Below are 71346 nucleotides of genomic sequence, written 5' to 3' on the forward strand. Positions count from 1 at the left end.
ACTCCTAAAGAAGATGCAGTGTGGATGAATGATCAGGATATAAATAGCACTCCTAAAGAAGATGCAGTGTGGATGAATGATCAGTAGTGACAGGATATAAATAGCACTCCTAAAGAAGATGCAGTGTGGATGAATGATCAGGATATAAATAGCACTCCTAAAGAAGATGCAGTGTGGATGAATGATCAGGATATAAATAGCACTCCTAAAGAAGATGCAGTGTGGGTGAATGATCAGGATATAAATAGCACTCCTAAAGAAGATGCAGTGTGGATGAATGATCAGGATATAAATAGCACTCCTAAAGAAGATGCAGTGTGGATGAATGATCAGGATATAAATAGCACTCCTAAAGAAGATGCAGTGAGGATGAATGATCAGGATATAAATAGCACTCCTAAAGAAGATGCAGTGAGGATGAATGATCAGGATATAAATAGCACTCCTATAGAAGATGCAGTGTGGATGAATGATCAGGATATAAATAGCACTCCTATAGAAGATGCAGTGTGGATGAATGATCAGGATATAAATAGCACTCCTAAAGAAGATGCAGTGTGGATGAATGATCAGGATATAAATAGCACTCCTAAAGAAGATGCAGTGTGGATGAATGATCAGGATATAAATAGCACTCCTAAAGAAGATGCAGTGTGGATGAATGATCAGGATATAAATAGCACTCCTAAAGAAAATGCAGTGTGGATGAATAATCAGGATATAAATAGCACTCCTAAAGAAGATGCAGTGTGGATGAATGATCAGGATATAAATAGCACTCCTAAAGAAGATGCAGTGTGGATGAATGATCAGGATATAAATAGCACTCCTAAAGAAGATGCAGTGTGGATGAATGATCAGTATATAAATAGCACTCCTAAAGAAGATGCAGTGTGGATGAATGATCAGGATATAAATAGCACTCCTAAAGAAGATGCAGTGAGGATGAATGATCAGTAGTGACAGGATATAAATAGTACTCCTAAAGAAGATGCAGTGTGGATGAATGATCAGGATATAAATAGCACTGCTAAAGAAGATGCAGTGTGGATGAATGATCAGGATATAAATAGCACTCCTAAAGAAGATGCAGTGTGGATGAATGATCAGGATATAAATAGCACTCCTAAAGAATATGCAGTGAGGATGAATGATCAGGATATAAATAGCACTCCTATAGAAGATGCAGTGTGGATGAATGATCAGGATATAAATAGCACTCCTAAAGAAGATGCAGTGTGGATGAATGATCAGGATATAAATAGCACTCCTAAAGAAGATGCAGTGTGGATGAATGATCAGTAGTGACAGGATATAAATAGCACTCCTAAAGAAGATGCAGTGTGGATGAATGATCAGGATATAAATAGCACTCCTAAAGAAGATGCAGTGTGGATGAATGATCAGGATATAAATAGCACTCCTAAAGAAGATGCAGTGTGGATGAATGATCAGGATATAAATAGCACTCCTAAAGAAGATGCAGTGTGGATGAATGATCAGGATATAAATAGCACTCCTAAAGAAGATGCAGTGTGGATGAATGATCAGGATATAAATAGCACTCCTAAAGAAGATGCAGTGTGGATGAATGATCAGGATATAAATAGCACTCCTAAAGAAGATGCAGTGTGGATGAATGATCAGGATATAAATAGCACTCCTAAAGAAGATGCATTTTCCAGTTTGCTACCAACTTGATAGAGGGAACTTTAGCATAAAACCCACATGGAAAACTGAGATTCGGCAAATAACATATAAAGAGGGGCCAAACCAACAACAGAAGTTACTAAAACATAAATTGCTAATTTATGATTTAAAAGGTGGATGGTTTATGATCTAATGTCAACTTTATACATTTCTATCCCAGGACCACTCAATTTCCAAATTCTCCATAAATCTGCTTTGGATTACCCAGAATCCCATACCTTTATCACTGACTGTAATGTAAAGACACGAGCAGCAGTCTAAGGTCCTGCATCTCAGTGCTAGAGGCATCACTACAGACCCTGGTTCAAAACTAGGCTGTATCATAACAGGCCGTGATAGGGAGTCCCATAGGGCAACGCACAGTGGCCCAGCATCGTCTTGGTTAGGGTTTGGGCAGGGGGTTTGGCAGGGGTAGGTCCGTCATTGTAAATAATAATTTGTTCTTAGCTGGCTTGCCTGGTTAAATAATGGTTAAATACATTTTTTAAATGTAACTTCATTACACCGTTACACTGGCATACAAACTCGGTAGCATAGAGTTGATAATACATATGACGTTGGGAAATAGTGCATTGTGGGTAGTTTAGAAGATTTCCCGAAATAAGTTAATACATTTGTAATAATGCAAAAACATAGCTGTTTGTACTTATAGGTAACCATATCGTGACTACAACTAGGCTACTAAGTCTTTAACCACGCTGTGTTGTTACACTGGTGAGTAAAAACTCATGCTTCCTACACTTTAACTTTTTGTCTGACAATAAAATAAACATTTTACTCAACTGCGTTACCCACTCCAGTCAGCAGATGGCGGTCTGGGAATTTAAGGTAATGCTGTTGGTGTGACGTATAATCTAGTGGACGGTAGAGCTTCTTTCAACAGTAGCAACAGTTAGTCAGACACCACGGTAGCTTGCTAGACAAAATAGCCGAACAATAAAGCTCATTAGACGCTTTAGTGTATATTAGCCACTGTGTTTTAAACCCACTTCTGTCGTCTAGTTAGTTATCCGATTTAATTTCATATTTACGGTGTTGTTGTTATTAGTCAGCTAGCGGGCTGGTTAAGTTAGCATTAGCCTAGCTAGCTAACATTCCCAACCATGAGTTCACTAAGCTACTCTCCTCCTGCTAAAGAAGATGAGGCCTGCTGGACGGAGAAAGAAGCTCTCTTCAAAGAGGAGGAGGAAGAGGAGGCTGTTTCAATACAAAAACAAGTAGAGGGTGAGGCTGTTACGGTGAAAGAAGAAGAGAAAGACATTACAGTGAAAGAAGAGGAAGACGTGTTCAGAGTGAAGGAGGAGGAGGATGTTACAGTAAAAGAAGAGGAGGATGCAGTTTTTGGAGTGAAAGAGGAGGAGGGGGAGATGACTGTCACATCGAAGAAGGAAGAAGAGGAAGAATCTGGATATCTGGGCCCGGTTTCCCAAAGGCATGTTAAGGCATCCAATGGTTCTAACGATGAACGGGCCCTGATTAACACTAGTAAGTACTGTCTTAAATACAGAGGCACAAACTCTGCAGTTGTTGAACTGATGTGTGGTGTTAAAGGGGAAATCTGCAATTGTTACATCCATATTGTGACTTTTTAATTATTTATTTATACCCATTGATTCTTGAAGAATATAACACATGTCTCATGAGCTTAGTTCAACTGTTGTACCCCATCAGAACCCCAAATAGGCTTTTTTTACTCCAATGTCTAGAAACAATGTAAATCAACACTGTATAGCCTCAACATGGTTAAAACTATAATGTTGATATCATGGATGGTCAGTCCTTGCATCCATAGGTCTGTCTGTCTGTAGTTACATTTCTCCAACCCCATAATCATCTTATTACCAAAACAGTGGTGGAATGACAGCTTTGTTGTTGTTTGAACTGCAGATTGCTGGGTTGTGTGGGTTTTTTCAACAGTAACAAAATGGCTGCCCAGAGGCTTGGTTTGGTAAACAGCTGAGGGATGGGGGAAGGAGGAGTGTAACCACTCAAATTTATTCATCCAGGATGTCATAATGATAGTTTAACCAGGTTTCTAGGATATATAGTATATTCTAGAATTCATCCATGATGTCATAATGATAGTTTAACCAGGTTTCTAGGCTATATAGTATATTCTAGAATTCATCCATGATGTCATAATGATAGTTTAACCAGGTTTCTAGGCTATATAGTATATTCTAGAATTCATCCATGATGTCATAATGATAGTTTAACCAGGTTTCTAGGATAAATAGTATATTCTAGAATTCATCCATGATGTCATAATGATTGTTTAACCAGGTTTCTAGGCTATATAGTATATTCTAGAATTCATCCATGATGTCATAATGATAGTTTAACCAGGTTTCTAGGATAAATAGTATATTCTAGAATTCATCCATGATGTCATAATGATAGTTTAACCAGGTTTCTAGGCTATATAGTATATTATAGAATTACCAGTGTAGATTTCCTGTGGAGGCAAATTATTAGAGCTGTTGATAAGTCATTGTATAATATTCAGCCAATTTTTTTCATGTCATTACATTAAAGGCGAAACATACCTAGATTCAATAACATTCATGCATTGGTTTGAAACCTTTGTTTTAAACCCTTCTCAAATTTGGAGCCTTGACGGGTTTGTAAAAAACGGTTTGTCAAAAAACACTTATTTATTTAAATGTAACCTTTATTTAACTAGGCAAGTCAGTTAAGAACAAATTCTTATTTCCAATGATGGCCTACCCCGGACGACGCTGGGCCAATTGTGCACCACCCTATGGGACTCCCAATCACGGCCGGTTGTGATACAGCCTGTAGTGACGCCTCTAGCACTGAGATGCAGTGTCTTAGACCGCTGTGCCACTTGGGAGCCCCAAAATCATGTTCTAGTGCTGTCCCCACCTAAAATACATCTTGGTCAACCAAGAGTCATCTGTTCTTTCTACCAATCGCTCCATGTGTTTTAATAAAATCAACTATATGTACGTAACTTGTCTGATGCTTTAAATAAGCCCCTTTCAAAAAATGTAGAACTAAGAACAGATATAGCCCTTGGTTCACTCCATACCTGACTGCCCTCGACCAGCACAAAAACATCCTGTGGCGTACTGCACTAGCATTGAATACTGCCCGCGATATGCAACTTTTCAGGGAAGTCAGGAACCAATTCACAGTCAGTTAGGAAAGCAAAGGCTAGCTTTTTCAAACATACATTTTTATCCTGTCGCTCTAACTCCAAAAAGTTTTGGGACACTGTAAAGTCCATGGAGAATAAGAGCACCTCATCCCAGCTGCCCACTGCACTGAGGCTAGGAAACACTGTCACCACCGATAAATCCACGATAATCGAGAATTTCAATAAGCATTTCTCTACGGCTGGCCATGCTTTCCTCCTGGCTACCCCAACCCCGGCCAACAGCTCCCCACCCACCGCAGCTACTTGCCCGAGCCTCCCCAGCTTCTCCTTCATCCAAATCCAGATAGCTGATGTTCTGAAAGTGTTGCAAAACCTGGACCCCTACAAATCAGCTGGGCTAGACAACCTGGACCCCTACAAATCAGCTGGGCTAGACAATCTGGACCCTCTCTTTCTCAAATTATCCGCAGCCATTGTGGCAACCCCATTACTAGTCTGTTAAACCTCTCTTTCGTATCTTCCGAGATTCCTAAAGATTGGAACGCTTCCGTGGTCATCCCCCTCTTCAAAGGGGGCGACACTCTAGATCCAAATTGTTACAGACCTATATCCATCCTGCCCTGCCTTTCTAAAGTCTTCGGAAGCCAAGTTAACTGGTATGGGCTATGTGGGACGCTAGCATCCCACCTGGCGGCAAATTCAAAACAGCAAAAATCTCATAATTCAAATTTCTCAAACATACTACTATTTTACACCATTTTAAAGATACACTTCTCCTTAATCCAACCACGTTGTCCGATTTCAAAAAAGGTTTTACGGTAAAACATTAGATTAAAAGCCACACAGCCATTTTTCCAAGCAAGGACAGGCGTCACAAAAAACAGAAATACAGCTAAATTTAAGCACTAACCTTTGATGATCTTCATCAGATGGCACTCATAGGACTTCATGTTACAGAATACATGTATTTTTTGCTCGATAAAGTTCATATTTATATCCAAAAAACCCATTTTACATTGGCCCGTAATGTTCAGAAATGCTTTTCCTCTGAAAACTTCCGGTGAATGAGCACATCAATTTATAGAAATACTCATCATAAGCGTTGATAAAATATTAAACTGTTATTCAAAGAATTATAGTTAAACATCTCCTTAATGCAACCGCTGTAACAGATTTCAAAAAAGCTTCAACTAGAATATGCATATAATTATTGGCTTTGGATAGAAAACACCCTAAAGTTTCTAAAACTGTTTGAATGGTGTCTGTGAGTATAACAGAACTCATATGGCAGGCAAAAAAAAACCTGAGGAGATTCTGTTCAGGAAGTGCCCTCTCTGACCATTCCTTGAGCTTCTTGGCTCTGTTTATTGAAGACTGAGGATCTTTGCTGTAACGTGACACTTCCTACGGCTCCCATAGGCTCTCAGAAGGCGGGAAAAAGCTGAATGATGTAATTCCAGGCCCTGGCTGAAAAACTTTAGCGCTTTTGCTAAGTGGTCTATCAGAGGACCATTGGCTTAGGCGCGTGCACGAGTCAACCCCATGTTTTTATTTTTTTATTTTCTTTCGTCTTTGAGCCTAAACACGCTTTCCTGGTCGGAATATTATTGCTTTTTTACGAGAAAAATGGCATACATTTTTTTTTAAACAGCGGTTGACATGCTTCGAAGTACGGTAATGGAATATTTAGAATTTTTTGTCACGAAATGCGTCGTGCTCGTCACCCTTCTTTACCATTCGGATAGTGTCTTGAACGCACGAACAAAACAGAGGATATTTGAACATAACTATGGATTATTTTGAACCAAACCAACATTTGTTATTGAAGTAGAAGTCCTGGGAGTGCATTCTGACGAAGAACAACAAAGGTAATAACATTTTTTTTTTTTGTAAATCTTTTGGTGAGGGCTAAACTTGGTCGGTGTCTAAATAGCTAGCCCTGTGATGCCGGGCTATCTACTGAGAATATTGCAAAATGTGCTTTCACCGAAAAGCTATTTTAAAATCGGACATGGCGAGTGCATAGAGGAGTTCTGTATCTATAATTCTTAAAATAATTGTTATGTTTTTTGTGAACGTTTATCGTGAGTAATTTAGTAAATTCACCGGAAGTTTGCGGGGGGTATGCTAGTTCTGAACATCACATGCTAATGTAAAAAGCTGTTTTTTTATATAAATATGAACAAAACATGCATGTATTGTATAACATAATGTCCTAGGGTTGTCATCTGATGAAGATCATCAAAGGTTAGTGCTGCATTTAGCTGTCTTTTGGGTTTATGTGACATTATATGCTAGCTTGAAAAATGGGTGTCTGATTATTTCTGGCTGGGTACTCTGCTGACATAATCTAATGTTTTGCTTTCGTTGTAAAGCCTTTTTGAAATCGGACAGTGTGGTTAGATTAACGAGAGTCTTGTCTTTAAAATGGTGTAAAATAGTCATATGTTTGAGAAATTGAAGTAATAGCATTTCTAAGGTATTTGAATAACGCGCCACAGGACGATTTCATCCCACCTTCCCTAGAGAGGTTAACAAACCTCCAAACGAGCTTCATTGCCATACAACTCTCCTTCCGTGGCCTCCAACTGCTCTTAAACACTAGTAAAACTAAATGTATGCTCTTCAACCGATCGCTGCCCGCACCCGCCCGACTAGCATCACTACTCTGGACGATTCTGACTTAGAATATGTGGACACCTACAAATACCTAGGTATCTGGTTAGACTGTAAACTCTCCTTCCAGACTCATATTAAGCATCTCCAATCCAAAATTAAATCTAGAATCGGCTTCCTATTTCGCAACAAAGCTACCTTCACTCACGCTGCCAAACATACCCTCGTAAAACTGACTATCCTACCGATCCTTGACTTCGGTGATGTCATTTTCAAAATAGCCTCCAACACTCTACTCAGCAAACTGGATGCAGTCTATCACAGTGCCATCCGTTTTGTCACCAAAGCCCCATGTAGCACCCACCACTACGACCTGTACGCTCTCGTCGGCTGGCCTTCTTTACATATTCGTCGCCAAACCCACTGGCTCCAGGTCATCTATAAGTCTTTGCTAGGCCGCCTTAACTCAGCTCACTGGTCACCATAGCAACACCCACCCATAGCACGCGCTCCAGGAGGTATATCTCACTGGTCATCCCCAAAGCCAACACCTACTTTGGACACATTTCCTTCCAGTTCTCTGCTGCCAATCACTGGAACAAATTGCAAAAAATCGCTGAAGTTGGAGACATATATCTCCCTCACTAAATTTAAGCATCAGCTATCTGAGCAGCTAACCGATCGCTGCAGCTGTACACAGCCCGTCTGTAAATAGTCCATCCAACTGCCTACCTCATCCCCATGTTTTTATTTACTTTTTTTGCTCTTTTGCACACCAGTATTTCTACTTGCACATGTATCACTCCAGTGTTAATTTGCTAAATTGTAATTACTTCGCTGCTGTGGCCTATTTATTGCCTTACCTCCTTACTCCATTTGCACAACTGTATATAGATTTTTCTATTGTGTTATTGACTGTATGCTTGTTTATCCCATGTGTAACTCTGTGTTGTTTGTGTCGCACTGCTTTGCTTTATCTTGGCCAGGTCGCAGTTGTAAATGAGAACTTGTTCTCAACTGGCCTACCTGGTTAAATAAAGGTGAAAAACAAAATGTACAAAAAAATACATTTAAAAAATCATAAGTTTATTGACAACACCCAAATGGATACTGTCATTAACTCGGTTCTTAATACTGTAGCAAACATTATATTAAGCAGGACATTCAAGCGAGCTTTACAATTATAATCCAAAGTAGTGTGAAATGCACTCATAAGCAACCTGGAAATGGAAGTTACTTCCCTGAGTTTTCCCCCATTCAGAATACATTGTGAAAAACTAAAATCTTTGCTCACCATTTTTGCTCCAGGCAGATATAGTACATCCATAACTAGTGGTTTCCTCATTAGCAGATATACTACATCCATAACTATCGGTTTCCTCATTACCAGATATACTACATCCATAACTAGTGGTTTCCTCATTACCAGATATACTACATCCATAACTAGTGGTTTCCTCATTACCAGATATATTACATCCATAACTAGTGGTTTCCTCATTACCAGATATACTACATCCATAACTAGTGGTTTCCTCATTACCAGATATACTACATCCATAACTAGTGGTTTCCTCATTAGCAGATATACTACATCCATAACTAGTGGTTTCCTCATTACCAGATATACTACATCCATAACTAGTGGTTTCCTCATTACCAGATATACTACATCCATAACTAGTGGTTTCCTCATTAGCAGGGAGGAGTTTCTACAACCAAATTGCATGTGCATCGGAAAAACAGAAAGGGGCCTATATTGGAGACCAAAAGTCGTCTGGCACACTGCTTAGAGTTTCAACAACTCTAATAATTTATTTCTAGCCTACAATCATTGATGTTACTACGAATGTGAAAATAAGACAAAATATGAATGTTCTTGCTCATTTTAAGACAATTGTTAAATCATGTTAACATTCATTACAGACGTCAATTGTTGTATAACATCATGGCTACGATGTTGGCATCACCTTTTACAGTGGATTTCTGCTGTTGTGGGCCTTTAATCATCTGTCTGACTTTGTTGTTCACGCAGGAGAGATACTTAACTATCGTGGGTCCTCTGGGGAGCCTCAACAACATCATGATGCTGAAGAGGCAGAGAAGAGTCTCTCCACATTAGAACACCTCAAGAAACACCTGCAGAGATCCACAGGGAAGAGAACTCACTGCTGCTCTGACTGTGGGAAGAGATTCACCTCATCAGGCATTAAAATTCATCAGATAATTCACACAGGGGAGAAACCTTATAGCTGTACTCAATGTGGGAAGAGATGTACTACATCTGGCCATCTAACTCAACACCAGAGAACACACACAGGAGAGAAATCTTATAGCTGTGGTCAATGTGGGAAGAGGTTTACTCAGTCAACCAGCCTGATATCACACCACAGAACACACACAGGAGAAAAACCTTATAGCTGTGGTCAATGTGGGAAGAGTTTTGTTCAATCTGGCCAGCTGACATTACACCAAAGAACACACACAGGAGAGAAATCTTATATCTGTGATCAGTGTGGGAAGCGTTTTGGTCGATCTGGAGGTTTGACAGTGCACCAGAGAACACACACAGGAGAGAAACCTTATAGCTGTGATCAGTGTGGGAAGCGTTTTGGTCAATCTGGAGATCTGACAGTGCACCAGAGAACACACACAGGAGAGAAACCTTATAGCTGTGATCAATGTGGGAAGAGTTTTGCTGCACCTAGCACACTGACTCGACACCAGAGAATACACACAGGAGAGAAATCTTATATCTGTGATCAGTGTGGGAAGCGTTTTGGTCAATCTGGAGATCTGACTGTGCACCAGAGAACACACACAGGAGAGAAATCTTATAGCTGTGATCAATGTGGGAAGGGTTTTAGTATGTCTGGCTCTCTGACTTTACACCAGAGAACACACACAGGAGAGAAATCTTATAGCTGTGGTCAATGTGGGAAGAGTTTTGCTGCACCTAGCACACTGACTCGACACCAGAGAATACACACAGGAGAGAAACCTTATAGCTGTGATCAATGTGGGAAGAGTTTTAGTAGGTCTGGCTCTCTGACAGTGCACCAGAGAATACACACAGGAGAGAAACCTTATAGCTGTAATCAATGTGGGAAGAGTTTTGGTCGATCTGGAGAGCTGACAGTACACAAGAGAACACACACAGGAGAGAAATCTTATAGCTGTGACCAGAGATAATCTGATAAAAGACCTCTGATCAAATATCAGAAAATACATGAAGGAGTTGTTAAATGATATCAATATATTTTAATGATGTCACAATGTAGAACCCTAAACGTTTGCCCCCTGTTCTATTGATTTCAACATGATATGGATATTAGCCTCAGGGGGAAAATCCAGGCTCTGAATTGGAGGATTACTATTTATGAGATTTAATAAAAAGTGACTAACAAAAAAAGAGCTGTGTTACATTTACAGCATTGGTGACCCACTTGAATCAAAATGTAGATAGCTGTTTTCTACAAATTGTCCTCTAACCAGGGATGTACACATTATTCCCAGATTCCGTGTGGTTTTGGAGCTGTTAGTTTTTACAGGACGTGCAACCTCATCTCCCTCCTCTCGCGCAATTGATTTCAACATGATATCGATGAGTTATGACATCGATGAGTTATGACAAGTAAGTGTTCCTTTGTTTAGCGACCCCTACATTTAAATGCATCACTCCAAAATGTAGCTGACTGTCTTCTGCAGGTTGTCCTCTAACCAGTGAGGTAAAATATATCTCCCATTTCCATGTGTTTTTTTAGATGTGTTAGTTTCAACAGCACGTACAACCTGATTTCCCCCCTAATCGATATCAGTGATTTATTGCTACTTGTCAAAACAAGGTGCTTGTTTAAAAAAAAATACAAGTAATATGATTATTGTGGCAGATGTTTGTGTATATAGCACATGTTATGTTTAGGTTTTCAATTTATCCCAAACTGTTTCTGCGTATTGGTTATTGATTTGGACACGTTTAAACTGTGTTTTGACATTGGGGCTATTTCATATTTTCATTTCATGTAACATTTAGTAATCATAATTATTTATGCAACCAACTGACAATTTTTTGGTACAATTATATTGACATTGTTGCCCTGCTTTTAGAATATCAGGGTTCATTCCCAGATGTGCCAACCCAAATGTACTAGAGCATGACATTGGGGACTGGGCCCCGATCCAACAACATGCCTATCTAGTGAACCCTGAAAAGAGAGAGAAGCTCTGCAGTGAGGTGGAAAGTTACTACGGATATTGCAGGAGTTTCCTCTTGAAATCAGACATGTCTGTGTCCTATTGGAGATGAGTTTTGTTTGGGCTCGTTCCAAGGGGACGAGAGTTCTAGAAGCTAAGGAAGGATTGTATAGAACGAAAGATGAAGGAGAAAAGATGCTGTATATTATTTAGACATTTTTTTTCTTGTTTTTAATTGTTGAAAGCCAGTAGACACCATGTTTATATTGTAGAAGGGAATCATTTTAGTTGATTATAATGTGAAATGGAAGTTGTTTTCTGTTGGTGGTGAGCAAACTTGTCCAAAAGAAATGTAGGATATATTTGTTGTCTTAAGGGGGAAGGTGTTACAGGCTTTGGTTTTTCCATTTATGTTTTGAGGTTGAACTTTAGCTCGTTAGCACGTCTACCTCGTTAGCACGTCTAGCTCGTTAGCACGTCTAGCTCGTCAGCACGTCTAGCTCGTCAGCCCGTCTAGCTCGTTAGACATTTACATTTAAGTCATTTAGCAGACGCTCTTATCCAGAGCGACTTACAAATTGGTGCACGTAGGACGCACTGATTGGTGTCACCTCGTTAGTCAGTATGTGTTACACCTGTGCTGTCTTGTCCATCTCGTTAGTGGGAAGGTGTTTCACCTGAGCTGGTCCAGGTTCTATTTAAGAGTGTCTGGCCCAGTGCTCCAGTTGTCTTGATACATGTGGAGAGTCAACACCTTTAGTTGCTCCACCTTTTTGGTTTGCTTCCTGTCTTTAAGTTTGGTGTGGGTTTTTCTTTTGTTTTCCTCTTCTTGGGCAGATTTAGTGGGTCTCATGGTGGGTGTCTTTTAGGTCCCAGTTGTTGTTACTAGTCAACTTCCAGTGGACACCCCCATAGTGTCTTTCAGAGCCCCTCCTAAAAAACAAGCTTATATTTTGGGTTGGATATTGCATCATATTGTTGATATTTTAATCAATGGCATTTCCTTACAATGCTCATTAGTCTTTCAGTTGTTATTATTGTTTTTTATCCTCATATTTGTGTACTAAATATTTCTGATTATTTTCATAGTTTTTTCCTGTGAAGCCATTGTGTTGCATCCATGTCTGACGTACTATATAAATAAAGCTTGATTTGATTTGAACATATTGTAAAACAAATTAACCCAATGACTGACCAATCAACAAACTCTTGGTCCACCTTAGTATGAAAAACTATCAATCCCACTTTTCCAGCCTGCTGAAGGCGTGGTGGAGTGGTAAACACCACCCCCGGCTCTACCAGGGGCTTGAGGTGGTCTCCCACAGCTCTGCTTATGTCATGTTCTGTGGCCTTGCTGTTCCATTTATTGACTGTCCCTGCAACACAGAAACACATTTAGTCATATTATATAAAACACTCAAAGTAATGGATATGGAGCATCTATGGCCTCAGTTACACCTGGCACCTAAATGTGACTTCTGTCATCCGATCACTCCAAGCTGCATTAGGTTCAGATCTACCAGGATGGGCCTTTGACATAGTCTGGACGCAGTCAGGCCACTGAATATGCATAAGCAATGTAAAAAGATGGGGTGAATGAGGGGAAAAGTATATTTGACACAAATGACCTTCATAATAACAAAGAACAAATGTGTGTGTCTGAGGGGAAATTAACTTTCATACAGCCAAAAGGTTGAGAAATTACACCAATATCAGTGGACAATTTGCACTAATGTTAATAAACATAGATGATGGAACATATTCCCTTTAGCTGACATGATGAACCACTAAGGGGACATAAATATTTACCATCTAAACCATGTGTGACCTCTCACCTCTCTGGCTGTAGAAGTGTTCTTCCTAACCAGTCCCTCAACAGCTCTCTGACTGAGCTTCACCCTCACTGGGTCTTCAGAGGAGAGGAAGGCTGAGGAGGGATGGAAGGATCAGTCAGTCAATAAAGTGTAGAGCTGCTGTCTGACAAAATCACAATTTTTAGTAGTTCATTAAAGTAAATAAGGCTTTATGACTGCTGAATACCAACTATCAATCACTTAGATCATGTATTTTCAGGTAGAGATGCATCCTTGGGACGTCCCTAGCCCGTTGAAGTTGACATTTAAAATGGTTAAGGTAGGGTTTAAGGTTAGGGTTTAGGGTAGGGATGTCCCAAGGATCCCAGATAGCATTGACCATTGTGCATTCTTCTCTCTTTTACATAGCAGGTGATGGGTTCTGAACTTGAAAATATGAAATATCCTTATTCATGTCACTGTTTGAGAGAAGGGGATGTAGAACGTTTACATTCTGTCAGAATGTGTTATTGTTAGACGTCAGGGATCCTATGGAAGGAGAAGGGCCACAGTCTGGAACAAGTCAACAGGACAGCCGTGAGGTGGGGAGGAGAAGGACCACAGTCTGGAACAAGTCAACAGGACAGCCGTGAGGTGGGGAGGAGAAGGGCCACAGTCTGGAACAAGTCAACAGGACAGCTGTGAGGTGGGGAGGAGAAGGACCACAGTCTGGAACAAGTCAACAGGACAGCCGTGAGGTGGGGAGGAGAAGGACCACAGTCTGGAACAAGTCAACAGGACAGCCGTGAGGTGGGGAAGAGAAGGGCCACAGTCTGGAACAAGTCAACAGGACAGCCGTGAGGTGGGGAGGAGAAGGACCACAGTCTGGAACAAGTCAACAGGACAGCCGTGAGGTGGGGAGGAGAAGGACCACAGTCTGGAACAAGTCAACAGGACAGCCGTGAGGTGGGGAGGAGAAGGGCCACAGTCTGGAACAAGTCAACAGGACAGCCGTGAGGTGGGGAGGAGAAGGGCCACAGTCTGGAACAAGTCAACAGGACAGCCGTGAGGTGGGGAGGAGAAGGACCACAGTCTGGAACAAGTCAACAGGACAGCCGTGAGGTGGGGAGGAGAAGGACCACAGTCTGGAACAAGTCAACAGGACAGCCGTGAGGTGGGGAGGAGAAGGGCCACAGTCTGGAACAAGTCAACAGGACAGCCGTGAGGTGGGGAGGAGAAGGACCACAGTCTGGAACAAGTCAACAGGACAGCCGTGAGGTGGGGAGGAGAAGGGCCACAGTCTGGAACAAGTCAACAGGACAGCCGTGAGGTGGGGAGGAGAAGGACCACAGTCTGGAACAAGTCAACAGGACAGCCGTGAGGTGGGGAGGAGAAGGACCACAGTCTGGAACAAGTCAACAGGACAGCCGTGAGGTGGGGAGGAGAAGGGCCACAGTCTGGAACAAGTCAACAGGACAGCCGTGAGGTGGGGAGGAGAAGGACCACAGTCTGGAACAAGTCAACAGGACAGCCGTGAGGTGGGGAGGAGAAGGGCCACAGTCTGGAACAAGTCAACAGGACAGCCGTGAGGTGGGGAGGAGAAGGACCACAGTCTGGAACAAGTCAACAGGACAGCCGTGAGGTGGGGAGGAGAAGGACCACAGTCTGGAACAAGTCAACAGGACAGCCGTGAGGTGGGGAGGAGAAGGACCACAGTCTGGAACAAGTCAACAGGACAGCCGTGAGGTGGGGAGGAGAAGGACCACAGTCTGGAACAAGTCAACAGGACAGCCGTGAGGTGGGGAGGAGAAGGACCACAGTCTGGAACAAGTCAACAGGACAGCCGTGAGGTGGGGAGGAGAAGGACCACAGTCTGGAACAAGTCAACAGGACAGCCGTGAGGTGGGGAGGAGAAGGACCACAGTCTGGAACAAGTCAACAGGACAGCCGTGAGGTGGGGAGGAGAAGGGCCACAGTCTGGAACAAGTCAACAGGACAGCCGTGAGGTGGGGAGGAGAAGGACCACAGTCTGGAACAAGTCAACAGGACAGCCGTGAGGTGGGGAGGAGAAGGGCCACAGTCTGGAACAAGTCAACAGGACAGCCGTGAGGTGGGGAGGAGAAGGACCACAGTCTGGAACAAGTCAACAGGACAGCCGTGAGGTGGGGAGGAGAAGGACCACAGTCTGGAACAAGTCAACAGGACAGCCGTGAGGTGGGGAGGAGAAGGGCCACAGTCTGGAACAAGTCAACAGGACAGCCGTGAGGTGGGGAGGAGTGAGGAATTTAGGCTGAGGTCAGGTCAGGTCAAGTGAGGAAGAACTCATGTGACTAAAGTTCTGCCTAGCAACAGAGGTGTAATTCAACATCAGTTCACCGTCTCAACTCATACTGTATTGGAGCTGCAGCAGCTTCTACTAACGTTAGCTAGTTCATTAACTAACTAACTAACTAACTAAGGACGGTGACCTGTCCAGACGAGATGTTACAACGAACTGAATCGTCAATGGAGGTCTTCCTCTTTATATAGCCTGCTACAGCATGCAATACTATTAACTCACAAGGGGGCATAACGTTACATGTACAATACTATCCCATTTTGGAAACGTTACATGTACAATACTATCCCATTTTGGAAACATTACATGTACAATACTATCCCATTTTGGAAACGTTACATGGATAATACTATCCCATTTTGGAAACGTTACATGTACAATACTATCCCATTTTGGAAACATTACATGTACAATACTATCCCATTTTGGAAACGTTACATGGACAATACTATCCCATTTTGGAAACGTTACATGTACAATACTATCCCATTTTGGAAACATTACATGTACAATACTATCCCATTTTGGAAACGTTACATGTACAATACTATCCCATTTTGGAAACATTACATGTACAATACTATCCCATTTTGGAAACGTTACATGTACAACACTATCCCATTTTGGAAACGTTACATGTACAATACTATCCCATTTTGGAAACGTTACATGTACAATACTATCCCATTTTGGAAACGTTACATGTACAATACTATCCCATTTTGGAAACGTTACATGTACAATACTATACCATTTTGGAAACGTTACATGGACAATACTATCCCATTTTGGAAACGTTACATGTACAATACTATCCCATTTTGGAAACGTTACATGTCCGCCCCCTTGTGGAGGGAAATTAATATCTTAGATGGTAGCTGTAGATGGGATTCAAATGCATAATGGTATTAATACAGTGTCTAGACTACCTCTTTTGTATGAATGCCCTTCAGAATCCAAACACAGTATTGCCACGCAGCAAAATGTTGCGTATAATCTTTCAAGTCAGCCTGATAAAATATTGAACAATTTGTGTACAAAGATATCTTGAAATGTGATATTATGCCTGTATGACAGTACTGTTACTGTATGGCAGTACTGTATTGGCTAGTGCTTTCTCCAATATGTTCTTCTATTTTACATTCAATTGTATGTCGATGCCATTTATCTTTAAATATTGATGTAGTACATTTACAATTACGTAATTTAGCAGACGATCTTATCCAGAGCGACTTACAAATTACAAAGTATATATATATAGATATATATATATACATTAATGCTTGTAAGACTATTCTTTGACACATTTTCTCTTCCTTTGAAATTCTTATAGGACAGAAGATGGACACAATGCAATTGGGATCAAGAAGGTACAGATATGTTGTAGGACAGCTGCATTTGAAGTGTACATTTAACCTACATAGCAGTCAATACAAACTGAAATCTATTAGCATACAAATGTGTGCAAATTATCTTCTCAGAAATGAATCAAGTCCATGGAATGGATATAGACAATAAGATAATTCAAGGACTATCAGAGGTAGAGAGGCGAGGCAGGGGTGAGGACATCATCCTGCTATTTTGGCAGTCCAGATCTCTGTGAGGAACTATAGATCTCTAGGAGGAACTATAGATCACTGTGAGGAACTATAGATCACTGTGAGGAACTATAGATCTCTAGGAGGAACTATAGACCTCTAGGAGGAACTATAGATCTCTAGGAGGAACTATAGACCTCTAGGAGGAACTATAGATCTCTAGGAGGAACTATAGACCTCTAGGAGGAACTATAGACCTCTAGGAGGAACTATAGATCTCTAGGAGGAACTATAGATCTCTAGGAGGAACTATAGAGGAGGAACTATAGACCTCTAGGAGGAACTATAGAGGAGGAACTATAGATCTCTAGGAGGAACTATAGACCTCTAGGAGGAACTATAGACCTCTAGGAGGAACTATAGACCTCTAGGAGGAACTATAGACCTCTAGGAGGAACTATAGATCTCTAGGAGGAACTATAGATCTCTGTGAGGAACTATAGATCTCTGTGAGGAACTATAGATCTCTGTGAGGAACTATAGATCTCTGTGAGGAACTACAGATCTCTAGGAGGAACTATAGATCTCTAGGAGGAACTATAGATCTCTAGGAGGAACTATAGACCTCTAGGAGGAACTATAGATCTCTGTGAGGAACTACAGATCTCTAGGAGGAACTATAGATCTCTATGTTATTATCCAAACATCAGATTAAGACTCAGTCACACAACTCTCATATCACAGTCACACAACTCTCATATCACAGTCACACATTGCTATTCACAAACATACCTAATCAATGAGTTGTTTTTCAACAATATTTTAACCTGCAGGAATATTTTCTAATTTGTATCTCATAGTTAGTTCCTAGGATAATGAATCAAATACATTTACATCTTTCAATACTTCTAAAATGGGGTCCAGGTTTAAAACAATTACAGGTGCACCTTACTATCTTATACTATATCATAAATGGTCTTAACTAGTAAACACAGATTCTAGTTTTCATCCAGTTTGCACAGATAGCTGACTCAGCCTCAGATTCTACTGACTGGGCCCTGTTTACACCTCCACACAGGAATACACACTCAGAGCCTACAAGGATTTTCTAAAAACTCCACTTTGCGTCTTTCGCTCACCTCTTCCTTTTTAAACTACGTTGGAGATGTGGTATCCACTATATATACTATACTGATGGTATCCACTATATATACTATACTGATGGTATCCACTATATATACTATACTGATGGTATCCACTCGGCTCGCTGCCTCTCAGATCAAAGGTGGGTTCATCTGCTCCGTTCCCGCAGTGTGGTTTCCCTGAGATCCCAAGTTTGAGGGATCCCTGGCGCACCATTTACCCAGGTCGGCAGGAGCGGTCACCAAGTGAAGATTCACATCCCCGTCGCCAAATGTGGTGGTTAATTTCTTTAATATCAATTGAGACAAACTTATCACACAAGTCAGAGTTATTCTTAAACTAAATCTTTATTCACTTATAAGGGAGCAGGTCAATACAACACACATATAAAGTCAATCAATTGGGTGCCCTATGATAATGATGGCTGGTCGAACAATCACCCCCAGATGATTCATTGAGAGATGAATCACCCGCAGATGATTCGTTGAGAGATGAATCACCCCCAGATGATTCGTTGAGAGATGAATCACCCCCAGATGATTCGTTGAGAGATGAATCACCCCCAGATGATTCGTTGAGAGATGAATCACCCCCAGATGATTCATTGAGAGATGAATCACCCCCAGATGATTCATTGAGAGATGAATCACCCCCAGATTCGTTGAGAGCCCCGAGACAAAAGTACAAAGGTCTTTTACAGCCAAGACACACCCCTTTCAACCTACATGACCAACAACAGATGTATAGAACGGGTCACAAGGTTAAGATTTGTATGAAAGATACTTATAATTCTCAGCAGACAGTATCTGCTGTAAAAACAGTACTCTTTGTGTAGAGACCAGGGTCTGGCCCTGGGGTCATCTCTCCCTGGTACCATATAGAACAGAAACATTAACTCATGTTCTGGAATGCAGTCTCTAGGTTTTATCACCCAAAAGACATTGTAAATCTCCTGTCAGTGTTTTCTCCCAGAGACCCATCCTCAGTAGAACACACAGACACAATAAGAACCCTCTATTCTGTTGCATAAAACAACCATTTGATGCAATAAAAGTATTATAACATAATCTTGCAGTTTTGCTCACAGTGTCCACTGGAAGTTGACTAGTAACAACAACTGGGACCTAAAAGACACCCACCATGAGACCCACTAAATCTGCCCAAGAAGAGGAAAACAGAAGAAAAACCCACACCAAACTTAAAGACAGGAAGCAAACCAAAAAGGTGGAGCAACTAAAGGTGTTGACTCTCCACATGTATCAAGACAACTGGAGCACTGGGCCAGACACTCTTAAATAGAACCTGGACCAGCTCAGGTGAAACACCTTCCCACTAACGAGATGGACAAGCCAGCACAGGTGTAACACATACTGACTAACGAGGTGACACCAATCAGTGCGTCCTACGTGCTAACGAGCTAGACGTGCTAACGAGCTAGACGGGCTAAAGTCCAACCTTAAAACATAAATGGAAAAACCAAAGACTAACACCTTAATAGAATGCTTACCACCAACAGAAAACAACTTCCATTTCTCATTATAATCAACTACAATGCTTCACCTTCACCAATATAAACATGGTGTCTACTGGCTGTCAACAATTAAAAAATAGAAAAAAATATAAATGTATAAAATTAGCTTCTGACTGTCGTCCTAAAACTCACTAGCTTCTAGAACTCTAGTCTTTCTAAAACTCACTAGCTTCTAGAACTCTCGTCCACTTGGAGCCCAAACAAAACTCATCTCCAAATCGGAAAAACATGCAGTCAAAATAAGATCCATAGCAACTCACTGGCTAAATGCAAAACACAATTTTCTTTGACTGCCCACCTTGAGACAATCAGAAACCAAGTTGTCCTCGCCATGGACACAAGCACCAAAAACACTATTGTTTTGACAAGTAGCAATAAACTACTGATATTGATTAGGGGGGAAATCAGGTTGTACGTGCTGTTGAAACTTGACAACAAAATACAAACACATGGAAATGGGAAATATCTTTCACCTCACTGGTTAAAGGACAACCTGCAGAAGACAGTCAGCTACATTTTGGAGTGATTAATTTAAATTTAGGGGTCGCTGAACAAAGGAACACAACACTTATTTTTCATAACTCATCGGTATCATGCTAAAATCATTTGTGTGAGAGGAGGGAGAGAGGAGGTTGCACATTCTGTTAAAACTAACACCTCAAAAACCACACGGAATCTGGGAATAATGTGTACATCAGTGGTTAGAAGACAATTTGTAGAAAACAGCTAGCTACATTTTGAAGTGTTGCATTTTGATTCCAGTGGGTCACCAATGTGGTAAGTGTAACACAGCTCTTTTTTTGTTAGTCACTTTTTGTTAAATCACATAAATAGTAACTCTTCCATTTCAGAGCCTGGATTTTCCCCCTGAGGCTAATATCCATATCATGCTGAAATCAATAGAACAGGGGACAAACGTTTAGGGTTCTACATTGTGACATCATTAAAATACTCCTACTACAATGTTTAAACATTCTACATTGTGACATTATTTCATTGATATCATGAAACAACTCCATGTATTTTCTGATGTTTGATCAGAGATCTTTTATCAGAGTATCTCTTGTCACATTGACCACAGCTATAAGGTTTCTCTCCTGTGTGTGTTCTCTTGTGTTGAGTCAGATGTCCAGATTGACCAAAACTCTTCCCACATTTACCACAGCTATAAGGTTTCTCTCCTGTGTGTGTTCTCTGGTGCACTGTCAGATGTCCAGATTGACCAAAACTCTTCCAACATTTACCACAGCTATAAGATTTCTCTACTGTGTGTATTCTCTGGTGTACTGTCAGATTATCAGATGTAGTAAAACTCTTCCCACATTGATCACAGCTAAAAGGTTTCTCTCCTGTGTGTATTCTCTGGTGTAAAGTCAGTTCTCCAGATTGACCAAAACTCTTCCCACATTGACCACAGCTATAAGGTTTCTCTCCTGTGTGTCTTCTCTGGTGTACAGTCAGAATGCTTGATGTAGTGAAACTCTTCCCACATTGATCACAGCTATAAGGTTTCTCTCCTGTGTGTATTCTCTGGTGTACTGTCAGATGATCAGATGTAGTAAAACTCTTCCCACATTGATCACAGCTAAAAGGTTTCTCTCCAGTGTGTGTTCTCTGGTGTACAGTCAGTTCTCCAGATTGAACAAAACTCTTCCCACATTGACCACAGCTATAAGATTTCTCTCCTGTGTGTATTCTCTGATGAATTTTAATGCCTGATGAGGTGAATCTCTTCCCACAGTCAGAGCAGAGACTCTTCTCTGCCTCGTCAGCATCATGAGGTTGTTGAGGCTCCCCAGAGGATCCACAATAGTCACGTCTCTCTCCTGTGTGAACAACAAAGTTAGACAGATGATTAAAGGCCCAAAACAGCGTAATCCACTGTATAAGGTGATGTACAACAACTGACGTCTGTAATCAATGTTAAAATGATTTAACAATTGTCTTAAAAAGAGCAAGAATAGTCATATTTAGTCTTGTTTTCACATTAGTAGTAAAACCAATGATTGTAGGCTAGAAAGAAATTATTAAAGTTGTTGAAACCCTAAGCAATGTGCCAGACGACTTTGGTCTCCAATATAGGCCCCTTTCTGTGTTTGCTAGAATTGCGGCACGAGGGCAAAGCACACAATTTGGTTGCAGAAACTCATCCCTGCTAATGAGGAAATGGCTAGTTATGGATGTAGTATATCTGGTAATGAGGAAACCACTAGTTATGGATGTACTATATCTGGTAATGAGGAAACCACTAGTTATGGATGTAGTATATCTGGTAATGAGGAAACCACTAGTTACGGATGTAGTATATCTGGTAATGAGGAAACCACTTGTTATGGATGTAGTATATCTGGTAATGAGGAACCCACTAGTTATGGATGTAGTATATCTAGTAATGAGGAAACCACTAGTTATGGATGTAGTATATCTGGTAATGAAGAAACCATTAGTTATGGATGTAGTATATCTGGTAATGAGGAAACCACTAGTTATGGATGTAGTATATCTGGTAATGAGGAAACCACTAGTTATGGATGTAGTATATCTGGTAATGAGGAAACCGCTAGTTATGGATGTAGTATATCTGGTAATGAGGAAACCGCTAGTTATGGACGTAGTATATCTGGTAATGAGGAAACCGCTAGTTATGGATGTAGTATATCTGGTAATGAGGAAACCGCTAGTTATGGACGTAGTATATCTGGTAATGAGGAAACCACTAGTTATGGATGTAGTATATCTGGTAATGAGGAAACCACTAGTTATGGATGTAGTATATCTGCTAATGAGGAAACCACTAGTTATGGATGTAGTATATCTGCTAATGAGGAAACCACTAGTTATGGATGTAGTATATCTGGTAATGAGGAAACCACTAGTTATGGATGTACTATATCTGGTAATGAGGAAACCACTAGTTATGGATGTAGTATATCTGGTAATGAGGAAACCACTAGTTATGGATGTAGTATAGCTGCTAATGAGGAAACCACTAGTTATGGATGTAGTATATCTGGTAATGAGGAAACCACTAGTTATGGATGTAGTATATCTGGTTGGTAATGAGGAAACCACTAGTTATGGATGTAGTATATCTGATAATGAGGAAACCACTAGTTATGGATGTAGTATATCTGGTAATGAGGAAACTACTAATTATGGATGTAGTATATCTGCCTGGAGCAAAAATGGTGAGAAAAGATTTTAGTTTTTCACAATGTATTCTGAATGTGAATGGGGGAAAACTCAGGGGAGTAACCTCCATTTCCAGGAAGATATTAGATTATGAGTTCATTTCACACTACCTTGGATTATAATTGTAAGGCTTGTTTGAATTTCCTGCTTAATATAATGTTTGTGTCGTCATCGCAAATCAACCACTTTGTACTTAGAAAACACTTCAACCAGTAAAATGCTCTTTGGCTTTTCCATCAGCCTGACAATGAGGGTTTGTACACTGTTTGCCAAATTGGCCCATAACTTCACCTAACAACAATCATACCTATGTAATGAACGAAGAAGCACTTTGGATGTTGTTGCATGACATACATAGTGTCCTCTAGGACCCATAACAATAACATAGACCTACTGTAGGACCCATAACAATAACATAGACCTACTGTAGGACCCATAACAATAACATAGACCTACTGTAGGACCCATAACAACAACATAGACCTACTGTAGGACCCATAACAACAACATAGACCTACTGTAGGACCCATAACAATAACATAGACCTACTGTAGGACCCATAACTTCACCTAACAACAACATAGACCTACTGTAGGACCCATAACTTCACCTAACAACAACATAGACCTACTGTAGGACCCATAACTTCACCTAACAACAACATAGTCCTACTGTAGGACCCATAACTTCACCTAACAATAACATAGACCTACTGTAGGACCCATAACTTCACCTAATAACAACATAGACCTACTGTAGGACCCATAACAATAACATAGACCTACTGTAGGACCCATAACTTCCCCTAACAATATAGACCTAGGACTATAAATCATTTAATATTTCAGGTGAAACATGGAAACTAAAATGTCTTTGTAATGACATTTCATAACCTGATCACCAGATAATTTTGTGAATAATCCCACTAGGCTACTCTGTAATCTGTTGTCATTCTAAATGTCCTGAATAAAGGAAAATAGCTCTGTGTGTTGTACAATAGCCTATCCATCAAGGAACAGTTCTCTACACATTATGAGCTAAGTATCTCTGTGTCCAGACAGACTAACGAGACCCCACTGTAAATCAAGCAGACAATAACACACTATAAACATCAATTTGTTAGGGATGTTGGATCCAACATGGAGCACGGCATAACTGTCTTTACCAGAGTAATGAATGAAGAAGCACTTTGGTTAATTTTTTTATTTCACCTTTATTTAACCAGGTAGGCTAGTTGAGAACAAGTTCTCATTTACAACTGCGACCTGGCCAAGATAAAGCAAGGCAGTGCGACAAAAACACAACAACACATGGGATAAACAAAAGCAGTCAATAACACAATAGAAAAATCTATATACAGTGTGTGCAAATGGAGTACGGAGGTAAGGCAATAAATAGGCCATAGTAGTGAAGTAATTACAATTTAACACTGGAGTGATAGATGTTCAAGTAGAAATACTGGTGTGCAAAAGAGCAAAAATATAAATAAAAACAATATGGGGATATGGTAGGTAGTTGGATGGGCTATTTACAGATGGGCTGTGTACAGCTGCAGTGATCGGTAAGCTGCTCAGATAGCTGATGTTTAAAGTTAGTGAGGGAAATATAAGTCTCCAGCTTCAGCAATTTTTGCAATTCGTTCCAGTCACTGGCAGCAGAGAACTGGAAGGAAAGGCGGCCAATGTATGTGTTGGCTTTGGGGACGACCAGTGAGATATACCTCCTGGAGTGCGTGCTATGGGTGGGTGTTGCTATGGTGACCAGTGAGCTGAGATAAGGTGGAGGTTTACTAGCAAAGACATATAGATGACCTGGAGCAAATGGGTCTCGCGACGAATATGTAGCGAGGGTCAGCCGACGAGAGCATACAGGTCGCAGTGGTGGGTGGTATATGGGGCTTTGGTGACAAAACGGATGGCACTGTGATAGACTGCATCCAGTTTGCTGAGTAGTGTTGGAAGCTATTTTGTAAATGACATCGCCGAAGTCGAGGATCAGTAGGATTGTCAGTTTTAGGAGGGTATGTTTGGCGGCATGAGTGAAGGAGGCTTTGTTCCTCTGAGGAGATGGGAGAACCTTCCAGAAGGACAACCATCTCTGCAGCACTCCACCAATCAGACCTTTATGGTAGTGGCCAGACAGAAGCCACTCCTCAGTAAAAGGCACATGATAGCCTGCTTGGAGTTTGACAAAAGGCACCTTAAGACTCTAAGACCATGAGAAACAAGATTCTCTGTCTTGATGAAACAAAGATTGAACTCTTTGGCCTGAATGCCAAGCATCACACCTGGAGGAAACCTGGCACCATCCCTACAGTGAAGCATGGTGGTGGCAGCATCATGCTGTGAGGATGTTTTTCAGCAGCAGGGACTGGGAGACTAGTCAGGATCCAGGGAAATATTAACAGAGCAAAGTGCAGAGAGATCCTTGATGAAAGACCTGCTCCAGAGTGCTCAGGACCTCAGACTGGGGTGAAGGTTCACCGTCCAACAGGACAATGACCTTAAGCACACAGCAAAGACAACGCAGGAGTGGCTTCGGGATAAGTCTCTATGTCCTTGAGTGGCCCAGCCAGAGCCCGGACTGGAACCTGATCTAACATCTCTGGAGAAACCTGAAAATAGCTGTGCAGTGACGTTCCCCATCCAACCTGACAGAGGGGTCTGAATACTTTCCGAATGCACTGTATACAGCAACACCTCCCCCATAGGCATTCCTGTCTTTTCTGTAGTTGTTATATTCCTGTATTGCTACTGCTGTATCAAAGGAATTATCTAAGTGAGTTTCAGAGATGAGCACTACAGCGCATTCCAAATTCAATAGGCAGGCTAGTAAACAAAAGTTTCCAAAGAAAAACTTTTCCAGAAAATGTCAAAACATGTAATGCCCGTCCAAGAGACTGTCGACCAATCGCATTTCACATTGTGATGCTGTGACACACAGTTCCTAAGCTAATTGTCACAAAATCTCTTTTAAAAGCCCGGGGGAACACAAGTAAGCTTCATTCACCAGAAGTTATGCATGCTAGCCAACGTTAGTCAGGAGGCTCTTTAGTCTAGCTAGGCTAGGTAGGGCTGGGCGATATGGACAACATTTTCACTATTTTTTTATTCAAAAAGTTGGTGAAGCAGCAACTGTACTGGAATGAGAACAATATAGATGCTACTTCGAGAACACAAACTCTTATCTTTCACAGCAAAGAGCAGGGAGTCCAGGGGATCACTGGAGGAGAAATGGAGGAAGCATTGTGGGATTCTCTTGGTGTGAGTACAGTTGTGCAGACTGAGTGGACAATGGTGAAGAACAGTGACTCTGTACAGTTGTTGAGACTGAGTGGATGATGGTGAAGAACATTGACTCTGTACAGTTGTGCAGACTGAGTGGACAACGGTGAAGAACAGTGACTCTCTGTACAGTTGTTGAGACTGAGTGGATGATGGTGAAGAACAGTGACTCTGTACAGTTGGTGAGACTGAGTGGATGATGGTGAAGAACAGTGACTCTGTACAGTTGGTGAGACTGAGTGGATGATGGTGAAGAACAGTGACTCTGTACAGTTGGTGAGACTGCGTGGACGATGGTGAAGAACAGTGACTCTGTACAGTTGGTGAGACTGCGTGGACGATGGTGAAGAACAGTGACTCTGTACAGTTGTGCAGACTGAGTGGATGATGGTGAAGAACAGTGACTCTGTACAGTTGGTGAGACTGAGTGGACGATGGTGAAGAACAGTGGAGTGAAAGGGGCTAAAGTTGGTAATGAACAGCAGTTTATGGTTGGAGTGGGAATCATCAGCAAGGATGTTTTTTTGGGTGACCCGTTAGAGGTCTCAAAGATGGTGAAGGATGAATTGGGTAAAGTGGAATCGGTTCGAGTGACCAGGAGCGGTATGATGCTGATTTCGTGTGTCAACTGCACAAAAGGAGAAGCTCTGTGACTCAACAAGATGTGGACGTACAATGTGGAAGGCTATGACTTTCAGAGTAGGGCACCGGTTAAAAGTGTCATCTCTGGTGTTGCGTTGGACATAGAGGCTGGGTGGTTTAGGGAAAACATTCCAGGTATACGCACGTCCATTAAATTGAATGATAGACGGAAGGTTTTACTGTCGTTTGGTGAACTGGTTCTCCCATCTTATGTAAAACCTGGGTATGTGAGATATGCGGTGAGACCCTATGCACAGAAGCCTGTCATGACGTTGGCCTGTGGGTAAGGTTTATGACCCCCCCATAAATACCTTTCTCCCTTCCCCTCTCTTTCTGACCCTACTGAAGGACTGCTGTCCTGAAGGACTGCGTCCTGTTAAATATAGAGAGTCTGGGAACATCAAACAAATGGGGAAAGGAACCATATTTTGGTAATAAAACCAGTTGGAAATATGCTTTGGAATGTAATGAGTATGGATGTCAGTTCGGTTGTCATCTGAGACATTATGACTGTACCTGGGAAAGTATACACCCTCTAGTTATCAGAGTCACATGGAATTGTTATGCAATTGAAATGTTTGATATTGAAATAGTTTGTTAAGAGATTAAATGTAATTTTAGCTTCCAAATGAGAGAATTGGGTTTTCATAAGGAAAGTGCCCTGCTTGATCAGTGGCCCACCCCTGTGAAGAGACAGGGGTTATAAACGATGAAACACATCCTTCCCCCTCTCCACTATATAAGCCTTTGACGAAAAGATAGCCTCATGTTCCAGTACGTGAGGTCTGCAGCCTCTACGTTAGAAGGACACCCGTCAAGTACAGAACTAAGCCAACCTCGGCGTGAGCTTTGGTAGCGAATGGTATGAACTTTGAGCTTATTCACTACAAAAGTGATACTTCCTAGCCGTTGAGTTAGCAGCAGCCGCTGTAGACGTGGGCTAGGAAAGGACGGACGACGCATCCAGTCTAACAAACAGATGAAGATACCACCACGTATCCAATTTACCACCAGAGACATTCTTCCGAGGACAGGAAGATCTGTTGGCCAACCCGGCCAACATCTACGACCAACCTACCGAAGCGCAGCTCAGAGTAAATATTTATTGCATTTTCCTTTTCCAAATGGGCGGTAATTTAGAATGCATAAGATAATGTATTTACGATAGCATAGCTGCTGTTTCTCTGTTCCTAAATCTTCCTGCTCTTTCATTCAAGCCCAACCCCCTTTCCTTTGTGTAACCAGCCATCATACAGGTTCCGTCCACCAGGAATGTTTTCTGTATGACATCATTTGTATTCTGTGTATTTGTAATTCTGTGTGATTAGTTTAGGTATTTAGTAAATAAATAATTAAACCCAATGTTGTATTGCTGATTCAACTTGTTAGCCAGGGTTCGTGAAGATAGCCAAGAATTTACAACTTTCATTATGAGACTGAAAATAAGGTAAGGGTTAATATTGACTGCTATCGATGTAAAATATTACTAAGTATTTTAAGAGTTTATTCGGAAGATAACGGCTCTATAAACGTTCTTCCGTGGTGCCCCGACTTTCTAGTTAATTACATTTACATGATTAGCTTAGTCAGGTAATATTAATTACAGAGAAATCATTTTATAAGTTAGCCTGTCATATCACTTAATCCGGCATAGCCAAAGACACGACAAGACATTGGTGAGGCAGTTGAGAAATAAAGTGTATTATTCTTCTTAATTCCTTAGATCTCAAACCTCATTTGCTGGACTTTCACATAGAGGTTACTAGGTCACCCAGTTTAAAAAATATATATTTTACCTTTATATAACTAGGCAAGTTAGTTAAGAACAAATACTTATTTTCAATGACAGCCTAGGAACAGTGGGTTAGCTGCTTTGTTCAGGGGCAGAATGACAGATTTTTACCTCATCAGCTCGGGGATTCAATCTTGCAACCTTTTGGTTACTAGTCCAACACTCTAAACACTAGGCTACCTGCCGCCCCAGTTCAAACCACATTGAAAAAATAAAACGAATGTGGCTTGTTTATCAAGTGTTCTGCCTTGCAATAATATATATAATAAAATAAGAAAACAAAAACAGCAAAATGCTTAGACAGGTTTTGAATAACAAAATAATCAAATTGCTATTTAGTACAATGCATATCAAATTACCCAGCAGCCATTTAGAAACAACAAGTCATCAAAAAAAGTGTTATTTCTTAATTAAAAAATGTATTCTGGATGTTTAAATCGGCCACATCTGACAAAGAGGACAGGGACATGCGTTTTGTTTAGGTGGTATACCTTTTTCTGAAAACAAATATGGTTAACCATGACCAGAAAATGGTTAACGTTTAGGACTGTGGGCCACCACAATATGTACCCAAGCGAACAGGGATAGCACTCACAAAGTAGCCAGAACCCTGTTAATAATAATAAGTTACCTGATAATAATAATAATAATAATAATAATAATAATTGAGGTCAGCCTACAAGGTTAATAGTAATTTACCCGAGGTCGGCGTTCACGGTTATTGCCGACAGGTCTCATTGATAACAATAGAGAAGCTGCCATTTTAACGCAGAACAATGAGCTGGGAATAGAATGTTCAGAAGGTGAGTTGGCGTCACGGTGCTCAATTCAACTAGAAAAGCTGAAAAATGACCTAAAATAAGGTCTGTTTTTTAGCGATTACTTCATAACATAACGTAATATTATGAAACTGAGCTCCATGGAGGATGCAATGAACTAGTTTTCATCAGAAAAAAAACATTGTTAAAAATGTCATGTGTCCAGCCTACTTGAGGCGCCCGAAAATAATATTCAAAAGTTCGGTCCTTGGACATAGAGGGGTTAAACACTAAAGTTACAGTCCATCTAGTGAAGAGAGGAGAATCGGACAGAGGTAACTTCTGCCGAAGTCGGTCCCTCTCCTTGTTCGGGCGGTGTTCGGCGGTCGACACTACCGACCTTCTAGCCATCACTGATCCATTTTTCATTTTCCATTGGTTTTGTCTTGTCTTCCTACACACCTGGTTCCAATCCCATCAATGACATGTTGTGTATTTAACCCTCTGTTTCCCCTCATGTCCTTGTCGGAGATTGTTTGTTGTATGTAGGTGTTTATTGTTATTCTGGTGTGGGACGGGTTTCGCACCCTCTATTTGTTATTTTGTATACTTTGGTTTTCTGAGGTTTTGATGTTTATTAAACAGCTCCATTTTTACCAAGTTCATTCTCCTGCGCCTGACTTCCCTGCCACCAGCACGCAACGCATTACAGCATCCATCAATGAGAAAGGGAGAAGCCCTCCACGGGATTTAACAGGTGGAAGAAACAACCGGGGAGCTCCATCGGTCCACAAGAAATGCAGGCAGCCGGTGATGATGTAGTGTTAGCTAGGATAACTAAGATGCTGCTGGTAGAGTAGCTAGCTAGCTTACCTAGCTGTAGCGACTAGCTAGGATAACTAGGATGCTGCTGGTAGAGTAGCTAGCTAGCTTACCTAGCTGTAGCGACTAGCTAGGATAACTAGGATGCTGCTGGTAGAGTAGCTAGCTAGCTTACCTAGCTGTACCGACTAGCTAGGATAACTAGGATGCTGCTGGTAGAGTAGCTAGCTAGCTTACCTAGCTGTACCGACTAGCTAGGATAACTAGGATGCTGCTGGTAGAGTAGCTAGCTAGCTTACCTAGTTGTACCGACTAGCTAGGATAACTAGGATGCTGCTGGTAGAGTAGCTAGCTAGCTTACCTAGCTGTACCGACTAGCTAGGATAACTAGGATGCTGCTGGTAGAGTAGCTAGCTAGCTTACCTAGCTGTACCGACTAGCTAGGATAACTAGGATGCTGCTGGTAGAGTAGCTAGCTAGCTTACCGAGCTTTATCGACTAGCCAGGATAACTAGGATGCTGCTGATAGAGTAGCTAGCTAGCTTTCCTAGCTGTACCGACTAGCTTGGCTAGCTAGCAGGTCGTTCGTCTGTAACCTCGTCTCGATGATGATGACGAATCCGGTGAACCACAAAATGAAACAAGGACAGAGAGTGAAAAGGATCTGGCGACACTCATACTGTCCCTGACCGTAAAGCAGAAAGCAAATTGAACAATAAACTTTGACATCTCAACACTGTAGCGAACTCCATCGTTGGTATCCAAGATCACCTCAGCCACTCTGCGCGTAACCGGGACAATATGCTTGGCACCGCACCGGACGTGGACGCGGGCAGTTTTGTACAGGGACGGGGACAGTTCCAGAACGCGGACATGAGCAGTGCCACACAATCAACTAAACCCAGTCTTTGCAGTGGGTTACATTAGTAATATTCATTTTTTATTATTATTATGAAAAACTAAATTATTCATTTTTTAAAACAATATTTTGAGATTGGTTTTAGAGGTGCTGACAATGAAGACAATTTACTCTTATAGGTATATGGGGGGGACAAAGTGGTATTGCAATGTTTTGTAATGTATTGTATTGTATTGTGTTGTAATATATTGTATTGTATTGTGTTGTAATATATTGTAATGTATTGTATTGTATTGTGTTGTAATATAATGTAATGTATTGTATTGTATTCTATTGTATTGTATAGTATTGTATAGTAATGTATAGTATTGTATAGTAATGTATAGTAATGTATAGTATTGTATTGTATTGTAATATATTGTAATGTATTGTATTGTATAGTATTGTATAGTATTGTATAGTATTGTATAGTAATGTATAGTAATGTATAGTATTGTATAGTATTGTATCGTATTGTATAGTATTGTGTAGTAATGTATAGTATTGTATAGTAATGTATAGTATTGCATAGTATTGTATAACATTGTATAGTATTGTGTAGTAATGTATAGTATTGTATAGTAATGTATAGTAGTGTATAGTATTGTATAGAATTGTATAGTAATGTGTAGTATTGTGTAGTAATGTATAGTATTGTATAGTATTGTGTAGTGATGTATAGTATTGTATAGTGATGTATAGTAACGTATAGTATTGTATAGTATTGTATAGTCTTGTATAGTAATGTGTAGTATTGTGTAGTAATGTATAGTATTGTATAGCAATGTATTGTATAGTAATGTATAGTATTGTATAGTATTGTATAGTAATGTATAGAATCGTATAGTATTGTATAGTATTGTATAGTAATGTGTAGTATTGTGTAGTAATGAATAGTATTGCATAGTATTGTGTAGCAATGTATAGTATTGTATAGTAATGTATAGTAATGTATAGTGATGTGTAGTATTGTATAGTATTGTATAGTATTGTATAGTAATGTATAGTAATGTATAGTATTGTATAGTAATGTATAGTTTTGTATAGTATTGTATAGTATTGTATAGTATTGTATAGTATAGTATTGTATAGTAGTGTATAGTATTGTATAGTATTGTATAGTAATGTATAGTATTGTATTGTATTGTAATATATTGTAATGTATTGTATTGTATTGTATTGTGTAGTATTGTATAGTAATGTATAGTATTGTATAGTATTGTATAGTATTGCATAGTATTGTATAGTAATGTATAGTATTGTATAGTAATGTATAGTAATGTATAGTATTGTATAGTAATGTATAGTATTGTATAGTAATGTATAGTAATGTATAGTATTGTATAGTAAAGTATAGTATTGTATAGTATTGTATAGTAATGTATAGTAATGTACAGTATTGTATAGTATTGTATAGTATTGTGTGGTAATGTATTGTATTGTATAGTAATGTATAGTATTGTATAGTATTGTATAGTATTGTGTAGTAATGTATAGTATTGTATAGTAATGTATAGTAATGTATAGTATTGTATAGTATTGTACAGTAATGTGTAGTATTGTGTAGTAATGTATAGTAGTGTATAGTATTATGTAGTAATGTATAGTATTGTATAGTAATGTATTGTAATGTATAGTATTGTATAGTATTGTATAGTAATGTATAGTAATGTGTAGTATTGTGTAGTAATGTATAGTATTGTATAGTAATGTATTGTATAGTAATGTATAGTATTGTATAGTATTGTATAGTATTGTATAGTAATGTGTAGTAATGTGTAGTATTGTGTAGTAATGTATAGTATTGTATAGTATTGTGTGGTAATGTATAGTATTGTATAGTAATGTATAGTAATGCATAGTAATGTGTAGTATTGTATAGTATTGTATAGTATTGTTTAGTAATGTATAGTAATGTATAGTATTGTATAGTATTGTATAGCAATGTATAGTATTGTATAGTATTGTATAGTAATGTATAGTAATGTATAGTATTGTATAGTATTGTATAGTAATGTATAGTAATGTATGTATTGTATAGTATTGTATAGTAATGTATAGTATTGTATAGTATTGTATAGTAATGTATAGTATTGTATAGTAATGTATAGTAATGTAAAAAAGTCAGTTGTTGTCTGTCTTTATTGTATTATAATGTATTGTATTATAATGTATTGTATTATAATGTATTGTATTATAATGTATTTAATTATAATATATTGTATTGTATTGTAATGTATTGTATTGTATTATAATGTATTGTATTATAATGTATTGTATTATAATGTATTTAATTATAATGTATTGTATTATAATGTATTGTATTATAATGTATTGTATTATAATGTATTGTATTATAATGTATTGTATTATAATGTATTGTATTGTAAAGTGTTGTAATATATCATATTGTAAAAAAGTCAGCCAGAGTTGACGTGGGCCATCGTTCAAACAAAGAGAAGCCTCCCTGACCACCAGTGTGTTTGGATATAATGAAGATCAATTCAGCGAAGAAGAACCTCTAGAGTTCTGATCAAAGAGCCCTATATAGTTCTATATATTCTATATATACTGTATACTCAGACAGGCTAACCTCCTATAAAGGGTTCTATATATATATTATATATACTGTATACTCAGACACTTCCTAACCTCCTATAAAGGGTTCTATATATATTATATATACTGTATACCCAGACACTTCCTAACCTCCTATAAAGGGTTCTATATATATTCTATATATACTGTATACTCAGACAGGCTAACCTCCTATAAAGGGTTCTATATATATTCTATATATACTGTATACTCAGACAGGCTAACCTCCTATAAAGGGTTCTATATATATATTATATATACTGTATACTCAGACAGGGTAACCTCCTATAAAGGGTTCTATATATCTTATATATATACTGTATACTCAGACAGGGTAACCTCCTATAAAGGGTTCTATATATATTCTATATATACTGTATACTCAGACAGGCTAACCTCCTATAAAGGGTTCTATATATATTCTATATATACTGTATACTCAGACAGGCTAACCTCCTGTAAAGGGTTCTATATATATTCTATATATACTGTATACTCAGACAGGCTAACCTCCTATAAAGGGTTCTATATATATTCTATATATACTGTATACTCAGACAGGCTAACCTCCTGTAAAGGGTTCTATATATATTCTATATATACTGTATACTCAGACAGGCTAACCTCCTGTAAAGGGTTCTATATATATTCTATATATACTGTATACTCAGACAGGCTAACCTCCTATAAAGGGTTCTATATATACTGTATACTCAGACAGGCTAACCTCCTATAAAGGGTTATATATATATTCTATATATACTGTATACTCAGACACTTCCTAACCTCCTATAAAGGGTTATATATATATATTCTATATATACTGTATACTCAGACAGGCTAACCTCCTATAAAGGGTTCTATATAGAACTTTAGTGGTTCCGTATATTAAGAAAGATAGAACCCTTTTTGGTTTAAACAGGAGTGAAGACTGGGTTGATATAACGGATATATTGTCCAAATTCAGCTTGTAACACCGATCAGAATTAGTAAGAACAATAAAGTTATGCCTGCCAACATATTAGGCAATAATTAAGAGTAGGCTAAATGATTGTGTCATGCTAAAATTCTATAGAGATGAGTGTGTATACTGGTAAAGATATACAGGATACAAACATTTCATTCCAGCTATATTGCGTTTTGCAAAACAAAAATTAATACACAAAAATCTATGAATTAAAATCTTACAACAACAATATTTTACAGACACATGACGGTTCCCGTAAGCAATCATATCCCATGAAAAATAACAAATGTGAAAAAATGGTGGAAATAATGTTTTAGAAACAGTCCTTAAACAACATAGTCATCTTACCTCTTAGCTTTGTTGTCATGTTCCCCAGAGAGACTAATTTTAGAGGCAGGGCCCCCCTCCTCTCTCTCCCCAGAGAGACTAATTTTAGAGGCAGGGCCCCCCTCCTCTCTCTCCACAGAGAGACTCATTTTAGAGCACTGACCCCTGTAAACAGAGATCCAGCATGTTGGTTGTGGTTAACACAGTGACAACTAAACAGAGATCCAGCATGTTGGTTGTGGTCAACACAGTAACAACTAAAAGAGATCCAGCATGTTGGTTGTGGTCAACACAGTAACAACTAAACAGAGATCCAGCATGTTGGTTGTGGTCAACACAGTGACAACTAAACAGAGATCCAGCATGTTGGTTGTGGTTAACACAGGGCCAACTAATTATTGAAGGTCAATTGTTCTCTTTTATTCATTATCTCTTAGAAATAAAACATTTACTAACAGACATAGAAAGACACATCCAAACAGTCAGGTGATTTAATATTTTTCACCCTTTCTCCATGTAGTGGAACTAATAATAATAAAACAATTTAACAATAATATTAATAATAATAATGTCTAACTTTCTCTTTTAATAATTTCTCTCATTCTAGTGTGTTGCTTTGTTTAACAGGTATGATATTATTATGCTGTTACTGAATTCAGTTCATAATAACAATGTTCAGAAAAGTCTGTTCAGTGGTTTCATACCAAATTACACAGGAAGCAGGAGATCATTGTAGTTTAGAAAACAACAAATGTTCTGATATTCTGAAAGATGATTTACAACTATGATACATTAACATTTTTACAAATGGTAAAATAATCCCGATATATGAATCATATAATACGATATATGAACAATATGTTATTGAATTTGACTTGCCTACGCCCAGTTAGCGCCATTTTGTATGATTGAACTGTCACGTAGCTGTCCCAGGTGAAATGGACTTTTAGATCTGAGTGTTTTACTGTCAGTCACTATACTAAAATAACACCATACATTTAATTTCTCTACACACTTTACAATAATCCCTGGGAAGATTCTTACCTTGTAGCCTGAATTCACAACCAGAACATGTCAAGTCATATTTTCCGTTGTGCTGAGAGAGCAGCTTCCTGATGACAAGTGTCTCTGTATCTATGTTCTAGGTACAGTTGATCTTTGGATGCAATAATATCTGGTCAAAGTCTAGTGACACAATACCATAGTATATCATAAACATAACAGCAGTTGGCCAGAAAAGGCCATGACATACTATAAAACAGGGTTTGTCAACTAGATTTGGCTTCGGGTGTCACGGTTGTCATAGAGAGGAGCGGACCAAAGTGCAGCGTGATTATCGTTCCACATATTTTATTGAACTGTGAAACTATGCAATACATACACATAAACTAAAGAACAAAAAAAAAATGTGATGTAGAGGTGAAACATACACTACTCAAAAACAATCTCCCACAAACAAAGGTGGGAAAAACACCTACTTAAGTATGATCTCCAATTAGAGACAACGATGACCAGCTACCTCTAATTGGAGATCATCCCAAACAAAACCCAACATAGAAACTAGAACTAGAAACTAGAAAACAACATAGAAAAACTAAACTAGAAAACCCCCCTGTCACGCCCTGACCTACTCTACCATAGAAAATAACAGCTTTCTATGATCAGGACGTGACATCGGGATAATTTTTTTTGAGTTAAAGTCGGAGGGCCAGAACATAATTAGCATATAATATTAGCACAATTAATACGCCTACACTACAAATTTAACAACACGTTTAACACATTTGATTAGTACATAGTACATTGAGTGACAATAAAATAATTTAGATCTGATTAAGTTCATAAAATCACCAATATCTCTATTCAATTATATTTTTTTGTTTATATCTCTGTGTGTTGATTGTTGGGGAAAAACATGTCTACGTAGCCTACTGTAGTCTACACTACTTTATTAATATCAACATTCATTCAGAACAATTAGCTTGATAGCAAGAGAACATGTCGCTCTCAAAAAGTAGCAAAAGAAAGGTGGATAATGAAAATCAAAGTTTCAGGGAAGAACGGACAGAGAGATATCCATTCATCTTACCATCTTTCTCCAATGCCAAGCCAGAGTGTCTTGTTTGCAATGAAAATGTCATTGTTTGCAAATAATTCAATCTCAGATGGCATTATGAATCTAAACATGGTACTTTGAAAGTGGCCTTCCCGCCCCAGACAGAGGCCTGAAGCAGAAACACTGAAGCATTAACTACAAGCTACAAACACGGCAGTAGAATCCTCCTTCGTGGCCTGACCCAACAACAGAAGGTCACAAGTGCTTCCTAAAAGCATCCTGGGTTCTAACCAAACACAACATGCCCTTCACAGACGCAGAGCTGTTTAAAAAATGCATGGTGACAGTTTTGGAGGAATTGGCTACAGACAAGTCTATGGATAGCATAATCGCGTCTGTCAAACAGGTGCCCCTGTCTGTGACATCAGCCGGACGCCGTGTCTGTGCTCTGGCGGATGATGTGCATAGGATTGTTCTGGAGGGGCTCAGTCAGGCTGAGCATTTTCCCCTGGCTATTGATGAGAGTACTGACAACACCGATGTAGCACAGTTGTGTGTATATGTCCGTTATTTTCATGGGAAGGACACACCGCCGGGGACGTTCCCCTGGAAGGACACACCGCCGGGGACGTTCCCCTGGAAGGACACACCGCCGGGGATGTTCCCCTGGAAGGACACACCACCGGGGACGTTCCCCTGGAAGGACACACCTCCGGGGACGGTCCCCTGGAAGGACACACCACCGTGGACGTTTCCCTGGAAGGACACACCACCGGGGACATCCCCCTGGAAGGACACACCACCGGGGACGGTCCCCTGGAAGGACACACCACCGTGGACGTTTCCCTGGATGGACACACCACCGGGGACGTTCCCCTGGAAGGACACACCACCGGGGACGTTCCCCTGGAAGGACACACCACCGGGGACGTTCCCCTGGAAGGACACACCACCGGGGACGTTCCCCTGGAAGGACACACCTCCGGGGACGGTCCCCTGGAAGGACACACCTCCGGGGACGTTTCCCTGGAAGGACACACCACCGGGGACGTTCCCCTGGAAGGACACACCGCCGGGGACGTTCCCCTGGAAGGACACACCGCCGGGGACGTTCCCCTGGAAGGACACACCGCCGGGGACATCCTATTCACAAAGCTGGAACAATTGTTTACGTAGCTTGGCCTGTCATTCGAAAAAGTCAACTTTGTGATCACCGTCAGGGCTCCTGCTATGGTGGACAGACACAGGGGCCTGGTCAGCAGGTTGAAGGAAATCGCCCCACAAATGAATGGCTTGCATTGTCTCATCCATCAGAGTGTGAAACCCTCTCTCTATACTGCACGAGGGAGAGAGTCTCCTCCAGGAATTTATGACCTGAGATAACAGAACCTGGGTGAGAGAGAGGGGGATGGAGGGAGAGAGAGGGGAATGGAGGGAGAGAGAAGGGGATGGAGGGAGAGAGAGGGGGATGGAGGGAGAGAGAGGGGGATGGAGGGAGAGAGAGTGGGATGGAGGGAGAGAGAGGGGGATGGAGGGAGAGAGAGGGGGATGGAGGGAGAGAGAGGGGGAAGGAGGGAGAGAGAGGGGGATGGAGGGAGAGAGAGGGGGATGGAGGGAGAGAGAGGGGGATGGAGGGAGAGAGAGGGGGATGGAGGGAGAGAGAAGGGGATGGTGCTCGCTATACCCAATGAGGGCATCAGCTGACCACCTTCGTATTTTGGAAATGGAGGAATTCCTTTTATGTGCTAACAATGTTTGGATCAACTTCCACCTGTGAGTCCTCCTTTTCCTCTATGAATGCAATCGACTCACGACAGGAACCGGCTTTCACATAAGGCAACCGAGGACTGCCTGCTCATCAACATCACATCCCTCTCACCTGACATCCACAAGATCGTGTCCAAGGGGAAATGCAACTTTTCCCATTAAGTAAATAACTTAGTATTTAATAAATAGTAATATAGGCTATTAACATTATTGTAATTATTATTATTATAATTATAATTGTTATTATTGTTATTATTATTATTGTGATTGTTAGTGCTTATCAATGGCTATTTTAGGTCTCATGCTGACAGTATTTTCTGTTTGTTTTATCGTTACAGGAGCAGGTTATCCCCAGACTCCTGGTACAGGGCTATAGACACTCAGGTTACTCTGGTCACTCCTGATACAGGGCTACAGACACTCAGGTTACTCTGGTCACTCTGATACAGGGCTACAGACACTCAGGTTACTATGGTCACTCCTGATACAGGGCTACAGACACTCAGGTTACTATGGTCACTCTGGTACAGGGCTACAGACACTCAGGTTATCCCAGACTCCTGGTACAGGGCTACAGACACTCAGGTTACTATGGTCACTCTGGTACAGGGCTACAGACACTCAGGTTATCCCAGACTCCTGGTACAGGGCTACAGACACTCAGGTTATCCCAGACTCCTGATACAGGGCTACAGACACTCAGGTTATCCCAGACTCCTGGTACAGGGCTACAGACACTCAGGTTACTCTGGTCACTCTGATACAGGGCTACAGACACTCAGGTTACTCTGGTCACTCCTGGTACAGGGCTACAGACACTCAGGTTACTCTGGTCACTCCTGGTACAGGGCTACAGACACTCAGGTTACTCTGGTCACTCTGATACAGGGCTACAGACACTCAGGTTACTCTGGTCACTCCTGGTACAGGGCTACAGACACTCAGGTTACTCTGGTCACTCCTGGTACAGGGCTACAGACACTCAGGTTACTCTGGTCACTCTGATACAGGGCTACAGACACTCAGGTTACTCTGGTCACTCTGGTACAGGGCTACAGACACTCAGGTTACTCTGGTCACTCTGATACAGGGCTACAGACACTCAGGTTACTCTGGTCACTCTGATACAGGGCTACAGACACTCAGGTTACTCTGGTCACTCTGATACAGGGCTACAGACACTCAGGTTACTCTGGTCACTCTGATACAGGGCTACAGACACTCAGGTTACTCTGGTCACTCCTGATACAGGGCTACAGACACTCAGGTTACTCTGGTCACTCTGATACAGGGCTACAGACACTCAGGTTACTATGGTCACTCTGATACAGGGCTACAGACACTCAGGTTACTATGGTCACTCCTGATACAGGGCTACAGACACTCAGGTTACTCTGATACAGGGCTACAGACACTCAGGTTACTATGGTCACTCCTGATACAGGGCTACAGACACTCAGGTTACTATGGTCACTCTGATACAGGGCTACAGACACTCAGGTTACTATGGTCACTCCTGATACAGGGCTACAGACACTCAGGTTATCCCAGACTCCTGGTACAGGGCTACAGACACTCAGGTTACTATGGTCACTCTGGTACAGGGCTACAGACACTCAGGTTATCCCAGACTCCTGATACAGGGCTACAGACACTCAGGTTACTCTGGTCACTCTGATACAGGGCTACAGACACTCAGGTTATCCCAGACTCCTGATACAGGGCTACAGACACTCAGGTTACTATGGTCACTCTGATACAGGGCTACAGACACTCAGGTTATCCCCAGACTCCTGATACAGGGCTACAGACACTCAGGTTACTATGGTCACTCTGGTACAGGGCTACAGACACTCAGGTTACTCTGGTCACTCTGATACAGGGCTACAGACACTCAGGTTACTCTGGTCACTCTGGTACAGGGCTACAGACACTCAGGTTACTCTGGTCACTCTGATACAGGGCTACAGACACTCAGGTTACTATGGTCACTCTGGTACAGGGCTACAGACACTCAGGGTACTCTGGTCACTCTGGTACAGGGCTACAGACACTCAGGTTACTCTGGTCACTCTGGTACAGGGCTACAGACACTCAGGTTACTATGGTCACTCTGGTACAGGGCTACAGACACTCAGGTTACTCTGGTCACTCTGATACAGGGCTACAGACACTCAGGTTACTATGGTCACTCTGGTACAGGGCTACAGACACTCAGGTTACTCTGGTCACTCCTGATACAGGGCTACAGACACTCAGGTTACTCTGGTCACTCCTGATACAGGGCTACAGACACTCAGGTTACTCTGGTCACTCCTGATACAGGGCTACAGACACTCAGGTTACTCTGGTCACTCTGATACAGGGCTACAGACACTCAGGTTACTATGGTCACTCTGGTACAGGGCTACAGACATTCATGTTACTCTGGTCACTCCTGATACAGGGCTACAGACACTCAGGTTACTCTGGTCACTCCTGATACAGGTCTACAGACACTCAGGTTACTCTGGTCACTCTGATACAGGGCTACAGACACTCATGTTACTATGGTCACTCTGGTACAGGGCTACAGACACTCAGGTTACTCTGGTCACTCCTGATACAGGGCTACAGACACTCAGGTTACTCTGGTCACTCCTGATACAGGGCAACAGACACTCAGGTTACTCTGGTCACTCTGATACAGGGCTACAGACACTCAGGTTACTCTGGTCACTCTGGTACAGGGCTACAGACACTCAGGTTACTCTGGTCACTCCTGATACAGGGCTACAGACACTCAGGTTACTCTGATACAGGGCTACAGACACTCAGGTTACTCTGATACAGGGCTACAGACACTCAGGTTACTCTGATACAGGGCTACAGACACTCAGGTTACTCTGGTCACTCTGATACAGGGCTACAGACACTCAGGTTACTCTGGTCACTCCTGATAGAGGGCTACAGACACTCAGGTTACTCTGGTCACTCCTGATACAGGGCTACAGACACTCAGGTTACTCTGGTCACTCCTGATACAGGGCTACAGACACTCAGGTTACTCTGGTCACTCCTGATACAGGGCTACAGACACTCAGGTTACTCTGATACAGGGCTACAGACACTCAGGTTACTCTGGTCACTCCTGATACAGGGCTACAGACACTCAGGTTACTCTGGTACAGGGCTACAGACACTCAGGTTACTCTGGTCACTCCTGATACAGGGCTACAGACACTCAGGTTACTCTGGTCACTCCTGGTACAGGGCTACAGACACTCAGGTTACTCTGATACAGGGCTACAGACACTCAGGTTACTCTGATACAGGGCTACAGACACTCAGGTTACTCTGGTCACTCTGATACAGGGCTACAGACACTCAGGTTACTCTGGTCACTCCTGATACAGGGCTACAGACACTCAGGTTACTCTGGTCACTCCTGATACAGGGCTACAGACACTCAGGTTACTCTGGTCACTCTGATACAGGGCTACAGACACTCAGGTTACTCTGGTCACTCCTGATACAGGGCTACAGACACTCAGGTTATCCCAGACTCCTGATACAGGGCTACAGACACTCAGGTTACTCTGGTCACTCTGATACAGGGCTACAGACACTCAGGTTATCCCAGACTCCTGATACAGGGCTACAGACACTCAGGTTACTATGGTCACTCTGATACAGGGCTACAGACACTCAGGTTATCCCCAGACTCCTGATACAGGGCTACAGACACTCAGGTTACTATGGTCACTCTGGTACAGGGCTACAGACACTCAGGTTACTCTGGTCACTCTGATACAGGGCTACAGACACTCAGGTTACTCTGGTCACTCTGGTACAGGGCTACAGACACTCAGGTTACTCTGGTCACTCTGATACAGGGCTACAGACACTCAGGTTACTATGGTCACTCTGGTACAGGGCTACAGACACTCAGGGTACTCTGGTCACTCTGGTACAGGGCTACAGACACTCAGGTTACTCTGGTCACTCTGGTACAGGGCTACAGACACTCAGGTTACTATGGTCACTCTGGTACAGGGCTACAGACACTCAGGTTACTCTGGTCACTCTGATACAGGGCTACAGACACTCAGGTTACTATGGTCACTCTGGTACAGGGCTACAGACACTCAGGTTACTCTGGTCACTCCTGATACAGGGCTACAGACACTCAGGTTACTCTGGTCACTCCTGATACAGGGCTACAGACACTCAGGTTACTCTGGTCACTCCTGATACAGGGCTACAGACACTCAGGTTACTCTGGTCACTCTGATACAGGGCTACAGACACTCAGGTTACTATGGTCACTCTGGTACAGGGCTACAGACATTCATGTTACTCTGGTCACTCCTGATACAGGGCTACAGACACTCAGGTTACTCTGGTCACTCCTGATACAGGTCTACAGACACTCAGGTTACTCTGGTCACTCTGATACAGGGCTACAGACACTCATGTTACTATGGTCACTCTGGTACAGGGCTACAGACACTCAGGTTACTCTGGTCACTCCTGATACAGGGCTACAGACACTCAGGTTACTCTGGTCACTCCTGATACAGGGCAACAGACACTCAGGTTACTCTGGTCACTCTGATACAGGGCTACAGACACTCAGGTTACTCTGGTCACTCTGGTACAGGGCTACAGACACTCAGGTTACTCTGGTCACTCCTGATACAGGGCTACAGACACTCAGGTTACTCTGATACAGGGCTACAGACACTCAGGTTACTCTGATACAGGGCTACAGACACTCAGGTTACTCTGATACAGGGCTACAGACACTCAGGTTACTCTGGTCACTCTGATACAGGGCTACAGACACTCAGGTTACTCTGGTCACTCCTGATAGAGGGCTACAGACACTCAGGTTACTCTGGTCACTCCTGATACAGGGCTACAGACACTCAGGTTACTCTGGTCACTCCTGATACAGGGCTACAGACACTCAGGTTACTCTGGTCACTCCTGATACAGGGCTACAGACACTCAGGTTACTCTGATACAGGGCTACAGACACTCAGGTTACTCTGGTCACTCCTGATACAGGGCTACAGACACTCAGGTTACTCTGGTACAGGGCTACAGACACTCAGGTTACTCTGGTCACTCCTGATACAGGGCTACAGACACTCAGGTTACTCTGGTCACTCCTGGTACAGGGCTACAGACACTCAGGTTACTCTGATACAGGGCTACAGACACTCAGGTTACTCTGATACAGGGCTACAGACACTCAGGTTACTCTGGTCACTCTGATACAGGGCTACAGACACTCAGGTTACTCTGGTCACTCCTGATACAGGGCTACAGACACTCAGGTTACTCTGGTCACTCCTGATACAGGGCTACAGACACTCAGGTTACTCTGGTCACTCTGATACAGGGCTACAGACACTCAGGTTACTCTGGTCACTCCTGATACAGGGCTACAGACACTCAGGTTACTCTGGTCACTCTGATACAGGGCTACAGACACTCAGGTTACTCTGGTCACTCTGATACAGGGCTACAGACACTCAGGTTACTCTGGTCACTCTGATACAGGGCTACAGACACTCAGGTTACTCTGGTCACTCCTGATACAGGGCTACAGACACTCAGGTTACTATGGTCACTCTGGTACAGGGCTACAGACACTCAGGTTACTCTGGTCACTCTGATACAGGGCTACAGACACTCAGGTTACTCTGGTACAGGGCTACAGACACTCAGGTTACTCTGGTCACTCCTGATACAGGGCTACAGACACTCAGGTTACTCTGGTCACTCCTGATACAGGGCTACAGACACTCAGGTTACTCTGGTCACTCTGATACAGGGCTACAGACACTCAGGTTACTATGGTCACTCCTGATACAGGGCTACAGACACTCAGGTTACTATGGTCACTCTGGTACAGGGCTACAGACACTCAGGTTATCCCAGACTCCTGGTACAGGGCTACAGACACTCAGGTTACTATGGTCACTCTGGTACAGGGCTACAGACACTCAGGTTATCCCAGACTCCTGGTACAGGGCTACAGACACTCAGGTTATCCCAGACTCCTGATACAGGGCTACAGACACTCAGGTTATCCCAGACTCCTGGTACAGGGCTACAGACACTCAGGTTACTCTGGTCACTCTGATACAGGGCTACAGACACTCAGGTTACTCTGGTCACTCCTGGTACAGGGCTACAGACACTCAGGTTACTCTGGTCACTCCTGGTACAGGGCTACAGACACTCAGGTTACTCTGGTCACTCTGATACAGGGCTACAGACACTCAGGTTACTCTGGTCACTCCTGGTACAGGGCTACAGACACTCAGGTTACTCTGGTCACTCCTGGTACAGGGCTACAGACACTCAGGTTACTCTGGTCACTCTGATACAGGGCTACAGACACTCAGGTTACTCTGGTCACTCTGGTACAGGGCTACAGACACTCAGGTTACTCTGGTCACTCTGATACAGGGCTACAGACACTCAGGTTACTCTGGTCACTCTGATACAGGGCTACAGACACTCAGGTTACTCTGGTCACTCTGATACAGGGCTACAGACACTCAGGTTACTCTGGTCACTCTGATACAGGGCTACAGACACTCAGGTTACTCTGGTCACTCCTGATACAGAGCTACAGACACTCAGGTTACTCTGGTCACTCTGATACAGGGCTACAGACACTCAGGTTACTATGGTCACTCTGATACAGGGCTACAGACACTCAGGTTACTATGGTCACTCCTGATACAGGGCTACAGACACTCAGGTTACTCTGATACAGGGCTACAGACACTCAGGTTACTATGGTCACTCTGATACAGGGCTACAGACACTCAGGTTACTATGGTCACTCCTGATACAGGGCTACAGACACTCAGGTTACTATGGTCACTCTGATACAGGGCTACAGACACTCAGGTTACTATGGTCACTCCTGATACAGGGCTACAGACACTCAGGTTATCCCAGACTCCTGGTACAGGGCTACAGACACTCAGGTTACTATGGTCACTCTGGTACAGGGCTACAGACACTCAGGTTATCCCAGACTCCTGATACAGGGCTACAGACACTCAGGTTACTCTGGTCACTCTGATACAGGGCTACAGACACTCAGGTTATCCCAGACTCCTGATACAGGGCTACAGACACTCAGGTTACTCTGGTCACTCTGATACAGGGCTACAGACACTCAGGTTATCCCAGACTCCTGATACAGGGCTACAGACACTCAGGTTACTATGGTCACTCTGATACAGGGCTACAGACACTCAGGTTATCCCCAGACTCCTGATACAGGGCTACAGACACTCAGGTTACTATGGTCACTCTGGTACAGGGCTACAGACACTCAGGTTACTCTGGTCACTCTGATACAGGGCTACAGACACTCAGGTTACTCTGGTCACTCTGGTACAGGGCTACAGACACTCAGGTTACTCTGGTCACTCTGATACAGGGCTACAGACACTCAGGTTACTATGGTCACTCTGGTACAGGGCTACAGACACTCAGGGTACTCTGGTCACTCTGGTACAGGGCTACAGACACTCAGGTTACTCTGGTCACTCTGGTACAGGGCTACAGACACTCAGGTTACTATGGTCACTCTGGTACAGGGCTACAGACACTCAGGTTACTCTGGTCACTCTGATACAGGGCTACAGACACTCAGGTTACTATGGTCACTCTGGTACAGGGCTACAGACACTCAGGTTACTCTGGTCACTACTGATACAGGGCTACAGACACTCAGGTTACTCTGGTCACTCCTGATACAGGGCTACAGACACTCAGGTTACTCTGGTCACTCCTGATACAGGGCTACAGACACTCAGGTTACTCTGGTCACTCTGATACAGGGCTACAGACACTCAGGTTACTATGGTCACTCTGGTACAGGGCTACAGACATTCATGTTACTCTGGTCACTCCTGATACAGGGCTACAGACACTCAGGTTACTCTGGTCACTCCTGATACAGGGCTACAGACACTCAGGTTACTCTGGTCACTCTGATACAGGGCTACAGACACTCATGTTACTATGGTCACTCTGGTACAGGGCTACAGACACTCAGGTTACTCTGGTCACTCCTGATACAGGGCTACAGACACTCAGGTTACTCTGGTCACTCCTGATACAGGGCAACAGACATTCAGGTTACTCTGGTCACTCTGATACAGGGCTACAGACACTCAGGTTAATCTGGTCACTCTGGTACAGGGCTACAGACACTCAGGTTACTCTGGTCACTCCTGATACAGGGCTACAGACACTCAGGTTACTCTGATACAGGGCTACAGACACTCAGGTTACTCTGATACAGGGCTACAGACACTCAGGTTACTCTGATACAGGGCTACAGACACTCAGGTTACTCTGGTCACTCTGATACAGGGCTACAGACACTCAGGTTACTCTGGTCACTCCTGATACAGGGCTACAGACACTCAGGTTACTCTGGTCACTCCTGATACAGGGCTACAGACACTCAGGTTACTCTGGTCACTCCTGATACAGGGCTACAGACACTCAGGTTACTCTGGTCACTCCTGATACAGGGCTACAGACACTCAGGTTACTCTGATACAGGGCTACAGACACTCAGGTTACTCTGGTCACTCCTGATACAGGGCTACAGACACTCAGGTTACTCTGGTACAGGGCTACAGACACTCAGGTTACTCTGGTCACTCCTGATACAGGGCTACAGACACTCAGGTTACTCTGGTCACTCCTGGTACAGGGCTACAGACACTCAGGTTACTCTGATACAGGGCTACAGACACTCAGGTTACTCTGATACAGTGCTACAGACACTCAGGTTACTCTGGTCACTCTGATACAGGGCTACAGACACTCAGGTTACTCTGGTCACTCCTGATACAGGGCTACAGACACTCAGGTTACTCTGGTCACTCCTGATACAGGGCTACAGACACTCAGGTTACTCTGGTCACTCTGATACAGGGCTACAGACACTCAGGTTACTATGGTCACTCTGGTACAGGGCTACAGACATTCATGTTACTCTGGTCACTCCTGATACAGGGCTACAGACACTCAGGTTACTCTGGTCACTCTGATACAGGGCTACAGACACTCAGGTTACTCTGGTCACTCTGGTACAGGGCTACAGACACTCAGGTTACTCTGGTCACTCCTGATACAGGGCTACAGACACTCAGGTTACTCTGATACAGGGCTACAGACACTCAGGTTACTCTGATACAGGGCTACAGACACTCAGGTTACTCTGATACAGGGCTACAGACACTCAGGTTACTCTGGTCACTCTGATACAGGGCTACAGACACTCAGGTTACTCTGGTCACTCCTGATACAGGGCTACAGACACTCAGGTTACTCTGGTCACTCCTGATACAGGGCTACAGACACTCAGGTTACTCTGGTCACTCCTGATACAGGGCTACAGACACTCAGGTTACTCTGGTCACTCCTGATACAGGGCTACAGACACTCAGGTTACTCTGATACAGGGCTACAGACACTCAGGTTACTCTGGTCACTCCTGATACAGGGCTACAGACACTCAGGTTACTCTGGTACAGGGCTACAGACACTCAGGTTACTCTGGTCACTCCTGATACAGGGCTACAGACACTCAGGTTACTCTGGTCACTCCTGGTACAGGGCTACAGACACTCAGGTTACTCTGATACAGGGCTACAGACACTCAGGTTACTCTGATACAGGGCTACAGACACTCAGGTTACTCTGGTCACTCTGATACAGGGCTACAGACACTCAGGTTACTCTGGTCACTCCTGATACAGGGCTACAGACACTCAGGTTACTCTGGTCACTCCTGATACAGGGCTACAGACACTCAGGTTACTCTGGTCACTCTGATACAGGGCTACAGACACTCAGGTTACTCTGGTCACTCCTGATACAGGGCTACAGACACTCAGGTTACTCTGGTCACTCTGATACAGGGCTACAGACACTCAGGTTACTCTGGTCACTCTGATACAGGGCTACAGACACTCAGGTTACTCTGGTCACTCTGATACAGGTCTACAGACACTCAGGTTACTCTGGTCACTCCTGATACAGGGCTACAGACACTCAGGTTACTATGGTCACTCTGGTACAGGGCTACAGACACTCAGGTTACTCTGGTCACTCTGATACAGGGCTACAGACACTCAGGTTACTCTGGTACAGGGCTACAGACACTCAGGTTACTCTGGTCACTCCTGATACAGGGCTACAGACACTCAGGTTACTCTGGTCACTCCTGATACAGGGCTACAGACACTCAGGTTACTCTGGTCACTCCTGATACAGGGCTACAGACACTCAGGTTATCCCAGACTCCTGGTACAGGGCTACAGACACTCAGGTTACTCTGGTCACTCTGATACAGGGCTACAGACACTCAGGTTACTCTGGTCACTCCTGATACAGGGCTACAGACACTCAGGTTACTCTGGTCACTCCTGATACAGGGCTACAGACACTCAGGTTACTCTGATACAGGGCTACAGACACTCAGGTTACTCTGGTCACTCCTGATACAGGGCTACAGACACTCAGGTTACTCTGGTACAGGGCTACAGACACTCAGGTTACTCTGGTCACTCCTGATACAGGGCTACAGACACTCAGGTTACTCTGGTCACTCCTGATACAGGGCTACAGACACTCTGGTAACTCCTGATACAGGGCTATAGACACTCAGGTTACTCTGGTCACTCTGATACAGGGCTACAGACACTCAGGTTACTCTGGTCACTCCTGATACAGGGCTACAGACACTCAGGTTACTATGGTCACTCTGGTACAGGGCTACAGACACTCAGGTTACTCTGGTCACTCCTGATACAGGGCTACAGACACTCAGGTTACTCTGGTCACTCTGATACAGGGCTACAGACACTCAGGTTACTCTGGTCACTCCTGATACAGGGCTACAGACACTCAGGTTACTCTGGTCACTCTGATACAGGGCTACAGACACTCAGGTTACTCTGGTCACTCTGATACAGGGCTACAGACACTCAGGTTACTCTGGTCACTCTGATACAGGGCTACAGACACTCAGGTTACTCTGGTCACTCCTGATACAGTGCTACAGACACTCAGGTTACTATGGTCACTCTGGTACAGGGCTACAGACACTCAGGTTACTCTGGTCACTCTGATACAGGGCTACAGACACTCAGGTTACTCTGGTACAGGGCTACAGACACTCAGGTTACTCTGGTCACTCCTGATACAGGGCTACAGACACTCAGGTTACTCTGGTCACTCCTGATACAGGGCTACAGACACTCAGGTTACTCTGGTCACTCCTGATACAGGGCTACAGACACTCAGGTTATCCCAGACTCCTGGTACAGGGCTACAGACACTCAGGTTACTCTGGTCACTCTGATACAGGGCTACAGACACTCAGGTTACTCTGGTCACTCCTGGTACAGGGCTACAGACACTCAGGTTACTCTGGTCACTCCTGATACAGGGCTACAGACACTCAGGTTATCCCAGACTCCTGGTACAGGGCTACAGACACTCAGGTTTCTCTGGTCACTCTGGTGCAGGGCTACAGACACTCAGGTTATCCCCAGACTCCTGATACAGGGCTACAGACACTCAGGTTATCCCCAGACTCCTGATACAGGGCTACAGACACTCAGGTTACTCTGATTCAGGGCTACAGACACTCAGGTTACTCTGGTCACTCCTGATACAGGGCTACAGACACTCAGGTTACTCTGGTCACTCCTGATACAGGGCTACAGACACTCAGACACAGACATCACCTTTTTTTCTTTAAATTATTGTTTTATGTAGGATGCTGCCTTTTTGGCCATGTTGCAGTTGTAAGTCGGCCTAATAAATAAATACAAATCCCTCTTCTATTAGGCCATGTTGTTGTCTTGTGAAAGATGCTGTTAAGCCACATAGCCTAGCACAGCCAGTTAAGTTATTTATATGGGCCTTCGCCCCAACACAGCCTAGCTCAGCCAGTTAAGTTATTTATATGGGCCTTCGCCCCCACACAGCCTAGCACAGCCAGTTAAGTTATTTATATGGGCCTTCGCCCCCACACAGCCTAGCTCAGACAGTTAAGTTATTTATATGGGCCTTCGCCCCCACACAGCCTAACTCAGCCAGTTAAGTTATTTATATGGGCCTTCGCCCCCACATAGCCTAGCTCAGACAGTTAAGTTATTTATATGGGCCTTCGCCCCCACACAGCCTAGCTCAGCCAGTTAAGTTATTTATATGGGCCTTCGCCCCCACATAGCCTAGCTCAGACAGTTAAGTTATTTATATGGGCCTTCGCCCCCACACAGCCTAGCTCAGCCAGTTAAGTTATTTATATGGGCCTTCGCCCCCACATAGCCTAGCTCAGACAGTTAAGTTATTTATATGGGCCTTCGCCCCCACACAGCCTAGCTCAGACAGTTAAATTATTTATATGGGCCTTCGCCCCCACACAGCCTAGCTCAGACAGTTAAGTTAATTTATATGTGCCTTCACTCTGAAGAAATAGACTCCAATTAAGCCCTCTTGTTGTTTTTAAAGTCAAATTAAAAGGAAGATTATTGTTGAAATGAATTACTTGACTGGTGTAGTTTTCTCCACCTGTTGATTGGCGCCACTTGCATAACAAGTTAGCTATATTTTCAACACCAGGTGCTGTTCACCTCCTATTGATTGTGCTGCTATATTATCAGCACCAGGTGCTGTTCACCTCCTATTGATTGTGCTGCTATATTTTCAGCACCAGGTGCTGTTCACCTCCTATTGATTGTGCTGCTATATTATCAGCACCAGGCGCTGTTCACCTCCTATTGATTGTGCTGCTATATTTTCAGCACCAGGTGCTGTTCACCTCCTATTGATTGTGCTGCTATATTATCATCACCAGGTGCTGTTCACCTCCTATTGATTGCGCTGCAGTTGCCGCTTTAGGTTTCAGCCCCATAAAATGGTCCTCTACCTGCTTTATTAGTCTCCTACATTCTCTCCTCTTGAATGAAGTTAAAATGTAACTTGTGCATTATTTAGGGAGGTCACATTGTAGATACACTACACCACCATTATTTAGGGAGGTCACATTGTAGATACACTACACCACAATTATTTAGGGAGGTCACATTGTAGATATACTACACCACCATTATTTAGGGAGGTCACATTGTAGATACTCTACACCACCATTATTTAGGGAGATCACATTGTAGATACACTACACCACCAATATTTAGGGAGGTCACATTGTAGATATACTACACCACCATTTTTTAGGGAGGTCACATTGTAGATACTCTACACCACCATTATTTAGGGAGGTCACATTGTAGATACACTACACCACCATTATTTAGGGAGGGTAACATTGTAGATACTCTACACCACCATTATTTAGGGAGGTCACATTGTAGATACTCTACACCACCATTATTTAGGGAGGTCACATTGTAGATACACTACACCACCATTATGTAGGGAGGTCACATTGTAGATACTCTACACCACCATTATTTAGGGAGATCACATTGTAGATACACTACACCACCATTATTTAGGGAGGTCACATTGTAGATTCACTACACCACCATTATTTAGGGAGGTCATATTGTAGATACACTACACCACCATTATTTAGGGAGGTCACATTGTAGATACACTACACCACCATTATTTAGGGAGGTCACATTGTAGATTCACTACACCACCATTATTTAGGGAGGTCACATTGTAGATTCACTACACCACCATTATTTAGGGAGGTCACATTGTAGATACACTACACCACCATTATTTAGGGAGGTCACATTGTACATTCACTACACCACCATTATTTAGGGAGGTCATATTGTAGATACACTACACCACCATTATTTAGGGAGGTCACATTGTAGATACTCTACACCACCATTATTTAGGGAGGGTCACATTGTAGATACTCTACACCACCATTATTTAGGGAGGTCACATTGTAGATACACTACACCACCATTATTTAGGGGGGTCACATTGTAGATACTCTACACCACCATTATTTAGGGAGGTCACATTGTAGATACTCTACACCACCATTATTTAGGGAGGTCACATTGTAGATACACTACACCACCATTATTTAGGGGGGTCACATTGTAGATACTCTACACCACCATTATTTAGGGGGGGTCACATTGTAGATACTCTACACCACCATTATTTAGGGAGGTCACATTGTAGATACACTACACCACCATTATTTAGGGGGGTCACATTGTAGATACTCTACACCACCATTATTTAGGGAGGGTCACATTGTAGATACTCTACACCACCATTATTTAGGGAGGTCACGTTGTAGATACACTACACCACCATTATTTAGGGGGGTCACATTGTAGATACTCTACACCACCATCTAGAATACAGTAGGACCTCTTTCCATTTGTCCTTTTGAAACACACAGAAAACTATAGTATTTAGCCTAAAGCAGCATATGATTTTACAGTAGACTATAGATGTAGGCTACTGTATAGTCACATGGCTCAGTGTTAAAATGTTAGAGCAGCACATTGATCTGAACAAATCCTCTGAGTGAATGTCCCTTAATGAGAAAGAATTATCAAAATGAATGAGAATACTGCATTTTGAAATGCAAATACTATTGAGTCTGTAGACAAATTGAAATAGTGATTCGGATGTCAGTGGATCTGTGTGAGGGATGCATCCGATGAATTAAGGCATTTTGGAGGGGTTGAATGTTGCACCATTGATAAAGCAGATCAACTGAGCAAGGGTTAGAGTTAGGAAGAAAACTACAAAAAGACGCCATATTTGTGGTTCACAACTCTTAAGCCTGACTAACCGATGTCTTTATATAGCCTTGCTACTCTTATTTTCAAATGTATTTTTATTGTTGTTTTATTTCTTTACTTACCTACACACACACACACACACACACACACACACACACACACACACACACACACACACACACACACACACACACACACACACACACACACACACATACCTTTTTTTCGCACTATTGGTTAGAGCCTGTAAGGAAGCATTTCACTCTAAGGTCTGTTGCTTTCGGCGCACGTGACAAATAAACTTTGATTTGATTTGAGACCTATTTATTAACATAAAGTCCACCACTGTAAGAGTCCTCAGTTGTAGTGAGAACATTGTGTCATATGTTTAAGGGGGGTTTCATGACTGTGATTCCAAAATGTTCCAATGCTGAGGAACTGTGTGTCATTTTTTTCCCAGTACGGGAAAATAAAAATGTATGAAATGTCTGCATTCACTACTGTAAATCGCTCTGGATAAGAGCGTCTGCTAAATGACTAAAATGTAAATGTTAAAACTGTAATGGTTTGAATACACCTGGGCTTTCTGTGAAGAACTACAACTCCCTGTTTCACGTTGCATCGCGTCCAGCGACGGCAACCGGAAATGGCGCCGGAATTGTAGTTCTAACCCCTTTGTGGGTTAGTAGAAAGAGGAGGAAGGGAAGCGCTACTAAGGTACACAATAGTAAATGTTGGTAGACAGAAGGTGCTCTTTGGTAAAAGGGGTGAGTTGGTCATCAAAAAGAAAGGAGGACCAAGGCACTCTTCATATAATTGATTAAAATGCCTTTATTAGTATGGCAGGTTCAATAGAAACAATGTTTTTGTTTAGAATAATTATTTATTAAATGTGCTACTTTGACCCCACCATGGCCTCCAGTCTCCCCTCTCCTGCAAAGTGAATTTATCTGAAATGTCAAGGCTTGATCTCTGAATGTGTTTCTCTGTAGGCTACATACTGAACCCTTAAAGCTACAATCCTTAGTTACTAATTCCATTATTGGACGGTTAAATTTTGCGGGTGCCAGGCAGAATCAGCTGCAGAAGTTATTCATTTATTTAAAGATGACAATGGTGATCTAGATATTCACATGACAATATTTACACAATAATCTACATTGATGATGGTGATCTAGATATTCACATGACAATATTTGCAAAATAATCTAAATTGACTTGCCTAGTTAAATAAAGGTTAAATAAAATATATTTACAAACTCCACAACTAACAGGTCAATACAAGACAATACTTTAGAGGAAGCAAACCTGTCTATTCCATTAGACTCTTGGGGAATATCAGGCTCAAGTCAGGTTCTCCTCACCATGACATCAATAGTAAATGACATGCAACACTGGCCTGTATCACATCTAACAATTAAACAGAAATGTGCTTCTTTCAACCCCAAAAGAGCAAAAAAACATACCATTATAAACAAAGGTTCAGGAATACAATGACATCAATTAAAAAGCAATGGACATGTTAAAAACAACACACCATCAGCCTCATTCATCTATTCCTCCATCAATTTCACCATCGTTGTTGTAGTCATCACCATCAGCCTCATTCATCTATTCCTCCATCAATATCACCATCGTTGTTGTAGTCATCACCCTCAGCCTCATTAATCTATTCCTCCATCAATATCACCATCGTTGTCATCGTCATCATCGGCATCATAATAGTCATCCTCCTCCTCTTCATAGTTTCTGCCCTCAATAAAAGCCCTTCTGAACGATTCACATTGTCCTTCTGCGTGCTGGAGCTCATCAAGCTTTCCAGCAAGGACAGCTCTTTCCCCAAGACAACATCCATCTTGCTCTGTGTAATGTTGTAAGGCCTCCACGATCAGTTCCTGCTCTGTGTAATGTTGTAAGGCCTCCACGATCAGTTCCTGCTCTGTGTAATGTTGTAAGGCTTCCACGATCAGTTCCTGCTCTGTGTAATGTTGTAAGGCCTCCACGATCAGTTCCTGCTCTGTGTAATGTTGTAAGGCCTCCACGATCAGTTCCTGCTCTGTGTAATGTTGTAAGGCCTCCACGATCAGTTCCTGCTCTGTGTAATGTTGTAAGGCCTCCACGATCAGTTCCTGCTCTGTGTAATGTTGTAAGGCCTCCACGATCAGTTCCTGCTCTGTGTAATGTTGTAAGGCCTCCACGATCAGTTCCTGCTCTGTGTAATGTTGTAAGGCCTCCACGATCAGTTCCTGCTCTGTGTAATGTTGTAAGGCCTCCACGATCAGTTCCTGCTCATGTGAGTAGAACATCTTGGCAGTGAAGACATCATCCTCAATCTACCGCTTCTCTTCACAAAGAGCACCAAGAGCCTTAGCTTGAGGTGCACCTCCCCATCATCCTCTGCTCCTCCTGGTCTCCAGGACCAATCAGTGCTGTCCACCTGCACTGCATCCTCATACACCAGGGCCTGTAGGAGCTGTGAGGACAAACCTCGTCTCCTCAGGTTGTAGTCCTTCACATGTGTTTTTATGCTACTACCGACCGTGGCCTTTTGGACAGGCAGTTGGCAATACCTTGACCATCTATTGATAACAGATAATCAATACCTTGACCATCTATTGATAACAGATAATCAATACCTTGACCATCTATTGATAACAGATAATCAATACCTTGACCATCTATTGATAACAGATAATCAATACCTTGACCATCTATTGATAACAGATAATCAATACCTTGACCATCTATTGATAACAGATAATCAATACCTTGACCATCTATTGATAACATATAATCAATACCTTGACCATCTATTAATAACAGATAATCAATACCTTGACCATCTATTGATAACAGATAATCAATACCTTGACCATCAATTAATAACAGATAATCAATACCTTGACCATCAATTAATAACAGAATATCAATACCTTGACCATCAATTAATAACAGATAATCAATACCTTGACCATCGATTGATAACAGATAATCTGTCACAGCTGTGGAAAGGAGTAGACCAAGGTGCAGCGTGGAAGATGTTCATCTTGTATTTATTTTACTCAGAACACTCTGACAATCAAACAAAACGACAGCAAAACAGTTCTGTCAGGTTTCACCAACTAAACAGAAAATAACTTCCCACAAGGACAAAGGAAAAACAGGCTGCCTACGTATGGCTTCCAATCAGAGACAACGAAAGACACCTGCCTCTGATTGGAAACCATACCCGGCCAAAACATAGAAAATAAAACATAGATTGCCCACCCACCTATCACACCCTGGCCTAGCTAAACAGAGAAAACACAGCTCTCCTAGGTCAGAGTGTGACATAATCAATACCTTGACCATCTATTGATAACAGATAATACAGACAGAAAATATGTTAAAGGTAATCCAATCTAAACAAAAAATAAATAAATCAAAAATTACCTAAAGCTGCTATAAAATTACTCTGATTACCATCCAACAATAGATCATTAGCAACAGAAACCAAGTTCAGAAACAGATACAAATAAACATTATTATTGTGTTTGACCACCCAGAATTATCATAGAACTGATATGAGTTGACTTGTTCCTATTGTTGAATATATATCTATAACCTGCATATTTTCAGGCCACAGAGGAACCTCCGTTCTAGCAGCAGACTGAAGGTTCCCTCCAGATTGGTCCTCAATCTGTTCCTCTGCAGTCTGTGGAGTGCAGTCTGGAAGAGACTGCTGGTGGGGGACCATCAATCTGTTACTCTGCAGTCTGTGGAGTGCAGTCTGGAAGAGACTGCTGGTGGGGGACCATCAATCTGTTACTCTGCAGTCTGTGGAGTGCAGTCTGGAAGAGACTGCTGGTGGGGGACCATCAATATGTTACTCTGCAGTCTGTGGAGTGCAGTCTGGAAGAGACTGCTGGTGGGGGACCATCAATCTGTTCCTCTTCAGTCTGTGGAGTGCAGTCTGGAAGTGACTGCTGGTGGGGGACCATCAATCTGTTCCTCTGCAGTCTGTGGAGTGCAGTCTGGAAGAGACTGCTGGTGGGGGACCATCAATCTGTTACTCTGCAGTCTGTGGAGTGCAGTCTGGAAGTGACTGCTGGTGGGGGACCATCAATCTGTTCCTCTGCAGTCTGTGGAGTGCAGTCTGGAAGAGACTGCTGGTGGGGGACCATCAATCTGTTCCTCTGCAGTCTGTGGAGTGCAGTCTGGAAGAGACTGCTGGTGGGGGACCATCAATCTGTTACTCTGCAGTCTGTGGAGTGCAGTCTGGAAGAGACTGCTGGTGGGGGACCATCAATCTGTTACTCTGCAGTCTGTGGAGTGCAGTCTGGAAGAGACTGCTGGTGGGGGACCATCAATCTGTTACTCTGCAGTCTGTGGAGTGCAGTCTGGAAGAGACTGCTAGTGGGGGACCATCAATCTGTTACTCTGCAGTCTGTGGAGTGCAGTCTGGAAGAGACTGCTGGTGGGGGACCATCAATCTGTTACTCTGCAGTCTGTGGAGTGCAGTCTGGAAGAGACTGCTGGTGGGGGACCATCAATCTGTTCCTCTGCAGTCTGTGGAGTGCAGTCTGGATGAGACTGCTGGTGGGGGACCATCGATGGAGGATGCTGTTCTTCCTCTCCATCGTCTTCAGTTTTCTGTCATCAGAAAGGTTCTAAATACTTTGACCAGGGAGATCAATTATATTCATTGATCTAACAATTACACTGTTAAAAACTGAGGAAGTACCTATCGAACTGCACAAGCTGAAAAACAGCTGTTCCATCTCCACTTTCCTGCTGTGCCCTGAAAATAAAACATGGATTACAGAGGGCATACAATAATGCATGTCGAAAAATAACAACTTTGCTTAGTCATTTGAAATGAATTACATACATTGCAATTGTATGTTGCTGGAGCATTGCAACATATTGCTCCTCCCAGCACAGAGCAGGTTTTTGCCTCTCAAGGGTGACACTGACATTCCTGCCCCAATCCCTAATGGTGCCCAGTGTTGTTCCTACAACATAACAACACTGACTTTCCTGCCCCAATCCCTAATGGTGTCCAGTGTTGTTCCTAAAACATAACAACACTGACATTCCTGCCCCAATCCCTAATGGTGTCCAGTGTTGTTCCTACAACACAACAACACTGACATTCCTGCCCCAATCCCTAATGGTGTCCAGTGTTGTTCCTACAACATAACAACACTGACATTCCTGCCCCAATCCCTAATGGTGTCCAGTGTTGTTCCTACAACATAACAACACTGACATTCCTGCCCCAATCCCTAATGGTGTCCAGTGTTGTTCCTAAAACATAACAACACTGACATTCCTGCCCCAATCCCTAATGGTGTCCAGTGTTGTTCCTAAAACATAACAACAGTGACAGATGTGACAACATTTCTAATCAATACTGAAATTCTATGCTTAGATTATTGATACAATGGTTTACCTGGAAGAGACTGTGCAATTTCTTCCATTTCCCTTTTTGCCTCTGTTGCGACTTCTGTTGCTGGGGAAACCCTCTATGGCAGAGAGTCCACTACATCAAAACAACAGGAAATGTTAGGAACATCACTAGAGTCAACCAGCATCAAGTAAATTAATAACAATTCCAAGTGTACTAACGTAGCCTCTGGCGTTTTCCCATGGTGGAGAAGTGCATCAGTCAGGAGGTCAATAAGATGGGACGGCCTCATTTCTTTGGTGACCTTCCCAAAGCGCCTCAGATACGACCACAGCCTCTCCATCTGCTCCCCATCTGCCAGTCCAGCACCTTCCACATATCGGGTGTTGAATTTCATCTACAAATATAAAATCATGTCATACCATGGTAAAAGGGTTATTTGGTTAAACCTTATAAAATATGAATAAATACCTACTGATAATATTAATGATCCTGTTCAAGTACCTGACATGGCAAGTCATGTCCATCAGCATGGAAACCTGGATCAACCAATCTGGTCCCATGATTCAATTCCGGAAAGTTTCTCTAAAAAGTTATGGACAAAATGTTCATGTTAAAACTATTGTTGGAGAAACTGCTTTTCAAATGTCAAAGTCAATGAGATCTTGAATAAAAAAGATGAATTACTTGCACATGCAGCTGCATCTGACATCAATGTCCTCCATGAAGATGAGGTTGATGTTCTGGCCTCTCATCCCTTCCTTCATCTCTCAGCAGGTTCACTGCATCTGGCATCAATGTCCTCCATGAAGATGAGGTTGATGTTCTGGCCTCTCATCCCCTCATTCATCTCTCAGCAGGTTCACTGCATCTGGCATCAATGTCCTCCATGAAGATGAGGTTGATGTTCTGGCCTCTCATCCCCTCCTTCATCTCTCAGCAGGTTCACTGCATCTGGCATCAATGTCCTCCATGAAGATGAGACTGATGTTCTGGCCTCTCATCCCCTCCTTCATCTCTCAGCAGGTTCACTGCATCTGGCATCAATGTCCTCCATGAAGATGAGGTTGATGTTCTGGCCTCTCATCCCCTCCTTCATCTCTCAGCAGGTTCACTGCATCTGGCATCAATGTCCTCCATGAAGATGAGGTTGATGTTCTGACCTCTCATCCCCTCCTTCATCTCTCAGCAGGTTCACTGCATCTGGCATCAATGTCCTCCATGAAGATGAGGTTGATGTTCTGGCCTCTCATCCCCTCCTTCATCTCTCAGCAGGTTCACTGCATCTGGCATCAATGTCCTCCATGAAGATGAGGTTGATGTTCTGGCCTCTCATCCCCTCCTTCATCTCTCAGCAGGTTCACTGCATTTGACAAACTACAGAAGAAGTACATCATTATCTGCACTAAATAACTAAATACAATTTACTAAATTAACTAAATTAATCAACACTGAAATAAAATACTGAAAAAGAAACTGAAAAAAACTCCTTATTACTGCATCCCACCTTTCATACTTTTTCATGTTCAGGAAGTAAAGCGGGTGGTCATGCTGGCAGGAAACCCCAACACGCCTGTCTCCTACAATTTCCTTGTTTTGGGTTTGGACCTGATGGCATTGCCTGCTTGAAATCCATGGCAACCCTAAAATATCTATAATAATATAAAGTACAATACAAGCATTATGTACTGAAATGCTTCCTTTCAGGTTAACCTCTTGACAATGCAACAACAATAGAACAAGTCAGTAGCTAAGTTAATAAAAATAGTACTACAATAGTAATAAACCCTTCATTCATCAGTATCCTGAACATAGCTGGGTGTTTCTGGGATAGAGGGTTGATATAAAAGTCAGTACTACAATAGTAATAAACCCTTCATTCATCAGTATCCTGAACATAGCTGGGTGTTTCTGGGATAGAGGGTTGATATTAAAGTCAGTACTACAATAGTAATAAACCCTTCATTCATCAGTATCCTGAACATAGCTGGGTGTTTCTGGGATAGAGGGTTGATACTAAAGTCAGTACTACAATAGTAATAAACCCTTCATTCATCAGTATCCTGAACATAGCTGGGTGTTTCTGGGGTAGAGGGTTGATATAAAAGTCTATATATTCAGCAATAAAAGTCTATATATTCAGCAATACAGTAAGATTCTGAGACACAATCACTTCCTATTGGTCAGCTGTCTTAGGAGATATGTATTTTAGGCAGTAAGTACAACTGCCTAGGCCTTGGAGAATCTGGCCCAAAAAGACAGACCATCTGTTTATCTGTAATGTACTTATCCTCATACAGTTTATCTCCTGGATTAATCTTTGTGTTTTCTGGTTGTGTTGAGTGGGACAATGGAACATAGTGTTTAACATGATCCTATTGTCTATTGGCTTCAAGAAGATATTCACTTTATCCATTACAACAATCTGAGCCCCCTTATCTGCTGGTTTAATCACTATATTTCTAGAGCTTGATTTTTAACCATTTGTAAGGTTAAGCTGATAAAAAGGTCTGGTTCTGAATTGTGAAAAGGAAGTCACATCCCTACGTATCAGAGTCTGTATAGTTTCTGACTCCAACTGAGGTTCCCAATGTGAGGGGTTTGGAAATAGTATCTGAGGAAAATCTGTTTCATATTCACAATGATCTGATAACTTCAATCTTCTATGATAGACGAGTAGATCCCCTCCGGAGCTCCTCCCAGTCCACCTGTTTAGGAGTTGGTATGAAAGTCAGTCCACCTGTTTAGGAGTTGGTATGAAAGTCAGTCCACCTGTTTAGGAGTTGGTATGAAAGTCAGTCCACCTGTTTAGGAGTTGGTATGAAAGTCAGTCCACCTGTTTAGGAGTTGGTATGAAAGTCCGTCCACCTGTTTAGGAGTTGGTATGAAAGTCAGTCCACCTGTTTAGGAGTTGGTATGAAAGTCAGTCCACCTGTTTAGGAGTTGGTATGAAAGTCAGTCCACCTGTTTAGGAGTTGGTATGAAAGTCAGTCCACCTGTTTAGGAGTTGGTATGAAAGTCAGTCCACCTGTTTAGGAGTTGGTATGAAAGTCAGTCCTCTTTCTAGAACCTCACTCTCGGCTTGGTTGAGCCCAATGGGACATTGCTGGTCAAGACCTCAAATGGCTTGTGAAGTAGTATGGACATATTGATGGAACAAGGTCACTAAACTGGTGGATAGACAGGGTAGATCCAAGAGCCTCTGCTGTCATCTAGAGGGGGTTTCTCTGTACTGCTTGACACATGGAGACTCAATGGAGGCCCAGTGCAAGTGCTCAAAGTAAGGTCCAGACAATTGTTTGTCAGGCTGGGATCTATAAAGCAGTATGTTCTTCAATTAGATGCCAACTAATATTCATACAGGGACAATAGGAAGAATGGTGGTCCTAATTCATACAGGGACAATAGGTGGACAGGAGGAAGAATGGTGGTCCTGATTCATACAGGGACAATAGGTGGACAGGAGGAAGAATGGTGTTCCTGATTCATACAGGGACAATAGGTGGACAGGAGGAAGAATGGTGGTCCTGATTCATACAGGGACAATAGGTGGACAGGAGGAAGAATGGTGGTCCTGATTCATACAGGGACAATAGGTGGACAGGAGGAAGAATGGTGTTCCTGATTCATACAGGGACAATAGGTGGGCAGGAGGAAGAATGGTGGTCCTGATTCATACAGGGACAATAGGTGGACAGGAGGAAGAATGGTGGTCCTGATTCATACAGGGACAATAGGTGGACAGGAGGAAGAATGGTGTTCCTGATTCATACAGGGACAATAGGTGGACAGGAGGAAGAATGGTGTTCCTGATTCATACAGGGACAATCGGTGGACAGGAGGAAAAATGGTGGTCCTGATTCATACAGGGACAATAGGTGGACAGGAGGAAGAATGGTGGTCCTGATTCATACAGGGACAATAGGTGGACAGGAGGAAGAATGGTGGTCCTGATTCATACAGGGACAATAGGTGGACAGGAGGAAGAATGGTGGTCCTGATTTTCACAATTCCTATTTTTTCTTTAGAGCTTCAGATTGAGATTGTTGTTATTCTCCAATATGTTTTTCTTCAGTGTTGCACTCTGGGTTCTCCAAGGGGAATACTCCCCCTGTTCTCCTCTTGACAGTTGGAGGACCATGCTTTTGCTGGGAATTGTCCACTGTTGGTATCTAGTTTTAGCTGAGTCCTCAGTCAGAATCCATGTGGTTCATTTCAAAGTTTCTTAAAAGATTAAAAGTACATTTAAAAAAATGAGCTCCTGACATTTCATCACAATAGGCTTCTTCAGACAATGGACAATGGACAAAAAGTAGCCAATCAAAAGCGATGAGCAGCAGCAGCATCATCAAACCCGCGAGGCTGCCGGCAAGCCCAACAGTGATGATGCTGCCGAGCTCCAGTTAGCTCCGTGTCCAGAGTCTACCCACCCTTCCACAAGCCCAACAGCGATGATGCTGCCGAGCTCCAGTTAGCTCCGTGTCCAGAGTCTACCCAGCCTTCCACAAGCCCAACAGTGATGATGCTGCCGAGCTCCAGTTAGCTCCGTGTCCAGAGTCTACCCACACTTCCACAAGCGCTGTCAGGATAATGTCTCCACAGCCCCCTCCACCTCCGACTGTTCCTGAATATCTAGGAACAGAGGAACCAGCCCAGATTAGACTAGAATCCTACCGTAGACACAGGTTTTCTGTCCACAAACCTTCATTTAATAACAACTGGTTCATATGAAGAGAGTGTCTGGAATACTTGGTTACTGAAGATGCGGCATTGCTGGAAGTTCTGTGTGGGGTCCATCTATTGTTCAACCCCATTAAAATGACCATAAAGTCAATATAGAACCTTTAAGTTAATAAGATCAAACTGAACTAACTGCCATCTTGAAATGTTGAAAAAGTGTTTTTAAATAGCTCAGTCTTATCACTCAATATGAGTCAAAATCTGTCACTTCCAGGAGTGCTCATTTTGTCAAAAATGAAAAAATGAAAAAAATAACAACTCACAGCTGTGTTAATAGACCCAACTCAAACATCTGCTATCTTGAAATGTCCATAAAAGGTATTTAAATGGGCCTACCAGACATCTTCTTGAGAGAAGATAAGGTCAGGGATCTCTCTGGTTACCCACAAAGCCATTTCCTCCTTTGGTCGTCTCCTTCCAGTTCTCTGCTGCCAATGACTGGAACGAACTACAAAAATCTCTGAAACTGGAAACACATATCTCCCTCACTAGCTTTAAGCACCAGCTGTCAGAGCAGCTCACAGATCACTGCACCTGTACATAGCCCATCTATAATTTAGCCCAAACTACTACTTGTTCCCCTACTGTATTTATTTATTTATTTATTTTGCTCCTTTGCACCATATTATTTATATTTTAACTTTGAACTTTCTTCAAATTATAAATCTACCATTCCAGTGTTTTACTTGCTATATTGTATTTACTTTGCCACCATGGCCTATTTATTGCCTTTACCTCCCTTATCTCACCTAATTTGCTCACAATGTATATAGACTTATGTTTTTACTGTATTATTGACTGTATGTTTGTTTTACTCCATGTGTAACTCTGTGTTGTTGTATGTTGTCGAACTGCTTTGCTTTATCTTGGCCAGGTCGCAATTGTAAATGAGAACTTGTTCTCAACTTGCCTACCTGGTTAAATAAAGGTGAAATAAATACAAATGTATATACTGTATTCCAGTCCTGGTTCATCCTATATAACTACTGCTGTCCACTTCATATGTATATACTGTATTCTAGTCCTGGTTCATCCAATATAACTACTGCTGTCCACTTCATATGTATATACTGTATTCTAGTCATGGTTCATCCTATATAACTACTGCTGTCCACTTCATATGTATATACTGTATTCTAGTCATGGTTCATCCTATATAACTACTGCTGTCCACTTCATATGTATATACTGTATTCTAGTCCTGGTTCATCCTATATAACTACTGCTGTCCACTTCATATGTATATACTGTATTCTAGTCCTGGTTCATCCTATATAACTACTGCTGTCCACTTCATATGTATATACTGTATTCTAGTCATGGTTCATCCTATATAACTACTGCTGTCTACTTCATATGTATATACTGTATTCTAGTCATGGTTCATCCTATATAACTACTGCTGTCCACTTCATATGTATATACTGTATTCTAGTCCTGGTTCATCCTATATAACTACTGCTGTCCACTTCATATGTATATACTGTATTCTAGTCCTGGTTCATCCTATATAACTACTGCTGTCCACTTCATATGTATATACTGTATTCTAGTCCTGGTTCATCCTATATAACTACTGCTGTCCACTTCATATGTATATACTGTATTCTAGTCCTGGTTCATCCTATATAACTACTGCTGTCCACTTCATATGTATATACTGTATTCTAGTCCTGGTTCATCGTATATAACTACTGCTGTCCACTTCATATGTATATACTGTATTCTAGTCCTGGTTCATCCTATATAACTACTGCTGTCCACTTCATATGTATATACTGTATTCTAGTCATGGTTCATCCTATATAACTACTGCTGTCCACTTCATATGTATATACTGTATTCTAGTCCTGGTTCATCCTATATAACTACTGCTGTCCACTTCATATGTATATACTGTATTCTAGTCCTGGTTCATCCTATATAACTACTGCTGTCCACTTCATATGTATATACTTTATTCTAGTCCTGGTTCATCCTATATAACTACTGCTGTCCACTTCATATGTATATACTGTATTCCAGTCCTGGTTCATCCTATATAACTACTGCTGTCCACTTCATATGTATATACTGTATTCTAGTCCTGGTTCATCCTATATAACTACTGCTGTCCACTTCATATCTATATACTGTATTCTAGTCATGGTTCATCCTATATAACTACTGCTGTCCACTTCATATGTATATACTGTATTCTAGTCCTGGTTCATCCTATATAACTACTGCTGTCCACTTCATATGTATATACTGTATTTTAGTCATGGTTCATCCTATATAACTACTGCTGTCCACTTCATATGTATATACTGTATTCTAGTCCTGGTTCATCCTATATAACTACTGCTGTCCACTTCATATGTATATACTGTATTCTAGTCATGGTTCATCCTATATAACTACTGCTGTCTACTTCATATGTATATACTGTATTCTAGTCCTGGTTCATCCTATATAACTACTGCTGTCCACTTCATATGTATATACTGTATTCTAGTCCTGGTTCATCCTATATAACTACTGCTGTCCACTTCATATGTATATACTGTATTCTAGTCCTGGTTCATCCTATATAACTACTGCTGTCCACTTCATATGTATATACTGTATTCTAGTCATGGTTCATCCTATATAACTACTGTTGTCCACTTCATATGTATATACTGTATTCTAGTCATGGTTCATCCTATATAACTACTACTGTACATCTACTATTCTTCAGATATACTACAGATGTACTCCAAATTGTCTATGCATCACATCACAGTACACAGTGTATATATATATATATATATATATATATATATATATATATATATATCATTGCTTGTCCTAATATTTTCATTGACTTTTTAGATTTGCCCTCTGTGAGCTGGGAACACAAGCATTGTTAGATATTACTGCACTGTTGGAGCCAGGAACACAAGCATTGTTAGATATTACTGCACTGTTGGAGCCAGGAACACAAGCATTGTTAGATATTACTGCACTGTTGGAGCCAGGAACACAAGCATTGTTAGATATTACTGCACTGTTGGAGCTGGGAACACAAGCATTGTTAGATATTACTGCACTGTTGGAGCTGGGAACACAAGCATTGTTAGATACTACCGCACTGTTGGAGCCAGGAACACAAGCATTGTTAGATATTACTGCACTGTTGGAGCTGGGAACACAAGCATTGTTAGATATTACTGCACTGTTGGAACCAGGAACACAAGCATTGTTAGATATTACTGCACTGTTGGAGCTGGGAACACAAGCATTGTTAGATACTACTGCACTGTTGGAACCAGGAACACAAGCATTTCACTTCACCCACAATAACATCTGATAAATATGTGTATGAAACCAATAAAATAAAATGTGATTGTATTGTTGAAAGTGTTAGATAATTCTCAATCCGTGTTGTGTCTTGTCTAAGAACAGCCCTTAGCCGCGGTACTGTATAATAACCATATATCACACCTCCTCAGGACTTATTGATTTATAAGGCATTATAAAGGTCATTAAAATAATGATACATACGTACTTCATAGAAAACTGTTACCCTTCATATATTCTAACAACTCACATTTTAAGATTCATTATGTCATGTGTTCCATGTTATGGGCTCTAACCAAGGAACAAGACTATTTGTCTCCCTCTTGCTGTTGCATGCAGTTCCTCTCTCTCTTCCTCCCTCCCTCTAACCCCTCCCTCCCTCTAACCCCACCCCTCTGGCAGAACCAGGAAGTCCATCCCCCTTCACAAACTCTATTCTGAGGAAACGAAACTGATCTGAGTCTCTGTGTCGTCTGTCTATGTGAGAGTGAACAACCGTCCAAATGGCTCAACAGGGAGTTCTGCTGGACCAGGACCAGTTCTGTTGTTCTGTCTGTCTGGATCTACTGAAGGAACCAGTCGCCATCCCCTGTGGACACAGTTACTGTAGGAGCTGTATTGAGGGCTGCTGGGATCAGGATGTTCTGAAAGGGGTCTATAGCTGTCCTCAGTGCAGACAGACCTTCAGTCCGAGGCCTACGCTGAGTAAAAATAACATGTTGGCTGAGCTGGTGGAGAAACTGAAGAAGACAGGACTCCAGGCTGCTCCCCCTCCTGCTCTGTGCTATGCTGGACATAGAGATGTGGCGTGTGATGTCTGCACTGGGACCAGAAAGCAGAAAGCCCTCATGTCCTGTCTGGTGTGTCTGGCCTCTTACTGTGAGACTCACCTCCAATCTCACTACGAATCTCCTGCTTTGAAGAGGCACAAGCTGGTCAAAGCCACCGCACAACTACAGGAGAAGATCTGCTCTCATCATGACAAACTGCTGGAGGTTTACTGTCGTACCGATCAGCAGTGTATCTGTTATCTGTGTACAATGGATGAACATAAAGGCCATGATACAGTGTCAGCTGCAGCAGAGAGGACTGAGAAACAGGTAAGACCAGAACAACTTATTGGTGACTGTCTGATAAACAAAGAATTCAAGATACAGTAGGAACTAAGGCTGTTTGAATATGAGATCATTGAAATGAAATGAATCCTCAGCAGAACAAATATGAACACAAACCTTGAGTATATTGATATGTCAACCCAGATTCTCCAGATGTATCACCATTTTATAATGTCAAACACTATTATCATTCTGAATGGCCTTTTATGAGTCCAAAGTTCAGTCTCAACCTGTTGATACATGTAGTCCTACCATAAAAACTATAATCATTCACATAGCAACAAATAAATATCATTTAGTAAATGGACCATCCATTTTTTAGACCTTCCTCTCTATGGGCCCTATGTCACATTACTATACTATTGATCTACTGGACTAATAAAGCTTGATAGCTCATTGAAGAGTGATTCTCCACAGAGGCAGCTGGAGATGAGTCAGCAGAAGGTCCAGCAGAGATTCCAGGAGAGAGAGAAGGAGCTGAAGGAGCTCCAACAGGCTGTGGAGTCTTTCAAGGTGAGTATTGTTGACCAGAGGAGACACACCATTTCACCTGTCTCCTCCAGTCAGAGAGAGAGAGAGAGAGAGGTAGAGGGGCCCCTATCCAATCCCACTGACCCCACTGTTGGGAACAGGTTGTCACTGCTGAGGCAGTGAAGAAAGTAGAGGAGGATGGGTCAAGGCTGAAGGATCCTGAGAGGATCCCTGTGAGTAGTAGATCTGTGACAGCACAGAGGGATGGGCCAACCAGCGATATATGCTTCAGTAAGGTTGGCTTCTTAGTGTTCATAGCAAATGGTTATCAACTGTACCGCAGAAATGGAATGTAAATCACAGAAAAAAATATGTTGTTTTTGTGGCAGCTGCAGAGAAGTATTTGGTCATACTAGATTTGACTTCAGAAGAGTTCCAGGGTGTGTTGAGTGGTGGTGTCCCGTCCTCCCAGGTCGTTGGCCTGGTGCAGGAGCAGATAGGGTCAAAGTAGTGGAATGGGGGTAGTGGGTTTTAATGAGTGTAGGGTTAGTTGGCCTGGTGCAGGAGCAGATAGGGTCAAAGTAGTGGAATGGGGTAGTGGGTTTTAATGAGTGTAAGATTAATTGGCCGGGTGCAGGAGCAGATAGTGTCAAAGTAGTGGAATGGGGTAGTGGGTTTTAATGAGTGTAGGGTTAGTTGGCCTGGTGCAGGAGCAGATAGGGTCAAAGTAGTGGAATGGGGTAGTGGGTTTTTAATGAGTGTAGGGTTAGTTGGCCTGGTACAGGAGCAGATAGGGTCAAAGTAGTGGAATGGGGTAGTGGGTTTTAATGAGTGTAGGGTTAGTTGGCCTGGTGCAGGAGCAGATAGGGTCAAAGTAGTGGAATGGGGTAGTGGGTTTTAATGAGTGTAGGGTTAGTTGGCCTGGTGCAGGAGCAGATAGGGTCAAAGTAGTGGAATGGGGTAGTGGGTTTTAATGAGTGTAGGGTTAGTTGGCCTGGTGCAGGAGCAGATAGGGTCAAAGTAGTGGAATGGGGTAGTGGGTTTTAACCTCTATGGGCTAGGTGGGACGCTAGCGTGCCACCCGTGGTGCACTCCATCAACAGCAGGTGCATTTCAAGAGCGGCAAATTTGAATCCAAATAAATGTCAAAATTCAAATTTTTCAAACATACAACTATTTTACACCCTTTGAAAGATAAACATCTCCTTAATCTAACCACGTTTTACGATTTCAAAAAGGTTTTACGGCGAAAGCATAAATTTAGAGTATGTTAGGACAGTACATTTACAAGAGTTGTGTGTAATGTTTTGTCAAGTCAAAGACAGGGTCACCAAAACCATAAAACCAGCTAAAATGATGCACTAACCTTTTACAATCTCCATCAGATGACACTCCTAGGACATTATGTTAGACAATGCATGCATTTTTAGTTCTATCAAGTTCATATTTATATCCAAAAACAGCGTTTTACTATGGCATTGATGTTGAGGAAATCGTTTCCCTCCAATAACCGGCAGTCAAGTCAGCGTCAGAAATTAAATAATTAAAATTAGAAAACATTGGTAAAATATTATATTGTCATTTAAAGAATTATAGATTTACATCTCTTGAACGCAATCAACTTGCCAGATTTAAAAATAACCTTACTGGGAAATCACACTTTGCAATAATCTGAGCACTGCGCCCAGAAAAATACGCGTTGCGATACAGACTAGACGTCATGTTGGGGAGATCTAAAATCGAAAATACTATGTAAATAATCCATTACCTTTGATTCTCTTCATCAGATGTCACTTCCAGGTATCACAGGTCCATAACGAATGTAGTTTTGTTCAAAAAAGCTCATCATTTATGTCCAAAAATCTCCGTCTTGTTAGCACATGATCTAAGCCAGCCGGACTTCTCGTCATGAACGAGGGGAAAAAATATATTTCCGTTTGTTCAAACATGTCAAACGTTGTATAGCATAAATCATTAGGGCCTTTTTTAACCAGAACATGAATAATATTCAAGGTGGACGAATGCATACTCTTTTATAACGTATTGGAACGAGGGTACCCAACATGAACTCGCGCGCCAGGTGTCTAATGGGCCATCATCGTTCCATGGCTCTTGTTCGGTCAGATCTCCCTCCAGAAGACTCAAAACACTTTGTAAAGGCTGGTGACATCTAGTGGAAGCAATAGGAAGTGCCAAAAATATTCCTAAACCCCTGTGTTTTTCAATGGGATAGGTTTAAAGTCAATACAACACATCAGGTATCCACTTCCTGTCAGAAAATGTCTCAGGGTTTTGCCTGCCAAATGAGTTCTGTTATACTCAGACACCATTCAAACAGTTTTAGAAACTTTAGAGTGTTTTCTATCCATATATAATAAGTATATGCATATTCTAGTTACTGGGTAGGATTAGTAACCAG

General features: G+C 42.1%; 1 protein-coding gene and 1 long non-coding RNA gene across 2 annotated transcripts; one reads left to right on the plus strand and one right to left on the minus strand.

Moving 5' to 3' along the window:
- Positions 1–18781: 18781 nt before the first annotated feature.
- On the minus strand, positions 18782–36420 carry LOC145875707 (uncharacterized). The gene is made up of 3 exons (XR_014391305.1): positions 36309–36420; positions 35286–35429; positions 18782–21810 (listed from the first exon to the last, which is right to left on the minus strand). It is a non-coding gene; the product is annotated as an uncharacterized LOC145875707 (long non-coding RNA).
- A 31376-nt stretch (positions 36421–67796) lies between these two features.
- Positions 67797–69793, plus strand: LOC145875703 (E3 ubiquitin/ISG15 ligase TRIM25-like). The gene is made up of 2 exons (XM_082971533.1): positions 67797–68441; positions 68874–69793. Exons 1-2 carry the CDS (start codon positions 67845–67847, stop codon positions 69108–69110), a joined length of 834 nt encoding a protein of 277 aa, XP_082827659.1. The 5' UTR covers positions 67797–67844; the 3' UTR covers positions 69111–69793.
- The last annotated feature ends 1553 nt before the right edge of the window (positions 69794–71346 follow it).

The sequence above is a fragment of the Salmo salar genome, unplaced genomic scaffold (assembly GCF_965601325.2).
Source record: "Salmo salar unplaced genomic scaffold, fSalSal1 ptg000321l, whole genome shotgun sequence".
NCBI classification, from domain to species: domain Eukaryota; kingdom Metazoa; phylum Chordata; class Actinopteri; order Salmoniformes; family Salmonidae; genus Salmo; species Salmo salar.

What these genes read in the sequence shown, in the direction of transcription:
- LOC145875703 (XM_082971533.1), top strand. Translation starts at nt 67,845, where the DNA reads ATGGCTCAACAGGGAGTTCTGCTGGACCAGGACCAGTTCTGTTGTTCT. An exon ending in CAGAGAGGACTGAGAAACAG is followed by an intron (nt 68,442 to 68,873) that starts GTAAGACCAGAA and finishes GATTCTCCACAG; the next exon opens with AGGCAGCTGGAGATGAGTCA.